General features: G+C 37.9%; 1 protein-coding gene across 1 annotated transcript; it reads left to right on the top strand.

The window, feature by feature from the left end:
* The first annotated feature begins 16,738 nt into the window (after window positions 1-16,738).
* Window positions 16,739-55,670, top strand: PIPOX (pipecolic acid and sarcosine oxidase). The gene is made up of 8 exons (XM_072430456.1): window positions 16,739-16,898; window positions 22,364-22,512; window positions 40,664-40,877; window positions 41,528-41,710; window positions 52,208-52,360; window positions 53,630-53,788; window positions 54,104-54,179; window positions 54,268-55,670. The coding sequence occupies exons 1-8, from the start codon at window positions 16,782-16,784 to the stop codon at window positions 54,393-54,395; spliced, it is 1,179 nt and encodes a 392-aa protein (XP_072286557.1). The 5' UTR covers window positions 16,739-16,781; the 3' UTR covers window positions 54,396-55,670.
* The last annotated feature ends 16,419 nt before the right edge of the window (window positions 55,671-72,089 follow it).

The raw sequence follows: 72,089 nt of genomic DNA on the forward strand, positions 1-72,089 counted from the left end.
CCTCAGGCAAAGAAACTGGTTTATTGAATTTTACCGTGCCCTGAAAAAGACTTGAGTAAAAGTATGAGGCCTGGAAACCAGAATACATCACCTTCCTTTTTAGATTTCTCACCTAGGATTTTCCTTTCCTGTAGTTTTCCTTAAAGCTGATTGGGTGATTGAAATATATAGGACAATCAGACAGTGTTATATTTATTTTTATTTACCTTTGTATTTAAATAATTTACATTTTTAATATAACTATAATGATTAGAGATGTGAAATGTTATTTATTCCATATATCTATGATCTGAATTTAATGAAATAATGCTGCAAAAAAAATATAAGCTCTAAAATAAATCAATATATGGTATTTTAATCCTAGCACCTTTCCTAATGTGTAATTCTAGCAGAGCAGACCTCTCTTTAGTCTAGGACACATGAAAAATGCATAGAGCTAAGCTCTGTGAAATGCATATTTTATAAATGTCCTACATTGAAGTGAGGTCTGGTCACTTTAAGCATGCTTGACCACCTTTAACTCATGCAGCATTTCTTCTGCTACAGTGAGGGGGCAGGCATATAAATCAAGCAATTACCATGACATTATATTTTATATGGAGAATGTGTTACTGTTTATTTCTTGAAACCTGTGAATACACTGTTATTTATATATCCTGAACAGGGAATCTACCAACCCTCTGAATATTGTGATATTGTGTATAATCAGGTATGAGGTTTGGACTGAATGGCTCAGCAGGATATGTGCATGTCATCAGGGTTTTGACAAAAGGTTTTTTTTATAGATTAATAGTGTTTCTCAACATGGACCCTTCAGAGATTGCTAGGCGTTCCTTGAGCAATGAGCTATTTGTGACTCTCAGGTCAGTTACTACTGACACCAATGATCTTTTTGGCTATGTGTAAGTTACTAGACAGCAATGTAAGAGGCATTATTCCTACTAACCATCACTCCAATGTACTGTGAGCTGTGGATATAGTTGGGGTTCCCTAAGACCTGAACCTTTTCAAGGTCCCCACCATGGTAAAAAAAAAAGTTGAGAATAACTGGACTAACTTGCAATTAAAATTCATTCATCACACATTTCCTTGCATCACCTTTCTTTCAGTGTCATGTGAAACACCCAATTACAGAGGAAAAGCAATGGTGGTTTTGGAAATATAGGAACCCAGAAATGCAGACCCTGACATGTCCATGGGACCATATGTTTTGTAAGTTTGCTAGAATTACATATTTGGATGGTAGTCACATTAGTGCCCTACTTTTTTTTTTTTTTACCAACCCTCTGAATATTGTGATATTGTGTATAATCAGGTATGAGGTTTGGACTGAATGGCTCAGCAGGATATGTGCATGTCATCAGGGTTTTGAGAAAAGGTTTTTTTTTATAGATTAATAGTGTTTCTCAACATGGACCCTTCAGAGATTCCTAAGCGTTCCTTGAGCAGTGAGCTATTTGTGACTCTCAGGTCAGTTATTACTGACATCAATGATCTTTTTGGCTATGTGTAAGTTACTAGACAGCAATGTAAGAGGTATTATTCCTACTAACCATCACTCTAATGTACTGTGAGCTGTGGATATAGTTGGGGTTCCCTAAGACCTGAACGTTTTCAAGGTCCCCACCATGATAAAAAAAAAAAGTTGAGAATAACTGGACTAACTTGCAATTAAAATTCATTCATCACACATTTCCTTGCATCACTTTTCTTTCAGTCCTATATTTATTAACATGTGAAACACCCAATTACAGAGGAAAAGCAATGGTGGTTTTGGAAATATAGGAACCCAGAAATGCAGACCCTGACATGTCCATGGGACCATAAAATATGTTTTGTAAGTTTGCTAGAATTACATATTTGGATGGTAGTCACATTAGTGCCCTACTTTTTTGGGGAATTATTATATATATTATAATCACAATATATAATTACAATTATATATATTATTGAGGCTCCATATGGATTTTGTTGGATAAAGTGTCCATTCCTCCAGCTCTTTTTCCTAATTTGGTCTAGAGTCTATTTATCAATGATTTCACAAGATTTACACATTTTTCTAACCAAACCTTAAGTGAAAACTGTTTAACCATTGGGTGGAAATGTTAACAAACATTCTATTTAAAGGGGGCATTAATTAAAAAAGAGATGATCTTTTCAGCTGTCGATTTTATGAAGGAAAACTTATTTTTCTGACAAACAGCCCGTTTGCCCCTTTATCAATACCCTCTTCCCCCAGTATGTCCATTCTGCATCAAAATGCTTTCTTTGTTAGCAATTTTTTGTTCAAGTAAAGTTTGCTTTAAAACCATAACCTGCCATTTAGTTATCATTTCAGAAAGAGGTCAGAAATGGCCTGGCCTATGCCTTTCTCTTATGAATGGTAGCCTATAAATATAATACAATATCTGATGTAACGGAAGTCCTTCTGTACAAAAGATAGGCTTGCTGGATTTAATTTTATGCATACACAGACAGATTGCAGTATGATATATTCTAAGCTGTCCTTTCTGTGCATTGTGGAAAATGATATTGGTCTGCACATCACACGAGTGACTGTCTCATTATGAATACAAATCCCTAATCTCTTCCTTTGTAAAAGTGTCATGTTTAGGAATCCACAAATGCGTCTTTGAAGAGATACCGGGAGGGAGAGCTGTCTGTCCAGGCTTATTCTTTCACACACAAATGAGATGTGTAGTACAGATGAAGGTGTATCCCATGCTGCAGATGGGTTACAGCAATCTAACATTAATGCTTCCATTAAGATTGGACACTTCGAACAACAAAAAATTTTACCAAAAAAAAGTAAAGAGTGCATCTGCTATTTATGATTTGAGGAAATACAAAGAAAATTTGCTGAAACTTGTGTCATCATGTTCAGTTTGTCATAATCAACCATCTGCGTTGTTACCATGTATGAACTTTCATTAAAAAGCTAAAGAAATTGTTCCTTGAGAACAAAATCAGCAAAAATGATGCCAGGCTTATCTACTGCATTTAAGATTCTATACAGCACGCATTGATATGCCAAAACACTCCATCTGAAGCTTACTAGTCCTTAGATGTTGGGACTTTATTTCTTTTATTTTTAAGTCAAATTTTTCCTTTCATCTGCTGATTCTACCAGTCCCACTTTCTGTCCCATGTTTACAACACTTGTGAGGCAGGGCTTACAAAGTTTAGTCAGTTTCTCCCTTTAAGAGGGCTGGGCACGAATGTTATGCAAAGTAATCTAGTGGAATCGTCTACGGACAGGGTGACAGTACTGTTGAGTATAGCAAACAGTCAGTCTGTAGTAGTATGAAACAGAAAAAAAAATGGTTTTGTCCACTTCTAGTTGAGAATCAAGATTTAGTGGGACTGCTTGATATATCCTCTTCCTGGGAGATTATGGTAGGTTGCCATGTTATCCCAGACATTGTCTGTAGGTAAAAGGAATGAATGCAAGAACAATTGTTAAAGTTCCACTTTTATTGTGTAGGTGTAGATGTAGCCTGAATATGGTTGTGCTGTTGCTTGTTGGAAAAGTTCAAGTAACTTGAGGAAATGTAAATTTATTAAAGTTCCAGTGTATTCTCAAATGCAATCCAGTGTAGACTTTCCTTATTTGAATATGGTAAGGAGAAGTATTTGGTAGAAAAGCCCTGTAAATGGTGCTCAAAGGTTATTTGAACCTCAGTGATGATCTGACCAAGAATCACAGTTTCATAGTATTCTGAAAGTGCTCTAAACATTTTAAACTCCTGGCAAGTACAGGAAATAAGTGAGGATCAGAGCCCAAAGGAGCAAGTGGCTTCTCCCATGGTGCTTTGGGTGGCCCAGTGTCCAAAGATACAAATGATTTAATCAGCTGGATGGAGCACCAGACACGGTGCATGGTTTACACATTTATTTACCGTATAAAGAAGATGTTGGCACTTTAAACTGCTCTCTTTATTTGGAATACAAACACTTTCCCCTCTATACAATTACTCTTGTAATTAGGTAAACTTTACTTGCAATAGTCTTATTGACATTGCCATAAAAGAAACAGGACAGCAGTAGCATTTCAGCTTTGTAGTCAGGGAGTTCTGTGACTCTTAGGAAACACAACTTTGCTATGATGTTCTAATACCAGTGTAGAAAGGCCAAATTAACATTGCTGCTCCTGAGTCATTAAGAAAACATTATCTTTGCTCCCACCAGACATAGTACTGTCATCTTCCTTCTTACTGTCCCATATGGTTGTGATGCCAAAATGTTTAGTACTTAACAGTAATGTAATTATGAACATTTAGGGGTTAGGTGACATTAGGAATTATATTAGGGTTTTGTTTAGGGTTGGGGTTAAGGATGTTAAGGCCGATGATTTAAATTTGAATACTTTGTAAGTTTACTATGTGGGTTCAGGTTAACCATTCAACCAATGATTAAGGTTAAACATAGAGCAGGGATTAGAGTTAGATATAAAGGGTTATATTGTAGTTGTGCAAAGTTTTATGCAAAGTTTTTGTAGTAAACTGCAAAGTTTATAAAAAAAAAACAACGAGGTTGCCAAAGATGATCTCTCCTGAAAATGCTAGCTAGCTAATTGCCATACTGACCTGGCTTGCTCAGTTTTTAAATGGTTGACCTATCACAAGTATGCAGATCTGGATTACTGACCTATTATTTGATGGAACAGGTGAACAACATTTCAAGAAGAAGAGTCAGCAAAACAATTTACATTTTGCATTCTAAAATGCAGTATTTGTCTTGAAGAATGGATGGAAAGTGTTTGTAGTTAACTCATTCACACAACAATCTGTTTCTTTATATTTCAAAGTTTGATACTCCCTGCTGGGAATATGTTAAGAAATCCCCCCAAGCAAGGGTGTAAGCGTTCTGAAGAAGAAATGCTGATAAATGGACTGGCAATAGAGTGGCAACTGCTCATTACCAGGTTGGTGTTTCCAAAAACATGATGGTTGTTTAATTTGCCTCTGCCTAAATACAGCCCTGGTAAATATGTGTTTGTAGTATGGCACTATGAACATTACACTGATATCTGTAGGATCTCCATAAGGCTTATTCCTATCTATGGCCAGGTAGTTTCCATTGGGTCAGAGATTATTGGTGAGGGTGCACTCTAATTTCTAATATGTTTACCATTTATTCATAGGGTGATAAAAAATAAAGCCTAACTCCAGTAAACACATTTATCAAATTGTGGATCTAGTAGAGAAAAAAAATTACAACTATGCCAGATTTGTACTTATTCTGTGGGCACATTAAGAAGATTCTTCTTGCTGTGACACACGTACAAAAAAAGTCTGTAGGAAAACATAGACAGTAATATAAACACTTTCAGAATCTCTAACTCTACCTCAGATTACTTAAATCTTTTTGCACATAGATCTTCCATCACTTTCTGATCCAACCTCAGTAGATACACATAACCAAACTAAAGTTTTGGCTGAACTTGGGACTTAAAGATAAATTGTCACCTTGTCCATTGTGGATATTCAGCCCAACCACTGGCTACTTTATACTCACTGCCACTTCTTCCTGCCATGTTTCTGCTGTCACCTAAATACGCAGTGTTGGTTGGTGTCAAAGTTTAGGGGTCTCAGTTAAATCAACTCTTCCGGCAAGGCCCAAGCTTTGCAGTATAGAAGAAGGTCACATGTTCCTCTATACCCAGAAGCACCAGGCATGTAGCAGGGGCATTCGAAGTAGGAGTGACAAGGTATTGGGTATAAAGTAGGTGTAAAGAGATTGGCAGGAAGGCTTTTACAATGACAATCACTTTGGGCAATGTGACAGTGTACCTTTAACTGGGTCATGGATGGTCCATATCCTCCCTTCACTCCTCATACATGTCCCCAAACAGAATGCATAAAAAATCAGCATTTAAAATTCAATTTGAAAACCAAAATGACTACACAGTGTTCTATAATATAAATGGGATAAAAGTAGTTTATGCAAAACATTGCAGAAACACGCAGTACAGTACAACATCACGTACCGGAATAACAAAAAGCTGTATATTACAGTTCCTATGAAATTGCGTTCACATAACTCGCCCATAAAACACATCTTTGGTTATTTATGGCGAAAAAATATTATGTGGCAATTCCCATAAATTATAATTACATACACAAGGATTTCATTTGTTGCTGCTTCAATTCCCTCACCATCTATTGCTTTCAAAATAAATTATTGTGGAGGTATTTACTAAACTGTTCTTATTTTACTACAGGAATGGCAGTGCTAATGAATAAAGATGTGCTTGTTCCCATGTTTGAGGAGACTTAACTGAGTGTTATGCTACCTAAGCAGATACTAATTACAGACCTTTCCAAAAGTACAAGAAACTCTATATTTTCTGTCAGAGATTGTTATATGAACTGTTATGAACCGTATATGAAGATCTTCTAGGTTAAGGTTTGGGTTAATTGGCTTTGGACTGTAAAAACCTCCCTGGTGGTTTGAATAATAAGTATTTTTAAATGTAAAAGCGGTACATTTAAAAATACTTATTTTTTTAAATTTCCTGCCTGGTCCCACCTCCCAGCCACACAGTCCCACCCCCAGCAACGCGCTCGCGAGCAGATGCCCAGCGGGCATCTGCTTCCCCTGGCCTCGCGTCCCCAACGTTCACATGCTTGGGATGTAGATTCCAGCCGGGCATCGCTGGAGCATGCCGCGAACAGAGCAGGGGTGTCAAACTCAAATACACAATGAGTCAAAATTAAAAACTTAGACAAAGTTGCGGGCCAAACTTGAAATTGAAATAGCACCACTACTACAATTCTATAAAAACATTCTATAAAAACATGTCTATAAAACAGTCCAACGCGGGGCCACGCATAGGCAGACTGGCTGCTGGTTTATAGACGCGAATGATGCCGGAAATTGTAGTAGAGGCGCTATTTCAATGCAGCAGCAGGCCGGCTGCAATTCATATTTAGGATTCCTTTCGGGGCCAAAACAAGGATGTTGCGGGCCAGATTTGGCCCACGGACCAGAGTTTGACACCCCTGATATAGAGTTTGGAGAAAATAAAAACAGAAATAGTTCACCGGTTGTTCATTATTATAACTGCGAGACTGCAAACTGAAATCCACTAATAAAACATTGTTACTCACAGTTTTTGACTAATTAAAATTATTTTTTCTGTTCGCCTAAATGTTAAAAATGTCTACTGAATGTAATTTCTCACAAAAAGCAATTGGACAGAATTTTTTTTTAAAGTGACCTCGACATATGGAAAGTTTAGCAGAAGTTTAAATGTTACATAGTAACATAGTAGGTTAGGTTGAAAAAAGACATAAGTTTATCAAGATCAACCACTAGGGAAATAAACATATCCCATATATAAAGCCTTATAAGACATAGTTGGTCCAGAAGAAGGCAAAAAAATAAAACCTTGGTACAATTTGCTTCAACAGGGGAAAAAAATTCCTTCCTGATTCCATGAGGCAATCGGATGTTCCTTGGATCAACAGTCTGGTTTTTTTACTTTAAAGCCTTAATACCCAGGTATATTCTGTGCTTCTAATGCTTCTAATGGATTTTTTAAATTCAAACATAGCTGTAAGGGCTGCATTTAGACATTGTGCTACTCTAGGAATATCTTGATTTTATTACTTCTATTTTTGTAAAAACTTATGTCACTTATTTCAGACTCAAAAAAAGTGAGAGAGAACAATCTTATTACAGTGAGCTATAGGCCTCTACATAATAGCAATGAGAAGATTCAAATTAAACTCTCCACTCCTCATCCAGTCCCTCATCGACATGCCCATACATCTTTTCTTTCTGTCTAACCATTTACCTGTCAACTAGATAGGATTATATAACAACCAAAATATTTCTAAACATACAGATTTTTTTAGGTACCTCTCATTTCTCTATATATTTGCTAAAAATTATTTTAAAAGCTTCATTGCAATTTATTCAAAAGTACACATTAAAAATAAGATTTCAAACAAATTCCTTTTTCAGGTAATTAGCCATTACTGAACAATATTATAAAAATTACAACAGTTGTTGAATACACTTCTATATAACACACTGTCAAATATATCATTTTCTCTGTTCTTGACGCGTTTGACCACTTGGCTTCCATAGAAGAATGTTTTATGGAGTTTACATTTTTTACTTTAAATAAAATGGGATAAATAATTTAGATATCATAGATGGGATGGATAGATAGATAGATAGATAGATAGATAGATAGATAGACATTGGGAAAGTGTTCCTCTAAAACCTAAATTACACCATCTGTAGCTCAATCAATTAGAATTCACTTATTTATTTCAAACAGTAAGAACAAACACAATATTTTGTGCATGGTAGTCCCAAGAAACTTTGCCAATATACTTGTGCTTTTTAAATAATGGGGAGAATTCCTACCAACAACCAACAAAATATTTTATATAAAAACCTTAAAAGAATGATGAAGAACCAAGGTGAAGAATAAAAGAAAATGTTTGGCATAGTTAAAGAAGCTATTGTCATGCCATCTACAAGGGCTCCGTCTATGTTTACTACTCCCACTAGCCAATCTCAGCAAGCATTACGGAAGACCTGCCCAAAGGTTGACAAGGTCAACATTACATTTGTAGCTGAAATTAGTTGAGGTGATTCATGGTAATTCAAGTGCCTAAGAAAGACTTTTCTGCCTTTAACCTAGCAAGTTTCGTAACAATCAGCTCTTTATCACCACCAATAAAAGATCAAAATACCTCTAAATAGCTAGGATCTGGTTGCTGCTATATAACATCCAGATAGCTAGAAGGCCATCGTTGTCCCATTGTTTAGAATGGTACTTTGCAATTTATAGTCACAGCTGTGCAGAAATCAATTTTATATGTATTATAAATAAACAATCCTCCTAAACTCTTTCCTGTGTACTAAAGCCCAGTCATTTTAGATCACATGGTCCCTGGATACCATTATATGACCATTTTAGAGACTGCAAAACATTTGATCCTTTTACAGAGATAGACCATGTTTCATAGATATACAGTGAGATAGGATAATGCAGAGCAGCTACGCTTAGCAAAGCTTAATAATGCAATGGCCTTCAAACTGTGACACTGGGTTTGCAGATCTAATAAGCATATATGACTGCCCTTGTGTACGTATGTGGGTACATATTTTAATTTTTCTGATACTATTTTTTTCTGATTTCTGACTATTCTACTTTGCCTTTAAGTCTAATTTGAAAGTGCCAATCAATGTCTCAAGATTCTGGCTGCATTTTGATTATGTAAAATGTGCAGTATCACTCAGAAAAGGAGAAAAGAAGCACTAAGAGCCAATCAGACTCTGATGCATGCACAAAACCATTGTACTGTATTGCTGCTTAGTTCTCTGTTTTTAAACCCTTGAATCTCTGCCGTTCTGTTCATCTCCATGGAATGGGTCCAAATTGTACTTTACAGCAAGGTAAGAACTGGGATGACTCCTTCAAATAACATAGGAAGTGTGTGGAGCTCTACATTTCTGGCAGAATACAAGAGTATACTTTTTATGACTGTGCTCAGCTTTATCAATATTTATTTATTGCTATAATTGCTGAAAATGGCAATTACTTCCAATGAGGCTCACAGTACAGCACCCGGACTCTCATGGAAAAGAGACCCTTTGCCTAAAATTTCCTGCCCAGCTGCAGATCCTAGTAAAACTGGCTAATGTTATGATTGTGTTGAGTTTGTGCAGAACTGCACGTTGAATTAACTATATTATGCATCCTGTATTGGTAAATAGAAAAAAAAAAATCCTTTCACTGTTTGTACTGTGGGAAAAGCAGAGTAAAGAAGAGATGCATGAGGGACATGGAAGGAGAGATAAAAAGAGAACTAGATCACCCAGGAGGGGTAGCATCTAACGAGAGATATTGAGACTACTTAACATAGAAATATACATGAAATGGTTACTCAGTTGAAGGCAGTAAGAGATCTTCAAAGACAGACTCTGTTCTCCCTCATTGCAGCTGCAGCTGTTTAATCTTCATAGCCCTCTGTTAGTTGGGTTCCTCAGATTCACATTCTTCTTTCTTTTAAGCCTTTTTCTAACTTATAGAATACTCAGCTACCTTATGATGGAATTTTGGTCCTTTACGTGGAGCTTCTAAGCACTAATACCAAACACAAAATATACATTTCTGAAAGCTTTTCTGCCTTTAAAGATACATTCAGTACTCAGGATAGAGTTTACCAGCATAGCAATGTTCTTACCATACACTGGTCATTCCTGGAATCTCATTATCCTGGAACTTCCTAACTGATAACTAAAGTCCCTACAGACATCAGATGGACAACATATGATTGTCACTGGAAGCAAACTTTTCTGACTGTTTTCAGTGACAGATGAATGAAATGCAGTCAATAGAGAGAGGAGGGGGGGAAGATGAGCAAGCAGTTCTATTTGTGCTCTTCTCTATTGGAGTCCACAGTGATCATTTCTGATCATACGTTCATCAATCTGTTGTTAGATGAGCATGACCAGCTTCTGCACATTTTACAGCAGGCAGCAGCATTCAATTTAGACCAGGGGTCCCAAACCTCCGTTCGGCGGCCCACTAGTGGGCCATGGCCGACTGACAGGTGTCCCCATGGCCGACTGACCATGTCCCCTTTATGATCCAGAGACACAACCCACCCACAGCATTAGGCCTGGGGTCCGTACAGGGGACATGGTCCGCTCTCCCATTCCAGGCTGACCAGCGATGGTGGAGTGGGGAGGATCTGGCATCATGACGTCACTCTGATGCGTGGTCCAGGGTCAGTGCATTTAGTGATCCACTACCTAGAAAAGGTTGGGGACCACAGCTTCAGACTACTGCAGATGAGATGCCACATGTAGCAGAAGAGTTTCAGGGGCATGAAGAATCGGTAACCCCACCACAATCTCACTGGCAGTCTAAACATACCCATAGTCTCCCCAATGTCAGCACAGACAGTATTACAAGTCTTTAAGTGGTTCTTATTTTTTTCTACTTGTTTCAAAACTACAAAAAATATGACTGTAGGTAACACTTAACTATTCTTCCATAGATTTCTTTTACACCACATCTTTCGTATTCTGTCTCTACCATTAGCTATTTTAAAGCAGAACTAGACAAGTGATACTCACCTATCCCTATTCTATTGTGGGGCGTCACCATCTTCCTTCATCTTCCTGGAAATGATCTTTGGCCAACTTGATTGGCCAGGTTGGGAAGATGACTTAATGCATTTATTCCTGGCATGTGCAAGCAAAGCAGCTCAGCAAAATCTGAGAGCTGGGGGGGCAATTAGGCTGAGAAGAACAGATATTATAGAATGGACATTGTCTGTCCCTTTTTGCAATGACTGCCTGCCTGAATTGCCAATGTTCACAGCGGGACTTTGGTTCCACTTAAGGTCAGCTTAGGTTAAAGCCTGGTGTTGCACCCTCTCAAGTCTGAAGAAGTCTTTGATAATGCTAAAATTCCACCAGAACTGATATTTACATTAGAGGTGGCAAATAGCGGGCTACATCATTTACTTATAAACTCTTACAACCTAAGAAACTTTAGCCCATGCTCTCAGTGAACTTTGACTTTATGGGAGTTAGCAGATGTAGTCTAACTTCTAAAATTGAATTTCCCATGATGCCACTTTTCATGGAACACTGCCATTATTGCTCATCTCTATGGTCATGTCACACATGCAACCCAATAAAGATTTTTGAAGACCCCTAGCACAGGACCACATGCATAAATGACAGGGATAGTCCATATTACAATTCTCATGGCATATTGTTTGATAAGACAATATAGCAGCATTCTATATAATTTGTTTGCTGTGTTTGTGGAAGGTTTTAGAATAAACCCAGCCAAACTGTAGCGAGCAGAAGTTGCTTTCATAAAATATAATTTAGTTGTTGTTTCACAGTGTGACAGCAATTTGCATATTTATTAAACCAAACACAATTGTAATTTTATTTAAAAGAAAAGAATAATTCAAAGTAAATACAGACAAAAAAAGATCTTTGGCACCAGTTTTCTTGCAGAAATTATTTTTACTCTAGAGAAGCAAAAGTTTAGAAAACTAAGAAAAAAAACATCATGTAATTCCTAGTGGATTGTTTTTAGAGACAGTTTGAATGGTTTGTTGACATAAATGCTTCTATGCTGCAATACTTTTTTCTCAGTACCGTACTTAATAGAACTTTCTACAGGGCAAAAAAAAAGTTGGAATAATAGAATAGATTTACCAGCCATCAGAAGGGGCCAAGGTACTGTAAACCACACTGAAGTTTGAAACTAACCGTTGTCACATGTGGGGCCCTTTTTTTAAACATGTTATCCTGGCCGTAATCCACATTCTAGGGTGACAATTCTCTTACCACGCTGTATTAAGTGCATAGGTAGAGGGGCATTCTAGTTTACAATTAGTGAGTATAAAATTCCAACAATGAATTTTGATGGGGTGTCACAGTATCTCATGAAAAGTGTGTGTTAAATGCTACAGGAAAAGTGGGGTTGTTTTTAAGTATGGCTTTAGAAGACTGGAAAACCATTTTAGGGTCCTGGAGCTGGTAAGGGAGGGGAGGGTTCATGTGCAGGCTTTTTGTAGATGGGCAGAGTGGTCTACAGTTGTGTTATTTAGGCTAGAAGGAGTTCTGCACTATTACAGAAGGAAATTCCCCCAAAATGTAAGTTGTCCCGTTTTGTTCATGGTTTCTGCATTATGTTTTGCTGTATGTTGTTCCCTAGAGTAGATAAAGATGCAAAATGAGCTAGCCAGGAGCCAGAAGGTTAATATTAATTTTATACAGACAAGAATAAACAACCAACCAAGGTTAAATCCCCTCTTTAATCTAACACCGTGCTTTTAAATAATTGGTTGTGTCTCTATCAGATAGATTTCAGTTCCTGTACCAATGATGGTAGGGCAGAAAGCGAGGTTAGCTTCCTTCAGCAGGGACATAGATAAATAAAAAAAACCTGTGTAAATGTCTAACCTTCACCACTCCATAGATAAATGGTTGTATCTGCAGTTAGGTTAAATGGAAATCTAGCCAAAACTAAAGGCAAAGGTAAGGTTGAAGCCTTTTAGGTAGGATTTAAAATACAAAACTCTGCTTACTTTTGATCATTTCCATTCAGTGGGTTCCCCAGACACAGCAGTGATCCAATGCTACAAGCTGAATATATGAAGCCTTGAAGCCTTTATATGTTTTGTGAAGCTGTGCCTGGATTATGAATTGTGTCACAAATGTCAGTAATATCTGCACAATTTACAATAGTTTTATCAGGAAACTACAACCAAGGCTGATGGCAAACAGAATGAGTAAGAGCGCTAATTAATAACCTATTATACTGATTCCGCACTTGACCTGGATTTACCTTTAGAATAGATATGATATTTTGGGAGACAATAGTGGGAAATGAACAAACATGATCTGTATTTCAACATGTAGTACTTGTGGACACTATAACATGTTCAATGATTGCTGAGTATATATGTATATGTAACAAGTAATTTATTTATTTTCATTTATCCTACAATGTCATTTCTTTTTTACTACAGTCAAAACCAGCTTTTTTCAATCTTTTCAGTTTTGAGAGAACCCCTGATAAAAATAATTAATTTGGGGTTTTTAGGAAAAATGTTTCTACAATGATGGTCAGAGAGCTGTATACCCTTTCTTTAAGTCACTGGTTTGGTGACAGTACTCGCCAGATGCCAGCCTCACAATATAACACCATAATCTTCACTTATAGCAAGCACCCGCTCAGCCTCTGGAGACTGGCTGCATTTCCCAGCATACGGTTGCCCCCAGGACTTAGTGCACAAGGGATGGCATCTGGGGAAGGGCTGGCAGAGTACCAGGAGCTCACAGATAAATCAGTACAAGGTTCTTACATAGGCAAATCCAGAATACACGCCAAAGGTCGTACACAGGTGATCAGTCCACCAGACAAGGTGGTCGGGAAACAAAAAGCAGAGTCGGGGTCACAGGCAAAAGGTCGGTCCATTCAGCGTACAATCCAAGGGTCAGGAACAGGCAAGGTCAGCAACAGTAAATAAGACAAACTCAGATACACCAGCAGCAATTCAGTCTAGCCCAGGGGTCGGCAACCTGCGGCTCTTTGGATGTGAAGCTGCGGCTCTTTAGTTCAGTCCATCGGAAGCTATTCTATCTCTCAGCCTGGCTTTTCACTGCACCCCTCCCGCGTGACACGCGTCCTCACTGTCTTCAGTCCGTCGGAAGCTCTCGAGTGTCACGGGGGAGGGGTGAAGTGAAAAGCCAGGCTGAGAGATAGAATAGCTTCCGACGGACTGAACTAAAGAGCCGCTGCTTCACAAAAAGCCAGGCTGAGAGATAGATAGTGGCTGAGAGATAGAATCGGTGCCTAAAGGGGTCTATATTTCTACAATGAAATACAAAAGTGGGCAGTTTAGCAACAATGCATGGAAAATCAAAATGTTTGTACCTGTTTCACCATTACAGAATTCTGAGGAAAATGAAATGTCATCTAATGTTATCCAAACTTTCTAAAACCATGCAAAGCCAACGCTCCCATTGAATTTGTTTGCTCAAATGTATGTTATTTTTTTTTTTATTTTAAGTACAAGTTACACTGTTTAGTAAAGTTTAAATTTTCAACTTGAATAACCATGCAAAGCCATCGCTCCCATTGAATTTGTTTGCTCAATTGTTTGTTATTGAAGTACAAGTTAGTGTTGTAAGTAAATGTTTAATTGTTTTAATGTTTTACTTAAATAATAAGTAATTATCTAATAATGCCATATATATTTTCTAATTTGCTGTGAAAAACACTACTTATATATGAATAAATTGATATTTTTTCTTATGAATAAATAGATTAGTTTTTTTTATCAAAAAACTTTATTTATGCGAGTACTATTTATTGTTGGCAAGAAAAAATTTTGTGGCTCTTTAAAAACTTTGAAATTTTGTAAATTGTAATTTTTGACTCTTCCGACTCAAAAGGTTGCAGACCCCTGGTCTAGCCTAATGATACAACATACACAGACTACTGGGAGCATAGAGGCTATAAAGCAGAAAATGGCAGCACAGGACTGAGATCAGGAACTACTCTGCTCATCAGTCTTAGCACATCTCCCCTTCAGCTGCACACAATCTCAGAGCAGGGGATGCCAAGAGACCATTCACAGCCAAAGAGAAACTGGGGATGCGGCAGGCTGATCTTCCCTGCTGCTACAAGCAGTGCCAATGAAGAGAATAAACAGGGCGCACTGTCCTGTGGTGGCCTACAGCACAGGATTGACAGCCAGATAATTGTCTCCTAACATTTCCTTACATTGGTGGTCACAATGCCACATTTACAAACAGTTACCATCTAATCTTATATTATTATCAAAAATGAAATCAAGTGCCCCTACCCTTCATAGCAACTTTTATCCTTCTTGGATCCCAGAAATGTAACATATTTCATGAGTTAGTGGAATTAGTGACAAACTTTCTTCTTTTAAAATAACAACAAACTTACCAAACTTACATAACAACCTTTCTCTTCAAAATCATCTCTATAATGTACATTGAGCTGCTCATAACTGGTTGCCAAGAATTACTGAACTCCCCAACACATGCATGCATGGAAGGTATGTCATTCTAGCCCGATCAATTAGGATGGCTGAAGATCTCAAACCCAGGAAAGGACCAGGTGAAAATGTTGGCACTGGCAAAGGAGGTGAGTTTAGTTAAATAATTACAAAAAGGCAGGTACAGTTTGTTTTATTGCAAAAGAGACATAGCCTGTTCCTTCTTCAATAAAGAAAATTCCTGCTCACATTTTTTTTTTGTTTTTAGGTTTAGTTCCACTTTAAATGTTTTGTGAGTGCTGGTAACCAAGTAAATGTGCTAATGGGTCCACCGTCACACTACCAAATTAGCTGTGTAGAGTGTGAAGGGACAATAGGCTGTAAGGTCTATAAAGGGAATGGACCTATAATGTAATAATGACTTCCAGTGGGAGAACAGAAATATGCCCAGTAATCCAATTGGTAATCCAATAAGCTCCTTTACCAAGATCCAATACAGTACAGTCCTTCTCATTTTTTCACCTGTGAGAAGAAAGAATGAACTACAGGAATGATGCTCTTTGATTTTGTATGCACAATATGTTATAGCTGACAAGTTAAAGTTCCTAATGGCTTCTTACATGTATACTGTCTCAGGAGAAATAATTTCTAAAATAGAAATATACATTTGAACCCAAATGCTATTACAACTTTAAAGCTGGTGGCTTCTACATCTACCTGCTTTGTATTAATAACAGGCAACTATGAGGGCTCAATCTGCTTAAAGGTCCAAGTTTGCTCAACAAGAGAACCAATTACAATACATGTAATAAATATTATGGTAATATTCAATCAAAAGGTGGATATAACTAGAAAGCTTTGAAATCTGCTTGAATATTCACCACTACAAAGCTGAATTATTTTTATGGAAAATTTTCAGGTATGCTTTGTTTAAAATACACTGTGACCGTACAGAATCGATAATATACTGAAAATCAATTTTAGCCAATTTATCCTGAAAAACTGCAAAATTATTTCATTATGGAGCTGTAAGTATGCAACTGACGTGCTAAAAAAATCATGCAATAGATGTCAGTGTAATACAGCAGTGCTTTACAACATGTCAGTGCCCTGCATGAACATTGTGTAACAAGGCAGCAATGCTGAACATTTTTGTGTGTGAGAATCCCTCCTTCTGGTGGAGCTTGTCTGATGACCTCGGGCCTGCTATTCCCTTTCTACACACTCACAGTGAAGACGCAAGTAAACATGGCTCTCCCCAACAGCTCAGTGTATGACTGTATTGTGATAGGAGCAGGGATTCAGGGCTCCTTTACTGCCTATCACCTAGCTAAAAACCAGAAGAGGACTCTACTTTTGGAACAGGTACTATAAGCAATAGTTCGTCATTTATCTAAAACTGTGCATGTAATGACCCTATTACCATGCACAGTGCAAGATAATAACTTCTTGATAATTGATTTTATAACTGCAAGATAAATAGCAAAATTAATTACGGTATATCAAACATTATATTGCCTAATACACAGCGTACTGAGATACATTTGCGGGTTAAAGTGTATGTAAACTCCCCCAATGAATGTTGCTTTTTTTGCTCCATTTTGTTGTGTTGAATATACCTTTTAGCAGACTTAGTTTATGCCAGTTGAGCTTGCAAGAATTCTGAGCCGGTAACGTTCTTTGCTTTGTATCTACATTTTGTACTATTGTACCTACCTACTATGTAGTAGGAGAGGTTCTGGAGATGAGGACTGGTCTGGGTTCTTTGTACCCCATTAGTAATGAAGCAGGCATCATATTTTTGCACATCAAGAGTTATATTTTCATACCTGCAACATGTTTAAAGCCTAACGCTAAGCAACATAGATAATACCCCTGCACTGGGGCTACCTTAAGTGACCTTAAAGTGTAAATGCTTGTTAAGGTCTAGAGAGTTCTAAAGGGGGTTTCAGAGGGAAGAAGTCTAGACAGACCGACATGGCCCATCCGCTGTACAGCTGGTCCCCCAAAGTCTCTTCCATAAGCCGCCCTGTGCTGCAGTGGCAGGCACTGATGTCATCCATTGCAGTGTGGGACCAATGGTTCTGTGTTATAAGTGAGAATGTCAATGCTTGCCCACAGAGTGTTAGATGGAGGAAGGGTTCACCAGTCACCAGGGAATGGATGAGACCTTTTAGTCCTAAACAAGCATATAACCTTGTAGTGCAGGGGTTGTGCCACTGTAAGTTAATTTTTTTGTCTGCCCTGGGGTTTAGGGAAATGTACATGTGTTGCAAATATATGCAAAATTTTTATTTATAACTTTTTAAACCAAGAAAATGTAACAAACTCAAGAAATGGGCTATGGACTATTGACTTCAATTCAATTAGAAAATATTGAAATCAACTTGTACTTGTGATTCATATACAAGCGATATATATTGTAATGTAATCCAATGTGAAAATGTGTAAACTTTGGTAAATATTGGGTGGATTTTGTGTGAAAACATCATAATGAGACCCCAAAGAAGGATAATGAAGAGAAAGTGTTACTATTTATCAGTGGTTTGTGTTTACTCAGAATGTTGAACTTTGAAAGATAAGCACAATCTATTGCACAAAGCTCACCTGGACATACAAGCAAACATGGTGTATTTATATTGTCTCAGTACTGTGTTTAATATGGTTTATAACAATTATATCCTGTGAAATATATTTATCCTACCAGCCTATCACAACATGTAAAATATCATACACCCTGCACTCTAAATGCTTACTTACCTAAATCTTAAGTCTACCACTAACTGCATTGGTCACACCTGCATCCCCAACCATTGGATAAGGCCGTATAGATGTCCACCATGACCCATTGATATTACTAGTGGAAAAAAAGGGTTTCAGCTGCTGGTTTTAAACATTTTGGAAAGTCACGGCTGTCAGATCCAGAAAATCATGTGTTTGGGGTAGAGCAAGGATGGATAAAGTCAATAATATGCAATCAATCCCAGCCACCAAATATCATATAGCTTGGTCTCAATGATTTAGCTGTAGATATTAATCAATGAGCTAGCATTATCAAAATCAAGCAGTAGAGTTTAATGCAAACTCCAATGTAATACAATTACCTTATTGGCCTGCTATACATTAACTGACAGAACCAGATGCAATAAACTGCATTTGTACTGTAACATTTTCAAAGTGCTTTTCCCATGGCTAGACCAGGCAATTACCAATTATCTCTGTTGCAATCAATCACTTTTTAGATCAGTGTTTCTCAACCGGTGTTCCTCTAAAACAAGGGTCGGCAAACTCCAGCCTTTAGGCCAGATACGGCCTGGCCAGTAGTCCAGTTCAGCCTAACATCACAAATCACAAACCCCCCCCCAGTCGACCCTGCCAAATCCTGGGGATAAGGGGTAGGGGGACATTCCCTCTCCTCCGTATGAATTGTGGAAGAGAGGGATTCCCCTTTAGGCGGAGCCATCAGCATGGGACTCGATGGACAGTCTGGCCTAGTGTGCCTTCTTGACCTCCTAAAATGGCCTAGTAGCAAAAAAAGTTTGCTGACCCCTGCTCTAGAGGTTGCTAGGCCTTCCTTGAGCAACAAGCAATTTGTTCTTCCTAGGTTAGTTTAAGGGCACTAATAATCTTTTTGGATATCTGCATGACAATCTTCCCACTGACCACCACACTAATATACTGTGAGCTGTGGATATGGTAATTATGGCAGGAGTTCCCTGAAAACCTAAAAGTTTTTGGAAAGGGTTCCTCCATATTTGAAAGGGTGAGAAACACTGCTCCAGTTTTAGAGTACTGGTATTTTAAAAAAAAATTGACTAGAAGTCATTGCTGAGTTCCGATTTTACAGTAACAGGTATCCCCACTAGAAGATTAGCTTTCTCTTTCTGTTCTGGCGACATCTGCAAAATGTATTTTCCTCATTTCCAGTGACAATTTCCACGAGGATAAAAGGGTATATATGCCTATTGGGTACACAAAGAGCAAAAACAACATGAGGTTTTTTTTTATTGTATCCCTTCCCATGCTACTATATAGATATGTTTTTTTTATTATATATATATATATATATATATATATATATATATTTATTTATTTATTGAGCTATATATATATATATAGAGAGAGAGAGAGAGAGAGAGAGAGAGAGAGAGCTTATTCCAACTATAAGTCAATGAGTCTACCAGAACACTGATGAAGATGTCGTTTACCAGTAGAAGTCGGACTTTCTATTGACTTTCACATTGCTTTAAAATGACTGTTATAGATCTGTGGCTTTCTCCACTCAACTGTCGACATATGAATGTTTGGACTCGTACATCTCTGATCACTTGCATCCCAGAACTTTTTTCCTTTCTGCAGTGACAGGGATACTCCAAGGACATCTCTGTCACTGCTGACACAATAACAATTTTATTTGAAAGAGATGGACGATGTGCTTGTTCACTACTTCATATACCCTTAGGCTTTTAATTAGATATGAATCTAATGTCTAGTGAGTTTCAAATACCTAGATGATGACATCCACAAAGCCATTTTACATGGTGAACAAAGCAGAAACTATTTAGCTGTAAAAAATGGTGAGTGCTGGATAGAGATTTAGTTATTTATGCTGGTCTGGTTTTATGTATGCCATCCCATGTCCCATCATGCTCTGAAAAATATCTGTATTACATATAATGAACAAAATTTAATTAACCCAAAATATATATGTCCTTTAATAACCTTTGGTTTTCATTCCAACAAATCTTTTCATTTTGAGTGTTTTAAATATTCGATTTTTTAACCTGCTGTAACAAAGAGATTGAATATTTTTAGATTTACATTTCCAACAGATTAATTAGAATAATAATTACAGAGAATAAATGTATAAATGAGGAATAATTCATTAAATATAAAACCTGTTAATACAAAAAAATGTAATAGTCCTTGAAGGGAAGATACACAGCACCACCACCACTCACAATGTCAGCCACTGAATCAGTAATTAGTATACATCTCCTAAATTAGTTCAAGCTGAGATTTAATTTTTAAACAGGGGTGATCAACTAAATGAATTAGGCTGTTTACCTAGTAAATAGTGAGTTATCACCTTGCAATGGGTATTTCACTTATCTCAGTGAATGTGGTAATAGTCCACTTTGCAAAGAATACCCAAACAGGTACAAGGAAATTTAAAATAACAGGATTTTTTCCATGCACATGATTGAATGGTTTAAGACTTCATGGGTTTTATCTCATTTACCAAAATAAGCTAAATAGCTATTGCAAGAGATAATTCATCCTGTTATGTGATCAGCCTATATTCCTTTAGTAAATCAACCCTAATGCCTACTTTGTACAACAGAAGCAGTTTCTTCTTGGCCAATATGTTTTCCAAAAATATCTGGGATGTGCATTGGACTCAGGAAAGGAAAAGGCCATAAAGGATAAGCTATGTCTATCCACCTGGTATATTTATTGGGATGAAGCCAGTGACTGACCCCTTATGCTATATATAGAAATATCATTAACCAGAAATTGAGGGTAAAGTATATCTAAGGCCAAACCATTTTTTAAATTTACAATAGAGAGGTGAATAATATCAAACTTAAAGTTTGTGTGTGTGTACTGTTGGATTCACATACACTTTATCACTGTACTGGTGATAAAGCAAACTGTAAGTAACAGTAACGTTCTTATCATTTTCTGTTTTGAGAACAATGGTCGCAAGAATAAGCGGAGAGGTCTAACCTCTCTTACTGTTACATGGACAGAAAGTTGACAGAGTCCTACTTGTTCATACTCTATGCAAAATCTAACAAATGAAAATATAAAATTGAGTATTGTGTTTTATTAATAAAGACTTTATTATTATGACTTAGCAACATTTTAGCAAGATATAGAAAAAATCATCCAGCCAAACCCTAAATGTAAAGAATTAATACAGCTTTAATGGCCTAACTACTAAAAAGGTCAAAATCCAATTTAGTCAACCCTCTCATTTCTCCAGTGAATATTTTCAAGTTTACCACAAATTGTTCCTACAGAACTAAAACATGATTACAGACAGCCCTCACTAGAGTTTGATTTAACTCTCTTCACCAGTATTCTTCTCTTCACCAAATATTGGCAAAAGACTAATATCCACAGTAAAGATAGAATTAGATAGGATGTCATGTTTCATGGTTTCATTTTATTTATTCTTCATTCTTAATACTTGTCGTGATAGGGTTCAATAAAATGTGTTTCACGTGAGTTGTGTGCTGTTTGCAGAGCATAGTACAGTGCTTCCTGTAAATGTACAACTTGTACAAGTATTAAGACCCAGTAACAATAATGGGTGACATTACTGTCTCTATCAAGTTACTTTCAGATTTTTCCCTTCAACTTTTAAAAGTAGAACCCATCCAAAGAAAAGAAGCCCCAAGACTTCTAAAAAAGTTAATATAACTGTAACTCTTTCTATGATTTCTAGAAACATCTGGGAATTTTAATATACATTTAACTTTTACCTTCACTTAGTAAGATGTTTCATGTAGATAGAATTTGAGGGTTCAGTTACTAAAGAGAATAGAATATAAAACTTAGATTTAATATTCTAATACACTGTACACAGTAGTACACGCTGAGACATAATGAGATTGAAGCATAATGAGATAAACTTGCCAGTTGTGAGACTGCCTTCTGCCAAGTTTTTTTGGAATGTGAGGACATATGGTCACCACAGTTGTGAGCACTTACAATATCTGGACTGAGTAAATATGCATATGGAATAATTCTATTGCTTTGGATAAAGGAGATGTATGTTTTCCTCTACAGTAGCAATAAATCTCTTTCTATTTGTTTTTCAGTTCCCACTTCCTCACTCCAGAGGCAGCTCTCATGGACAAACAAGAATTATTCGCAGAGCCTACTCAGAACAATTTTACACCAGTATGATGCAGGAATGTTACCAGCTGTGGGCAGAGCTGGAGAGGGAATCGGGCATCAAACTTTATAGGTCAGAGACTCTAAGACTTTCATCTGTTTGTATCACTGTGACAATCTTTGCCATGCCCGATACAAACATCAGCTGCTGTACTTATTTCCGGGCCAGCAATAAAAAAAAAATCCTACCACGGTGTCTCAGGGCATGATGGTGGACCCTCCGAGTCACCAGCCCACTTGGCAGAGATGTGTACGGGTGCAAGCAACAGCCCAGTGTTCTCCAGAGCCTCTAGAGGTGAGGATGTTGCGCTGCAGGCTTAATGCCTCTGTGTAAGCGGAAGCATAAGGCAGAAACGTAGTCATACGAGCAATCAGGGGTAGTCAGACAAAGCTGGGGTCAGTATACTAGAGTATCAAAATGAGGAGAAGGAAACAGGAACAACTGGAACCTGAGCCAAGATGAACTCTTTGTTCAGGCTAGTCACTTCTTTATATAGGAAAGGGTCATGTCATCGATGGAGGCCTTGTGACTTGCAGGCATCCTAACCCACCACCAGAGGGAGTGCTGGAAAAGAGGCAGTTCAGTTGGTGCTTACATTTTCACCAACAGGTGCAGTACGTCTGCGGAACATTCTAATCTTCTGAGGTAAAGGGGCAGGTGACAGGGATAAAGGGGGTAGCACCTGGCAGCAGGGGAGTGCAAAGTGGGTGACACTGAAGAGGCCGCAAATCCCCTGGTCCTGCAGGGATCTGTGACAATTCTATCTGCTTGCAGTGTATCTTAACTTAGCCTTTCTCAACATCAAGGAACACTTGATCTAATATTTATGCCTCAGGGAAACCCTACAAAAAACAATTTATTTGGGGTCTCGATGATACCTGCTAAAAGATATTTGGGAAAAATCCTCTTACATTGGTATCCAGAATGTTCACCTTTCTAATGTTGGCTAGAAAAACAATCTTACAGACAGGTGACGATCAAGACTTAAAGGGGCGGTTCCGAACTTAAAAGAACTTTCACCCAACTTCAAATAACATTTGTCCAATCCTTTGCAAACTAAAGCTCACATTCTTCAATCTCTAATATCACATCCACTAAATAAACATTGTTCTAAATTTGCGCAACTCAACAACATTTGGGTGGTGCCTATCATATAAATTGCCTTAATCTGATACAATAGTTTTCTGATTTGAGGCTTGTTTCCTTCATTTACTATTAATGATTCTGGCAATAAAAAAAACTTTCTGCTCCAGGGTAACATGTTGCATTCACTGAAATGTATATGAAAAAGTTTTGTCCCCTAGACTGCTCTCCTGATTTGCTACCTCTCTCTCAGCTGCCTCCCTACTCCTCTCTATTAAAATTACAGAGAGGTGTTGCTATGTAGTTCACAAAGGATGGCTGTGGTGACTGATAGCATTTTTTGAGATTTCAGTTTAGGAAGGACACAATTCTGGCAACATAAACAGGTATTTTCCCAAAATTACTGAAAATGGACTTAAATGGCCTAGAAAATAATGCAGCCATCCCATCCAAGGACTTGTAAGCTGTAAATTTTTATACTTTTAATGCTTTATCAGAAATACATTTCCCTGATCAACCATCAGTAAATTATAATCTGTACCACTAATGAGTTTATCTGCAATAATACATCAAACATCTGATGAAAGGGTTAATGCAAGTAAAAGGGGCAAGCTGAACTATGCTGCCCCCTAGTGATAGTGTTGGATGGGTGATTGTTCACATAGCATTTAGAAACAATAGCCAACAACCATCAAAAATGAATGAATGTCACACAGACGAACACACTCCATAAACATAGATGTCACAAGAGCAATATTCATTTCTGTAAATGCTGTTAGGCATGGTAGGATATATTAAAGCTTTTATGACAGTAATCCCTTATCGGTATTGATTTATATTGGCCGGTAAAATGAAGTGCTAACATGCTTGGCTGTTTTGAAAAACACCGACAGGCTAATCTTCCTAACATGACCCTAAGGCAAGAATATTTTCTTCTTCCAGGAACACCAGTATATACATTTACATGGTGTTGCTGTATTGAACATACCTATTGGTATGCTCATCATTACTAAATCCTTAGAAAACATAAAAATCATTATTATAGACTAAACAACAGAATACAATGCTTGCAAATTGCTTCCTATCATACCTCATTATAGTGCTATAGATAATGGGGCTTTTATATATGATGACTACAGTTTTTTTCTCCTAAATAGGTAAACGTCATACTGCTCCTTGGTGATCCTCTACAATATCTTGTCTTATGCTAAATGCATATTAGCAATTATTAGTGCTCAAAATGGTCATTCATGATTGTGTCGGATGACTGTTTAAGAGCAAAGGCTTTACATACAGGCTGCTCGGCTCTCTGTGGCCTGTTTTGTTCTAGATGAGCGGAAAGGTTGATAAACTATTATACTAATAGTGGCTATTAGCTACAGTGACCTACATGGTGGGTCACTAATAGGGATGGGCGAGAATGCCTATGGTTCCACAAAAGTTCGGCGAACCGATTGCGCAAAACTATCGGAAGATCGATGAAATTATAACAGGATGATTCACAGGGGATTCACAGAAGTCCCTGGGAATCCTCTTGTTTGCGTTCCCCGGGGCACTAGAGGTTAATAGGGAGACTTGCATTCATTAAGAACAGTGTGCGATCCCCAGGGCACTAGAGGTTAAATAACCTCCAGTGCCGGGGATCTCCTCAATGAATGCAGCCGCGGCTGCATTTATTGGGAAGACCCCCCAGCACTAGAGGTTAAATGGGGACAAGTCTCCCCATTCAAAACTCTAATGCTCTCTGATTGGCTGAGGAAAGCTTTCCTCAACCAATCAGAGTGCACTAAAGGTTTTTAATGGGGAGACTTGTCCTTATTTAACCTCTAGTGCCAGGGATCGCACACTGAGCTGGTCAATGAATGTAAGTGAGAACGGCTGAATTCGCAGCGAGATCGAGTTTTAAAAACTCGCCCGCTCATCCCTAGTAAGAAACCCCTAAAGATATTAGTGGACAGCTGTACACACTCTAGATTTTCACCAAGGAGAATAACAAATAATTGCTTTAAACATGTGTAAACCTTTAGGGTAAGATAAGCAATTTGTGTTATGGCAGCAGTGGCTGTACTTGAGATCCTAGAATACAGATCAAACATTTGGATTTTCTTAGGGGGGTGACCAGTTTTCATCCTTCCTTCCTTTATTACATCTCAAATTCATCTCCAAACCAAACACTAAAGAGGTCATATAATTTTGCAGATCTTCCTTGTGTTTGAGGTCAGGTACTTGGTGTTGCTCTATGTCCAGTCAGTTCCGAAACCCTCTGAATAAATCAGCAGATGAATGGGCTTCAATTCAGTAATGGAAGTCCTCTTTGGATGCAAAGCTTTTATACGGCGCTGCATAATATGTTTGCGCTATATATATCCTGTTTAATAATTACAATAATAATAATACTGTAATCACGCTAGTAAAGGCATAGAAGAAGTTCAATAGTTACAGTCAAATCCAGTTGGTTCTGTGCATAAATCACCATTGCCAGAGGGTTTGCTACCAAAATCCCCTGATGACCTATCTAATGAAAGATTACACTTTACAGGCTTTGGAATTGTTTCTTTGACCTTGTAGATCACTGTGGCTGCTCCTTACCCTGAATCAGCTGAACTCAGGACAGATCATGGAAACCTTTTCTGCTGCTGACAGGTTTACTGTAGGATTGCCCATTGGGCAAGCTTGCAGCGGCAACGCAATTGTTCATTAGGCCTCCCTTACCACCAGCTTCCAAAACAATAGTGTGTGCTATTCTGCAGGTAATTCCACCATTGTTTTGACAATTTGATGCATAATTCTAAGGCTCTGACTATATAACCACCTTAATTATGTATACACATTCACAGTAAAAAATCAGCTTTTTAGACTGCACTAAAATGTGCAAGATGGCAGTTGATTAGATGGATGAATTGTAATGTGTAGGATTTTGATAACACCTTTGCCCTCCGTTGGCTATGCGTATACTTGATGATACATGATTGATAAACTTCTTTTTAAACAAACTAAACATGGAAATCTGAGCAACTCAGTTGTACAGAATGAAAAAAGTTAACCTTCAATTAGAATAATATGTCAAAATGAATAGTAAACTTGGAAATGTTCCTAAAGTTATGTAATGTGACATATAACTTGGTATATTGGTAAATCATGATTTTTCCAAGTTTATCTTGGCTAACCCCCCCCCCCCCCCTCTTAGCCTCCCTAATAATCAATTACATTGCATATTGAAAGACGTAGGAGGATGGAGGGACTGGGGCCTTGTATGACTTTGACAAGTCATGAGAACTATAGATAAATTGGGCTGCTCCGGCTTTTGTGCATTGGACGCCAGCTTTAAGGCAGTTTGAAATTGAATTTTCAAAAAAAAAAAAAAAAAACAATTACACAAACTTTAAGAGCAATTTTCTGGATTTTTTTTTTTTCTTTAAGCCCTTGCATGTCATTGCCTATCAAATAAAAGCACCATTATTTGACAATAATATACATTTTTATTATTATAATGAAAAGAGGAAATCCTTTTAAAAACTGTCACATGAAAATAGCTGTAAAACTTTCTATAATTAAATAGTTCCATTCTTACATTTTCACATCACTCTTTTCCCTATTTTTCTCCGTAGATGTATAACACTCATAATCGCCTATGTGATGTAATTATTTGTAGCCGCTAAGGGTTTTATACAAAGAACAGAGGAGAATTGCGGTCTATCATTAGGTATTAATTATTCTAATTCTGTCATGCTCTCACATCCGAATTAACTTCATCTTTGAATTAATTATCCCAGTTCGTTAGCACAGTTCTAAGAGAAATCACATAACTCCTTTGTCTTAATGGCCCCTAACCCATCTATCAATACATCATTCTCTTGTTCAGACTCATGGCAGATGCATCAGTTGTGGCACACAAAGCAGGCACAAAGTTATCCTCCTGTGCCAATGATTACAGCACTACCGTGACCTTCAGCAGCCCTCCCTATACCCATAGCAGTTTGTACAATTGCTGGAAGGACTCTGAGTATTGTCATTTACCTGACTCATAGCTGAAAGAAAATCTTATTGCTGTATTCCAGTTATCTAGTCCTTGAAAAGTTATTGTACAAATTGATTTTAATTTCTCTAGCTCATTCCAATTACACATTGGGTTTCGTGCAAACTCTCCTGTTGCCTTCTGACTCTGAAAAAAAATATTGATGATTTCGCCACAAGGCATTTTAAAATGAGTTGTAATAAAATGAGCCATGATCAATGTTACTTGGTAATTGGCAATCTGTGATACCGTCAGTCCAATCAGTCATGAACAGGGGAAAATTCTACATAATATTGACTGTGCGCTTAGAAATAGGGATGGCTTATGACAGTACAGACATATAGACCTACAACTGACAGCTAAGTGTTACCTTTTCTGCAGAGAAACAATCTTTTTATTGACTGTGTGCAATGTTGTAACACTAAACAAAGCTGTGTTATTACCAGCAAATATTCAAGGAAAGACGGGCGGCATTATAAGTTATAATTCTGTCCAAGAGCCATTATCATAAGCTCCATGAACAAAACAGAAAATTAGTGGCAGATATTGTGGCAGCTTCATGCCTACGTGGACTTTGTTGTTTCCAAAACAATTTAAAAAAATAAGTTCCTCATAAAGAATTGCCTTTGTTGATGATCTTCTCTTTCTACTGCTGCCAAGGATTCCTCTGCGTCCATCACTTCGGAGTATGCCAGATGCCTTGTCGCCAATCGACTGCTGGTGTAGCCAGGGGTCCCTAACCCCCTGTCCATCTGACAGGTGGGCCGCGAGAGCACAGAGATCAGTGGTGGTCTGCAGTTCTATCGGGTGCAGACCCGTACCCATCACAAGCTTAGGGTGTTGGTCCGGTTGTCTCTCTGGACACAACCCGCCCACTCTCCCATCATAGACTCAGACCTGGGTGGGTTCTGGCCTCATGACGTCACTCTGGGGGAAGTTTCTCCCCTTTGAGTGACACATGGCTTCCCGCTCATGCACGGTCCTGAATTTAAAGATTTAGTGGTCCGTGAGCTCCAAAAGGTTGGGGACCATTGCTGTGGCAAATATAAATCTAGCATAAAAGGCACATTGTGTGGCATGGGATACAGGCATCCCATACCCCTGGAAATGTCAGATGCAGAATATTATTCAGGGAGTGCTAGTTCAGTTTTCTCTTTTTTATGTGCTAGAACCCTTGAATAAACCAAGTAACCCCAGAGCCCCTTCTATAATTACTATGGGCCTGATTTATTAAAGCTCCCCAAGGCTGGAGAGGATATGCTTTCATCAGTGAAGCTGGGTGAGCCAGAATGAATCTGGTTCAGAATTTAAAACATTGCCTAACAAAAAGAAAATGACTCATTACCCTTAGCACCATATAGAAGAACTAGTTGAGAAATGCTGTGCCAAATCATCCATTCTCATACCTTGAGCTATGGATGATTGACTTCACATTTGCTGGTTTATGCATATTTCTTAAGCAAATGCCACTTGGGAGGGCCAGCATCATGAAATGAGTCTTTAGGGTTGCTTTCAGGCCAACATTTTAAGGTGAGCATTCTTCCAGCTCACTACTAATATAATGAGCATTTATCCCACTGACACCCAATGAATTGGTTGGTTTCCCTCAAATGTGGAAAATATTTAAAGGGTTCTTATGAGATAAAAAGGTTGAGAAAGGGTGGATCTTCAGTAAATTGCAGGACAGGCAAGTATTAACCGTGTTTTATTACAGACACTTCTTTATATATATTTATATATATTTTTATCTGTTTGCAAGGGTTCTACTTTAAGAGCAAATTGATTCCTACTTATGCATTATAAAACTTGATTTGCCATTTCTGCCTTTTTTTCAGGCGTTTTCTTCAAATGTATGTGTTATTAGTATTGTTTTCAAAAAGAGAGAGAATCTTGAATGACGCATGGATGACCCAATTGGGCTGTATTACTGCATCACAAGAGATTTGTTTGTGTTTTATAAAAGAAAAAATGAACACTGTATACATCGTTTATGCATGTCACTTAATGTTGTTTTGTTTTGCAATGCCTAAAGCCCCTTTGAATTGCAATTATTTGTTATTTTCCATGTTCTCCATGTCAGTATCTTGCCCCTATTACCTTTTTGACAGTAGTTTTTGTACTAAATCTAAAAAAATACTTCCTTGCCAGTTAAACACGTTTTATTCCACCATTTCTGCCCAAGTTCTATGGAAGAATGCATTTCCCTGGTATTTTTAGTAGAATTTTGGTAATTGTATCCCTAGTAATTAGTAGAGATTATTAAGTAATAGTCAATGAGGTGCAAAAAATTACTTTTGTAGACAAAAAGCATGAACTGCTAGAGTTATTTTGGCTCAATTTCAAGTCAGTGCACCACAAGTTTCTGTTACAAAGCCGTTACATCTAAAGGCTGGTAAGCTGTAATACAGGGGTAACTTTTATGGCCTCTGAGCCATTTCAGGGGTGGGCGGGAGCACACTAGGCCGGAGTCCCGCCCTAATGGCTCCATCCACCACCAGGGAACGCTCCATGAAGTGAAATCCCTCTCCTCCGTATGCATTGCTATCACTATTTATCGCAGCGGCAGAAGCATCAATGCCGGGCGCAATAAATAGGGGAGCCACAGCAAGGAGGCGGCACCGGAGCTCTGGCGGCTCCAGTAGTTCCTAACGCCCCCTGGCCGATCCGCCAGCAACCCACGGCTCTGGAGCCGCAGGTTGACGGCTAGCATTAGGCCAGATCGGCCAGGGAGCGTTAGCCCGTAACGAACTGCCGGCTAGGCCGTATCTAGCCTAAAGGCCGGAGTTTGCCAACCCCTGCTGTAATACATTAAATATTTATTCTTGCATATAGATACATTTTAAAATAGATCTTATTCCTATTTCCCTTGGAGTGGCCCAGGGCTTGACTGAGCAACCCTTCCATGAAAAGATCAGTTTAAGGTTTTTCTCCCATAATGATATAGTAATCTCATGTTAAACATTCAGAAACTTCTTATTTAGTGTAATGTTGCTTTTTCATATTTAAATACCTCTTGTGGTGCAGATAAAAAAGCTTGAGGCTCAGCTATGGTTAAATTTAACATTTTAGCTTTAAGCTTTGTAAACTACAACTTGATTATAATTACCAAGTTGACATGTTTGGGTCTCAAATGTTTAAAAACATGTGCCGTATGCACTGACACATATACCTGTATGCAGATCCGGTCACATTGAAAGAAGACTAAGAACATTTTACTCTTCCAGCATGGACATAAATATTTAATACACAATGTTTCCATACAGCTGGAGAACTATTTCATTATTAAAAATATAAGGTTATTCGTTACAAGCCTGGCACATCCCAAGAGATTTGTGGCTCGCTGTTGTACGATAAATATGGGCATTATGCTAGGATTTGCTTTAAATGGACACTGATGTTTTAGTTCCCTAAAGGACTGTCATCAGTTCAAGCACCTAAAAAATATTAAATATGGGCAGGAAAGAAAACTTTAGCAAAACTTGAGTCTTGCTTTAAAGTACTTTTGGATGACAGTATAAAGTTTTTAGTTTTTGTAAATTGGCAGCTGTCTCTCAATTTATACATGCAACCCTACAATGAAGGTCTTTGGTCCATGCAATTTCTATTATGCTCCCGTGTGGTCACTTGACAATGAAAACTTTGGACCATAAAATGTGTAAGCACAGGCACCTAAGGGGTGAATGTGCTAACACAAGAAAACGCTGGCAATTGTTTATGATACAGAATGCTTTAACATACAAAATGTTAGGGTTGAGATGGTCAAGGTAATTTTTTTGTTTAAACCTTGTGTATAATGTATGTGAGATGTATGTGTTTATATAGAGAATACAGCCCATGTGTTAAGTAGATCAGTGGTCGCTAACCTTTTGGACCACTAAATTTACGGACCATGGACCATGTATGCACGGGGAGCTGTGTCAATCAAAGGGAAAGAAACTTCACGCAGGGTGAGGTCATGATGCCAGAACCTGCCCAGAGACACAGCCTGCCCACGGCCCTGAGCCTGCGAATAATACGAGAGACTTGGTCTACGGCTCTTGCCGATGTGCCCCCCAGTGGGGTTCTTCTCCAAGAAGGGTGCACTAGCCAGGGCCGCGGACCACCAAAATTTTCTCACGGACCACAGGTTGGCGATTGTTGAAGTAGATTACATATAATAGTACTGCAACAGTCCACTCTGTTCCATGTGGCCCATAATATGGTGATAATGTTCCTATTTCTTAAAGCTTGTACACTCTTACCTAACATGTAAGAAGTTCCCTGGGGCTTGATGAAGTCAAAAAAATGAAATTGTGCAAATTGTTAGAAGGGAGGTTGTTTATTGCAGAAGGACGGATAATGTCCCTTCTGCAGAACAATCATTATAACTAAGGCATTCAGGTTGTAGGTCCTCAAAAAGCTTAAAAAGGCATTTAAAAATATTCACCACCATCCTAAGATCAATGACAACATTAATATTGTTGGTTCCCACCTGCACATTCCATCACCTTGGGTACGATACCAATAACCCACAAACTATCCTAACATAAAACTTTTGTCTAGTTATCTCTGTTCCTCAGCTCCTGGCCTGTAGACTACAATAGGCTATTTAAGATTCAGGAAGTTACATTGCCTGCATTTTAAAAACACATTTAATGATGTATTCACAATTACAGCGGTGCAATAATTTGTTTCTTTTATATCCGTCTGCAGTTCATCTTTGATTCTAGACAGCTGTAGGTCCTGTAAAAAATGATTTTACAAGTCTTATGGATCCTGCTGGCTGCTCACCTGTTTTCTATCTTATGTTCCTGTGTGTTCAGGGGATCCATGTTCCAATGTGAGATCTTTGTTAGGATTTGTGTTAAGCCTTACAGGTCTTGTCACATCTTGACAAACCTGTATGATTGCTGCTAAGAATCTTTGATAGACTACAGAATGGGCTGTCATTGCCTGACATGGCTCAGTATAAGAAGCTAGTGTAAGAGTACAATATGGATATGTTATGTTGGTATGTGATGTGTAAAAGGTTAGGAGGTGTTTATAAGAAGTATGAAAGAGAAATATGAGTCAAATTTTCAGGCTTTAATAATGTAGCCAATATCTTAGATCAGCCAATCTTAGCCAGGGTTCCCTGAATCCCCCAAAGATTGTTAAGGGTTCCTCAAACTGTGGCTGACCAACCTCCCATTTTATGATACCTACAAAGATCTGGGGCTGACACCACTTGGAAGAGTCAACTGCAGGACTCTAATGATGTTTTTAGGTGTTTGTGAATGTATTGTTCTAACCAGCACTTTAAAGGGGGCATTCTATCAACTGGCAACCAATTCAAAAGACGCAACTGACCAACCCTAAAAAACAGTAGGTTTTATTAGGGGTTCCCCTAGACCTCAAATAATTTCAAGGGGAAAACAGATTGAGAAAGACCTCCTTAGAGTCACCAAATAATATGGACCCGGGTCCAAAGCTTGCATGGACAAGGGTTCTTTATTCTTAAAAAAGAGTTCCTGTTCTGTACTGTGTACTGTTCTGGTTCTCATATGTTAACTTCTGATTTGTTTTTCATTAGTCAGCTAATAAATGAATATAATATAATCTAAGTGGACTATTTATGAAGCAGTAATTCAAACATTTAGTAACATTCTCTAGTGGACAATCAACCACTGTTCTTTAAAACACGTGGACCTAGATGATTCTCCACCAGAGAGTGTTGCTGTGAAATTTATTGCTTTATAAGCTTTAACGTCTGGGAATCCTAAAAAGTAATCTGGTTGACCCCAGGTTTGGCATTTCACATACAGACTGCACATGTAAGACGTAAACCTATACACTTTCATACTTACATGTTAGTATTTAAAGAAGCTTTCCGCAGGTGCTATTGTAGCTGATGAAATTCTATTTAGATTTTTAAGTAACACTAAGGAGGAAGCTGCAGAGCATGAATATTGGAATGCTGTAAAGCTTCCTACAGTAATGATAAAACACCACAAATTAAAACACTGGTAGGTTAATTGGCTTGTGACTACAGTGTCCCCGGTGTGTGCAAATCTTCTATGCCTGCAGAACGTAAATTAAACTGGGGCGCATTGATGTGAATGATTAAGCATGTTCTGTACAGTTCTGCATCAAGTTGTTGATGCTTTATAGAAAATAAAAAGCACCGTAATAATCATGTGTGTTGCTCCATGACCATTTGCAGTCATACCAGCACCCAATATGACCTCCCTGGTGTTCTCCTGATAGTCAGTTGACTGTAGCTTGCCAGTTTAAGATGTGAGTCAGCCACCTCTTCTCTTTTCCTTTCTCTTCACTTTGGGGGATTTTTGGGCTAGGGCAAATAAACAGATTCACTTGAATGCTCTTTCTCCATTACCGTACTCCCTTGCTATTTTGTTCACTAAGATAAGTGCCCTGTGATGGCAGCTTAAACACAAAGCACTATTTCAAGTTGGGAGAGTGTTGCCAAAAATGCTGCAAATTTTTTTTTTGAATGGTAAAATGAGTTTCAACCAATTCAACGTGAACAAAAATGTGTAAGTAACCTTTACGCCATGAGCAAGAATATTGCTTTACTCTACATAGGAATAGCAAAGGTTCACTTCAAAGCTGAACACTAGACAGATCTAAACATAATACAAATGTGTAGTTCTTTATTTAGAATTATATTATTAAATTATAAGTTTGCTTTGGTACTGCAAACAGCTTAGGTACCTGAATGTAATCAGATGTCAGCCTCCTGGAATATAAGGTCTGATTTAGCTAATATTTTCAAGCACTGATACCTGGGCACCCTTGCAATATCTGGCCTGTGAATGGAGTTAACAAGTAAGCAGCAATAGGCACATTTTGATGTTCAAAGTGCATGTTATTGCTCTTGAAAAGTTTATAGCTTGTAGAAAATCCATGCAACTGATTAACTGATCTGTACAACTAATTAACTGATTCTCTACAGTGTAACGGTTTGAAACTCCAACTTAGTTGGGTGCATAAATTCCAGCTGGTAGATCAGAGGTCACAGCCTATATCTCATCTTTTATCAGTAAGTCTGCCAGTATATGGCTTGTCTTACAATTCATAAACACACTCTTTCACGATCCTTTCCAACGACTAACGACTGCACGATGCATGAACACTGTACATACAGCACTGTTCTGCTCTATAAAGTAGGGAGGGGAAGAACGAAGGGATGGCACCCCTCTGTGCTCTCTCCCCCTTCAATTCCATTACGATTGTTCATCATCCATCATCCATGGATCCGCCAGGACAGTCGTTTGGACGATGGACAACGAGCCCTGTACACATGCAAGATTCTCGTAGCTTTATTGATAGTTGCTGGACACATCGTTATTATTTCTAGCAGCAGTAGGATGAATGAGCAATGTACAGACAGCACTATCCTGTCCTATGGAGAAGGGTAGTAGAGGTAAGGAGGACCAGTAGATTGGCCTCATAGTAAAATCTAGCCATTGTTAGCAGCCATGGATTGTTAAAATTTGTCAAGGGGCAGCTGTACTAACATTGGATTAGATTTTCCCACAACAATCACAAATGATCTCTCTGGCGGAAAAAATGTTGCATCTGTACAAAGCTTTAGTCTACCAGTAGACAGGCACACCTTTCACCAAGAAAAAATGGAAAGTTAACTGCAGAGATTTTTCTTGCCAAATTGGGTAGTGTTTTACGGTAGTATACAATCAGTAAATTCATCCTTCCTTTTTTCAATGAAGGGAAGGGAACAATCCAATATTGGATGCAAAGTTTTCTTTTATTTAAATTTTCTCTTTGAGAGATATTAAGTGCCTTTGAGGTCAATAATTTTGTGCTAGCATGTTAGAGCCATCTTTCTTAACCTTTTTAACATAGGGGAACCCTTGAAATAAACTTTATGTCTTAGGGAACTCCTGCTATATATACTATATCCACAGCTCATTAGTGTGGTGGTCAATAAGAAGACGTCTATGCTACTGAGCGGTGGGAAGAATGATATCGATAGCCAAAAAGGTGAGGAAGCTTAGCAGTGCAGGAGAAATGTTAAATCCATTCATTTGAATGGAGCGCATATCTTCTGCAGTGACAGAGAGGAACTTCAGTGAATGCAGAGCAGAGAAAGAACAGAGCAAGATTAAGGCACGTAGCTGCTCTATGAATAAAATATATTCCTCTAAATCCTGTCGGAAACACAAATATTTTCCCGTGTTTCCAATATTTCACAGTCGCATAGTTATTTAGGCTGAAAAACGACAAACATCTATCAGGTTAAACCAGCCTTTCTCAGTCAGGGTTCCTACAGGGTTCTAAAAGTTCCTTGAGCAATGAGCAATTTGTACATCTTAGATAAGCACTGATCGCCATCCTAGGGTCTGGTATACTGTATATGGGAAGATTTTTTTGTGTCTTTTCAACCAATTTTCTGCACCTGTGAAGTAGAGAGACGTGTTGGTAAACCAAAAATACTACATTATGTGCTGTATGTTTTGTGCTTGTATTGTGTGCTGTTATGTGTCTGTTATTACAGGCAAGAGACAAACACTTGGACCTAAATACTACCATATAGTTGATGTACATGGCCTACTGGCTGGAGTATCAGCAATTATGCATTGCCAGCCATATGCAGTGGGTATATAGTAAAACACTCTCTTCAAAATATTCACATTCTGTTGCCTTTTAGCCTAATTAAAAGGTTTTCTTGTAGGCAATATATAAAACATGAGATAGGAGATTTTATATTCACTCTTCGGCTAAATTATGCCCACAGAATATTCAGCTTTCTGATTAGAAGTTGAAATGGCTCCATTTTGAGTCAGAATCAACTCCATTTGAAAGGAAGTATCCCACAACAACCACTATTCACCTTCTATAGTATTGCACTTGAAATCAATTTTAACCATGTTGATTAGTTAAGCATAAATTCAGCCATTCCTGGAGCATTCCAGTTCTTGGCAGTGCAGCAAAAAGCAATCCAAAGATGGCGAGGCATTTCTAAAAAATCTCAAGTTGTGGGCAGGCACAAGTAATGAGATGGATACCCAAAACTTTCAAAAGACTGGTCAATACCTAGGAGCGGTCTATAATTAGTAAGAGGAATGTGTTTGGTACCCCGCTCCCCCTCTTCATCAGGATCAGGCAATCCTACCAATCTGGATGGAAGAGTGAGGAGTAAACAGGTTAAAGAGGCTATCAAGAAGCCCATAGTAATTTTAAAGCGTTAAAGATATTTATGGCAAAGGGTGGTCATTGTGTGTATGTAAAAACAATATAACAAGGGCTGCAAAAATGTTGTTTGTATGGGAGGGTTGCAAGAAAACCAAAAATACCCCTCAGGAAAGCTCACACCAAAGCTTTGTACACACATCAGATAATTGTGGTCCCCGAAACTGTGACGGGTTGATGACCACTGTTCTCTCCTATGGTGAAGAGTACAGCGGGGTTCTGCTTGCCCAACCTTCCCCTCCCCTCTTGGGAGCATACCAGGGCTGTGTGTACAACACTCATTCATTCTAACGTCCATCAGATCTCTGTACGGGACTTTAGTCTCAATTGAGCTTTACCAAAAAATTATATTGAAGATTCTGAATCCAGGCAGAAAAAAGTGTTTGATCAGATGAGATTGATATCAAACTATTTAGCCTCAACACAAAAAAGTACATCTGTTGTAAAGCCAATACAGCTTACCTTCCAAAGAACACAATACCTGCCGTATAAAGTGGTTGCATCCAGTCATGGAATGTTGCTCTGCAGCAGAGACTGGGAAATTTGCCCAGATAGAAAATGGATGGGGAAAAATACCATCAAATTCTTTGTGAAAAGCCTGCTGTCCACTGCTAGACAGTTGTTGACTTTCAGCATGACAATGACCCTAGGGGTAAAAAAAGAATGTTCTGGGTTAGCCTAATCAAAGCCCAGACAAAGTCAAAAGTCAAAAGTCAAAACCCTACTGAAAATCTGTGGAATGTTTCCAGTCCACCAGCAGTCATCTTCCAATTTGTCTTGGCCAATTTGACCTTGACCATCCATTGTCACTAAAAAAGAGTTGACCAGTATTGCAAAGTATAGATATGAAAAATGGAGGAAAAAAAACAAATATTCCAACAGACTCAATACTGCAAATTTTTTTCCATTGACCATTGTATGTGGGTAAGAAAAACTTTTTTAAACCCTACACATTCACGATTAGTTTTGAACAAAATAGTGTATTTTGCTGTCTTGTTGTGGCTGCATATCTTTTTTTCCAGGCTTTGTTACACTGTCAACTATAATAATATTAACTTTAGTCCATCCTCAGAAAGAACTAGGAACAATGCTAAATGTTAATAGTGCAGGAGACACAGAGAACATAGAAATTAGGAGTTTGCTAGATTTCTGGCTGGACAGGCATACTTAAGGAGCATTTTCAATAATCTCCTGATTTAGGAGAAATAACTTGTATATCCAGCAAAGAAGTCGCGTTTGATTTTGGATATTCTTATCTGACAACAATCTACATCTCAGGACCGACTGAACCATGTTCAGTGGCTGTTTACATGGAACCCTCCTCCACTTTGGCCTTGTTCTTTTTTCATTATTTCTTACTACCACCAAGATCTGCACCCGTGGTGGCAAAATAAGCAAAATCCTGAAGAGCAGCTTAAAGATTATTATTAATTAAGGACTAGCTCACACAGGAGTTAGCCAATAAGCATTAGCATGAAGAGCAAATGACAAGTATGCTTTATATATGTCCTTTGTACTCATTGCTCATCAGACTGGAGTCTATATACTAATGTGCATGATCTGGACTTTAAATTAAATTAAACTAATGAAACAAGTTAAAAGAAAATTGGTCCTTATAAATGAAGAAGAAAGTACTGTCTATAGCATACAATTACATTCCAGTCTTCATGTACTAGAAATATGAAAGGAAGGATTTGATCTGTTGAAGCAGACAACATAGACTGGTCCATACAGGAAATGTATTGTGATGTTCATTTCACCTTAAACTAACCCTCAGCTATACTGACTGACCCCTTATGTTCCACACAAACCTCAGCCTTTTTATTAGTTATTATTATTATTTTCATTATGCATTAGACTTACTCTCCTGTTCCTATGCGCTGTACCTAAAAGCTTTTCCTGCTATCATGGACTATATTCCACTATTAAAATGAAAATCACTACGTGCCCTGCACGTTCTTTGTCTCTTGTGTGTATATTGCTATTTCAGGCTAAGACTCCCCGTCAAGGGCAATTTCACCTCTATGATAAAATTGTTTGGAAAAAAAAATCCCCCAGACCCCACCTTACATATTTCATTTCCAAGCTGCCAGTCATGGGTTTCTGTATGTACTAATGTAGCCCCCCACTCTCCATCTAAGCAGGCTGATGCTGAGCTTCTTCCACTGTGTTTCATCTAACAATACATCTATTTTAAGCCACTTCATGGACATCACAGAATGCAGCAGAACAATTCTCTAGAGACCACATTGAGCAATTTCCCAGGAAAGACACGTTAACCCTTTACCACCCACCTGGTATTTTGTTCTACTTTGTATGGTTCCCATGGGAAAGAGAACACCTATGTTATATTACAGAACTCATAAACATAACATAAACATTAGACCACGTGGACAAGTTTTTCTTGCCTCCATATTACCCAAGAAACATACCTCAATGAATGTCCATGCAAATACAAATGCATAATAAATGTTTCAGAATCTGTGGACATTAGACAACATGGACTTGTCCTTTATTCCTAAGAAATCTACCTATAATTTGTCCACGTAAAGGGCACCTGGAACCAACAAGCAACTAAAAAAAACTGTCATTGTCTTTGCAGAACTAGTGACAGAGGTTTCAATCTTGGCCACTTTTGGAGTTTGTATGGGTTTCCTCCAACTCTCTTTTTACTTCTCCCATCCCAAAAACGTTACAAAGGTTAATTGGCTTTCCTCAAATTGACCTTAGACTGTGGTAATAACGTATGACTATGGTAGGGACATTAGATTGAGAGCCACTCTGAGGGACTGTAGTAATATGATTATACACATAAAATGTCAGTGCTAAATAAATACAAGATAAAAAAAATAATATCAGTTAACTGGTTTCTCATCATAATAAAATACATGAAATAAATATTTTCTTTATTATTTATAATTATTTATTATTATTTTTAAAACAAATTTAATTGTTTGTCAAAATAAACACATTGTAATTTCCTATAAACTATAGCTATTCGCATATTACTTTTGCTATACATTTTTTTTTCTTTTATTGCTTTCCATTGCATGTGGCAATAACTAACATTAAAATAGCTGGTTGCCATGGCACATACAGAATGCTTGTACCTGTTCTTGAACTATGGTCAACAAATGCTAAACACATTTGAAAAAAATATAAACCATAAAAGGAATCAAGAAAAGAACACTTTGTATACCTACACATTTGGTAAGTACTTTGGAAAGGTTGACACTATGTGCTATATACATAGATCTGTTTGGAGCTTTTGGTATACGACAGTGAGTTTTCTGTTTTACACTGTCACATTATCACTACATTACAATTGCTATTTGATATATACAATAAGAACAAAAGTAAAGTGTAGTAATTCTTTATCAGAATAAACTTTTTGCTGGTAATTAAATATTGCATGCTTTTTATACTATATTTTAAATATTATCAAATCACGGTAAGAAAAGTAGGATCTTTAGCATGATGGATAAAAGCAGAGCAACTATAGATTAAAGCTACGTTCACACACTAGATTACCCTTGTGATTGTCTCGGGAAAAAAATCTAATGTGTGTGCAGCAGTTCTCAATGTCATTCTTCATTCCATCTTGGTGGATCAATGAATGACTGAACAGGGATAAGTGCTATACTTTAACAGATTTGTACTGTTAGACTGTAAGCTCTTTGGGCACAGTCCTCTCTTCCTTCTGTGTCATTGTATGTATCTGTCTGTAATTTGCAACCCCTATTTATTGTATAACGCTCCACAATATGTTTAATAATTATAATAATAATACTGAAGCTGCTGAATTTGCTTTGGGCATCAAGGATTTAATGACCTCCGACCATATAAGTGTTAAGAAAAATTGTAATTATTTTTAACACGACTATAACTGTTTGGTAAATCAATAAGAATGACTTTGTAAAATTATATCTGCAGGAAAACAGGACTTCTGGTGATTGCTCCACCAGGCAATGAAGAGTTTGAATCAATATGTAGAAATATGGAACAAAACAAAGTATCTTGGGAAAGGTTTACCAGGGAACAGGTAATGGCTAAATACCCCGGACTTATCCTGAATCCCGAAGACGTTGCTTGTTGCGATGATAATGGTGGAATTCTGTACGCAGACAAAGCACTAAGAGCTGTGCAGGTATTGCTTTTTTCCTAAATGGTACAGACAAATCTATTAGTTATCTAAATTGTCTCTGCATGTATAGATAATTATACACCTTTTTACAAATCATAAAAAAGCTTTTTATGTTTCCATTTGGATACAAGCTTGCAAGTTCCTGATAATTAGATTAGATAATGATTAAAATGTATTTACCCACAAGAAGAAAAAAATCTAATTTTCTGTGCAGACATGTCTTCATTCTACGGAGAGCATGCATCCAAAGTGTGAAATTGCTTTGTTCATAAATAGTTCTTTGTTTTACGGTGGAGAGAGCACCATAACTCTTTAGGGGCTGCAGGAGACAATGTGCTTCCTCAGCCAGCAAAAAATATGGAGTAGTTTAAGCATGTTTACATTCTAATTGGTTTATATCCAGGCGGCCATGCAAATAATAGGTAATCCTCACCTTAATTTCACTGAAATCTACACTACAAATTATCAGCAAGTTTTGTTACATTTAATCAAAGTAAAATTCCACCATCTTTAGGTTGAACAGATAAAGCCTAGAAATGCACGCGTTCTTGCTGAATGTGGCCCCTATTGGGTAAAATTACCCTCATTTCCAACCATGGTGACAAATATCTTTACTTGTATACATGCCAACATTTTGCTGCTGTTTTTTGCAGGAACAATTTCAGAAAATGGGTGGGGTAATACAAGACGGGCAAAAGGTAAAGCACATTCAGCCTGGACAAGTGGTTACAGTGACAACTACTTCTGATATTTATCAAGCTAAAAATATCGTGATCACCGCAGGACCATGGGCCCAGAAGGTCCTCTCCCCCCTTGGCCTTGAACTACCATTAAAGGTAAACATTTTTCAATAGAAGTTTGTTTCCTGATAGCTGTGATATTGTATTGCACAGTTTTACCACTCTTCTCTCAAAATGATGATATAACACTCTGCAGTAATTATCCTCTAGTCCTCAATACAACAACAATTCACTTCTATCCTATTTGTATATTTAACAGTTCACAATAAAATATGAGCATGGCATTTATTTAAACAGTATACTGAATTAAAGCCTTTTATACCCTTATAAATAATGCCAGAACTATGGAGGAGGCACATTAGCCATTGGGGATGTGCCAAGTTAACAGATGTGTACTAAAAGCTGGTAAATTTGGTTTTGGTATCTATTCCTCAATAATTGCACAACAGCCATTTACTAACCAGCATTACTAATGACCCCTTCTACCCTCTTCCAAAACTGATAAAACTTTTGTCAACAGTTAAACCATAACTTCCATAGGTATTTACAATGACCACTGATGTACACATTGAGCCAGAACTGTTATATCTTTGATTTGCAGTAATTAAGATCCTGGGTTCCCTTTCCTTTTGTACTATGAAAAAAAAATTGGTTCCACTCAATAGGGTAATAATTTGGTCTCAGATAACAGGGTGGAGCTAAGCTTTTTATTGATTATGCACCATTGCATTGCCTATAGGATGTTGTTCATATTTCTCAGTGGTTAGTAAACTTACCAATGATTGGTGTCGAAGTCAATAAAATGTGATCCAATGGACCTTCCAAACCATTTAATGAGCTCTATTCACTAGGTCTCACATGAAGGCCCACTTGCTATAGCCCGGCATTCAACTATAAAAATTTCAGCAATAGGTGTAATACAGGTAAAGGGCATATAAAGCATACATGTAAAGTAAAATTCACTCCCTATAGCTTCTTTATTTCATTGCATTTACTACATTCACAACTTATAACTGCTTAATAGTCATAGCAGATCATGCTTGAGAATTTTTAATTGGGTTTGCCTACACTGCTATTAATACATTAATTAAGCATGGTCCTAAAAGCCAGGAATGGAGCTAAATGATGTTCTACCTTACAATTTAATATACAGCATTATTCTTTGAAAGAGAAAAGCAGTTAAAAGATTTCTGGAACTGTCAACCTCCCTAGGGCTATATATATCATTGCAATGTTAGAAGCTCCCTTACGGAAAAAAACAGCTCATATCTCTTGCCAGGTCCTTTTCCAGCAGCCCTGAATTTCTTTCTAACTAACCATACAGAACCCAAGTGGTGTGTGCCTGTCAATTTTCATCTACCTTTAGGGATTACTTTTCCCTTTATATGAACATTCTTGATAGAAAAACAACAGGGTCATTTATCTAAAGCAGTGCTTGCTGCTGGCTGATGCTATAGCAGCCAGTAGGATACTACGGCCATGCTGCAGTTACAAACTTTTTCTGTGTAGATTGATTTTATACAGTGCAAGTAAAATGGCCTTGCAAAACTACAAATATATTCTTCCACTTTTCTGCTAGTTAATGTCATTGCTGGAGCTGCTGGTATGTATCCATCCTTTGCCCTGGTGAATGACCTGCCTTATACATTTCCATTTTTTTTTGTGATTTGCAAACCAATATATAAGATACATACCAATGAGTATATTTATGGTAGAGGACAGTGAATACAGCAAACCATCTAAATTTACAAGCTCATGCTAGGTACACATGATCATTCTGAATGGAAGACTGCTGTACAGACAGGGTGCTCGGCATTCCGCCAATTCTCCATTGACCCCATATATATATGATACGGTGGATTCTATTTCTGCACACACTTTGGCATCTTCTAAATTGGAGTGAAATTTTATGGGGGATGCGGTTTGCAGATCATCATAGGAAAAGGATATGTATTGGACCATTCTAAGTATACACAGTTGTCCGTGTCAAAAAAAAAGAGCTACTGCGTTCAATGCAAAGGTGCCAAATATACAACTACCAGGCCAGCACAGGGTGCAAAAATGACAACTGCTGTCCACTGGCCTAAAAGATATCACTAAATGAAATTGAAAGTTGGGTGCTGTGACATGGTTTAACCAGTATTATTAAGCCATAATAAGCATAATAAAAAGAGAAAATAATTTCAATAACACTATAATAGTAACATATTTAATTCCACCCTAAGGTAGCCTAAAGGTCATTAAAAGATGTTTTATTTTGTGATATCCTTTCCCTTTTATAGCAGTACTTAAATTCTATACAAAAATATTTTTTACATTGCCAAAAAACTAAGAAGTGAACAAAAAAGTTAAACAAAGGGAAGAAAGAAATTAACAAAGAAAATAGCTAACAGAGTTAGTAACTAATTAAATGTTACTTTCCTTTTAATTTTACATATATCACTAATTTAATAAGAAGACAGCCAATGTTTGAAATGCCAATGTTTCAAATCAGCGCAGGGTCCCTTTCGCAACATTGCAACGATGGTAATGGTCACTATGTTGCCTTGAGGAAGGGTCCCTGTGCTTTTACAATAAAGTAGGAATCCTGTACTTTGGAGTGCTGGTGACTTTGTCTTCTGTTTTATGAATGAGACTTTAGCCTACCACCATGTAGCAATTAAATCTCTTCACAAACGGCACTAAAAGAAGTCAGATTTTATTGATATTATTAATTATTAAACAGGATTTATATAGCGCCAACATATTACGCAGCGCTGTACATTAAATAGGGATTGCAAATTACAGACTAATACAGACAGTGATACAGAAGGAGAGAACCCTGCCCCGAAGAGCTTACAATCTAGTAGGTGGGTGAATTTCACACACAATAGAATGGGAGATATGTAGTGGTGGGAAGTAGTGGTGGTTTCAAAAGACAGAAGAAGACGGGTAGGCAAGTTTGAAAAAAAATGGGTTTTGAGCGCTCTTTTAAATGAGCAGAAAGTAGGAGCAAGCCGAATAGGACAAGGAAGACCATTCCAGAGTCGGGGCAGCTCTAGAGAAGTCTTGTAACCGTGCGTGTGATGAGGTTATGAGTGAGGAAGTTAATAATAAGACAGATAAACAAAACAATGCAATACTGTAATAACAATAATAAGCTATAACAAAAGATACTTAGCTGCAGAAAAAAACTGAATTCACCCAATGAGTCTGCCGGAAATCAATAACTTGGCAGATGATCACAAAACATGTTGCATCCAGTTAGTTTTGGTCAAGACTACTTAATTAGGTATGGCACTGTGTTTTTAATGGACAGTTGAGGAATTGGATTATAAATATTTCACAGTGAAGTTCCACTAATACATTTTCCATGTTTGCTTTTTTCCAGCACCATTCCATAGCAAAAATGTTTGTCTACATGTAAATAACACCCTATGACGTTCTAATTCTAAACCACAAAACTATTCAGCTAGAATGTGTGTGGGTTGTTGTATAATTGCATTGCAGATTCCTGGATTTATGAACAATTAGCAATGATTATAAAGTTGCTTGACATTTAACATTAGGAATAGAGGCCATTCTGCGCTGGCTCAGTACAAGGCATAAGGCGTAGACATAATGCTTGTTATAGTAATTAGATAATCACTTCATGAGCAATGCTGATATTATGTTAATGTTTGTGTAGATGAGGGCACTCAGAGACAAATACAAACATATTGCTGCTCAGTTTATCTCACCCTATGAACAATGCTTCAAGTAGTTCCATCTGCAGAACCTCATACATATGCTAGTAGACAGGCAATGCAAGTCAGTGGTGATATACACAGTAAACAGAATTTAATTCATATTTAAGCAGAATTGTTTCTTCCATGAGAAAAGGTAAGAACACTTTTTAGGTGGTAGCGGGCAGCATACTGAGCTCCTCTGTGTGATGTGAAGAAATTTCCATATAGTGCCACCTCCACATAATATGACAATGCCAAAGTGATGGGAAAGGCAATATAATAACTGAATTCATTTAAAGGAAATCTGTACGGGGGAAACACACAGGTCAATTTTTATTTTATTAATTTTAATTGCCTGGTTATAATGTTGATCCAAAGGGCAGTCAGACAAATTCAAATCTGAAGGTCACTAAGTCAAATATATATAGATATGGATATAAATACATATATACACAATACAATATATATATAGATTTACAATTTAAGATATATATATATATATATATATATCTCAAATTGCTAGCTCCTTTGGATAGGGTCCTCCCCTCATTGTTCAGATCTGTTTACCATTTGCAACCTTTTTTAATGTAGAGCACTATATAATATGTTGTTGCTTCATAAATACAGCCTAATAACAATATTATAAACATTTTCATTTTTTTGTAAGCTCTTTAAAATTTGTGCATTTTCCAGCCTCTGTGTCTTTGAGATGATTTGCTGATGTTATATATCCATTAACACACTGAACACACCAAGGACAAGCACTGTACACAGAATATTAGGGGAGTAAAAGTAGGGCCATAGTCATAAGATAACATTTATAAAAATCATTCATGTCAAGTCTGGTTGCATTATGTCTTTTACATTAAAACTGTTGCTGAATAATTGTGCCTCACATCTCACTTACCATAATTTAAGATGAATGAAATGAAAAGCACATTTTATACCATTTTCATACATGACTGATTTTCAATACATTTCCTGCATTATCTATTTAGACGTCTGCCTGGTAGGACAAATGCTCAGAAACCGTTCAAGTCTTCAAAGTTGTAGGATGTCCTGTGCAGGGACTTGTCTTTTCATAATTTGTAGAAAATAAAAGGATTATGGTGAAAAAAATATAAATTCAGTGTGTTTGTACCTTTTTGCTATATATGCACTATAGTAATAATAATAATTATTATTAATTAGTACTTATATAGCGCCAACATATTATGCAGCATTAACGTAGTGCTTTACAATGTCTATAGTCATATCCCTAGCTGTCCCTCAAAGGGGCTCACAATCTAATGATATTGCTTATATATTACACAGGACTCTAAAATGTGTAATGTTAGCATTACCATATTGAGGAAGTGTAAACCCAGCTTCAAGGAATATCTGCATGTAATGCTGCCTCCAGTTTGATTGCCCAGTTTGACATCACCCCATGTCTAGTACCCCGGCTTAGTGCCCCATAATAAATATTCAGGAAGCATGCTGAGGATCAGGCAGTACAATTAGCAGTTGAAGCTGTTGATTCATCGTGATTTTTTGTGTGAAGTCCAAATTGCTCCCCAGAAACACCTATGTGGCCACAGTGAGTATATATGATCTCTTGTTATTTTAAGGGAAAAACGTTTTATTGAGCAGTGAAGTATAGAAATGATAACTTGGGCCCCAATTGCTACTTTTAAAGCATCTGAAAATTTGTAACTAACCTTTTCTTTTTCATCCCACAAGCAACCCCCTGCTTTACACATCTGCTGCAAATGTATTTTTCCTACCATAAAACAGGTACTTACTGAGCTTATATTAAAAAAAACACAAACAAGCACACACCTGTGGTATGGTTGATTTGCATCTGTAAAATCAGCATTTGTGTTATGATGCTGTGCTGGTTATACAGGCAAAGCGTTGCCAAATGAAACTCTGCCTTTCCCAAAGTAAATCCACCCTAAAAGCTTGGTATACCACACCCTGGATTTGATAACTCTTTGTCAACGTTTGAAGAGGGTTGTATAAGTTTGGCATGTTTTACTATAAACCCAGATTTGTCTGCTGTCCATCAGTGTGATTAGTCAGTATTTGTTTCTGCCGTTTACAACTGTGATAGTCAGTGGGAGACTATTTCAATGTCAAATTAGGTTTTGGTGTATTGTAGGTAATAGCATATCTGCTATAACATTAAGGTTAATAAGGATATTGGTATTCACCTAGTAGTCTTGTGATGTTTGTAAATCCAGCTTCCACCATTAAATGGATGAAAACTTCAAAGTCAAAGTACAAAAGTTTTGGAGGAAGTTAATTTTGAAGGGTCAGTAGAACTTTGTTGAATCCATTCAGAATATAATACAACCGACACATTTTGAAGGTAAGAAAGCACTTCATCAGGGCTTATGGTTGTCATTACAATGATTTGAATGGAAGTAAGGATTTGCCATAATGACCAGCAAAAAAGTTCTTTATGGAATCTCACTCATTTCCATTAAATGGAGAATGGTTTGCTCTATCCATTGGAACTGGGTACATCCCATACAAGATTTTCAGAAGTTGGTCTGATGTTCTTTCTGAAACTTTTTATCATGGACTTTACTAAATCCCTGAGTCCCCTATTTCTAAAGGAGATCAAGTTTATTATTCAGAGAGCCATATCAGAGATACAGTCCGAGAGTTATGTATAAATAATTAGATTTCAAACAAGTTGGATTCAGTGCATCTATCCCACTTTTATGTCTCCATACTCCTAGAAGGATCCCATTGTTCTGTAGTTTTATCATTTGTGGAAAGTTATACCTTGTTTTTTACTTACTACTGATGTTCTCCTATTTTCCTCCATATTAAAGGTCTTTAAAATAAAAGGATGAGCAGCTTCTTGTATTTTCCTTAAAACTCCATATAAAAAAATATCACCTTTCCAATAAAAATAGATGCTTTCAGGAAGAGCACAAAGTATAACCTTGTGTCTGGCAGTTTCCGTGAATCGGAAATATGGTCCGGTTTTCCGTCCTCAAACCATTTGTTATGTAGGGTTATTTCTTTCACAGCCTCCTCTGCTGTATCCTATAAGCCATACATGTGACATTCCTGATGCCTAAGAAGCCTCAGGTACAGAAATCAGATATAGGTATCAGGTATAAGTATGCACCATTCCAACCTAACCAAAGCTGTCTCATTGCACAGTGTTCATGACAGTACAATATAATCTACATGAAGCTGGAATATATTTGAAAGTTTTCCATCATTTCACTCCCATCTCCCCCTGTCTCCCTTTGTTCTTATCAATGTGCTCAAATCATCTGATTATTACAGAGAACATCACACGCTATCCATAGGATTCAATGGCTTTGTAATAATAAAACAATTACAGCATATTGAATGATGTGCAACAGTGGGAGAGCGGTAAAAATAATAAAGTTGATTTACTTCATTTTAAACCACAGCAAAAGGACAGGAGAGCAGTTTCACAAAACTGCAGGAATGGTAGAAAGGGATGAAATCCCTTGTAAAGAAAGTGAATGAGACATTCAATGAAACATTCCCTGGTGAGGAATCAGTTACTGCCATTAAAACAAAGCAACCTGGAAGATTTCAGTGAATTTCATATTCACTGCTTTATAAATAGACCCTATAGTGTGAAGAATTTGCAATAGTTCCTTTTCAATTATAAGTGTATATATAGACAAAACCTATTTTGTTTCAATTTTGGGTAGAGCAGGGAAGGGTTAAAACTTCTGCCTTCTACTACAGAAAGTTAGAGGAAATCTCTGAAAGTCAGGGGAATTCTGATTTTAGAGCTTTTCAAGATTTTGGGATAGGAATATAATGAACTGTTTGATACCTGCCACTTAGGCACAAAAATTATAACTTCAATTCTAAAGTATTTTTTCATTGCAGCCAATGTTGGACAGATTTTTCCTGCATATCTATCCCCGTGCTACCAAAAAAAACTCATAACCTCATCACACGCACGGATACAAGACTTCTCTAGAGCTGCTCCAACTCTATGGAATGGTCTTCCTCGTCCTATTCGGCTTGCTCCTACTTTCTGCTCATTTAAAAGAGCACTCAAAACCCATTTTTTCAAAATTGCCTACCCGGCTTCTTCTGTCATTTGAAACCATCACAACTTCCCACATTACATATCTCCCATCCTTTTGTGTGTGAAATTCCCCCATCTACTAGATTGTAAGCTCTTCGGGGCAGGGTCTCCTCCTGTATCACTGTCTGTATCAGTCTGTCATTTGCAATCCCTATTTAATGTACAGCGCTGCGTAATATGTTGGCGCTATATAAATCCTGTTTATTAATAATAATAATAATAGAAAGGATGGTGATTGTTCTCAGAAGGAACAAAGACAGCAATAAAACTTTAAATGTATTGATGATACTTTGCAGGCCAATTATTAAGCAGCACTACTTACTGCAACCATACAACTACCTAAGACAACATTTATTAGACTTTTATTTATTTGTAACTGCTAAGTATGCTAAACCCTATTCATTTCCATGTCATATTAAGTCATATGAGCGGGCTCTCCTCTGATACTTTTGTAGGGCACCACAAGCTTCACATTGCCGCATTTATGTTCAGATTAACTCCTTGAACCCTGCATGTCAAGGTGAGAATAGGTGGCTAATAGTGTCTCATATAATAAAAGTCGATACTAGTTATTGAATGCTAAATTTGGCATATCATTGGATACTGTAACGCTACATATTATAGTAAATTATTAATAATTGAATTATTAGAAAGGGAAATTTCCCCCCCTGGGCATTGAAACCTATTTTGCTTTTCACCTGCTTAGTAAGTCACTAGACATAGGTCTCTCACGCTAGCCCTAGGCTAACACAAATATACTAGTCCTAGGAGCATAGAGTAGTTACAGCAACGGATTTGTTCCCCACCCAACGCGTTTTGCCCCACAGGGCTTCTTCAGGGGATTGGGAGACCTTTAGGGTTATAATAATACGTCCAAACGATTATTGGCTTTTATGATTAGTGTATCCCCAGTAGTAGTTGGCATCAAGTTTTTCTTTATTCGGTCAAAAGTTTCAGCAATATCATCATGTAAGCTCTATATTATTATTCACTTCAATTGTTGTATACCTTTTTGAACATACCAGATAGATGATTCTAGTTATTATTATAACCTTAAAGGTCTCCCAATCCCCTGAAGAAGCCCTGCGGGGCGAAACAGATCAGGTAGGAAACAAATCCATTCCTGTAAACATAATTTCTTGTGATTTGCTGTAACTACTCTATGCTCCCAAGACTAGTATACATATGTTAGCCTAGGGCTAGCGTAGGAGGCCTAAGTCTAGTTTTTAGAATGTATCATTTATTAAAAATTTAGATTTTATGAAAAAACCTTGCCCCACAAAAGCCTTATTCTCTCTCTTTCCCACAATCTGCCTCCATAAATGCTTCTGAAGGTGTCCATGGTATTGTGTCTCATTATGCTTGATGTGCCAAGCTGATATCCTTGCAAGGAGTTAAGTTGTGATGATTTAAAGCTAAACTACAAGCAGGTATAAAATACACAAAAATTGCAGCCATGTCTCCATTAATACATCATTACATTTATTTTTATTTTTTAATACAAACGGTGCAAGTACTCGAATATAATCTCATATCAGCCTCATTTTGTGCAATAGTACTTAGACTTGGGGAGGAAAAGGCAGAACATCAAAAGCAAATTGTGTCAGTTTTTTTTTTTTTTTGCCTTTCTCATCAACTATGTCTATAGGGGTTTTGTCTGGGACATGTTTATTTCTCTAGTGGTTGAAGTTGATGGACTTATGATGGACTTTTTTCAACCTTACGATCTGTTTTATTGCATTGCAAATTGTCAGCTGATGGGAAGAGAGAGATCAGAAAGATTACTTTATCAGTGTGCTGTTTCTCTTTTCTTTGTCCTGTTTCAGAGTGGGGGAGGGATTTGACCTATAAGTGGTACTCAATTGCAGCAGAAAGAAATCCGGTCTTGTCCCATTCTATATGTCGCTGTATTACATAGAGGAGATCTGTATATCTTTGGACTGGAGGGAGAAAGAAAAGAATCCTTTTGAATGTTAAACTCGCATACACTGGTCAGTCAAATATTATTAGAAAGTAGTGAGTAACATTGATTATAATGGTACCTGTCATGGAATGGGATATATAAGGCAGCATGTAAACAGTCATTTCATAGATTTGCCAGGTTGGAAGAAGAAAAAATGGGCACGTATATTGAAGGAGTCTATGCGTTAATGGGTCAAAGCTGTTTTTGGGGCACAAGGAGAACCTACAGAATATTAGGCAGGTGTTTTTTTTAAATTGATGTGTTTATCTGTTTACCTAGAGTTCAAGTTTAAGAATGCATTTTAAAAATTGACTCTCAAGAAGTTGAGCCTTCTAAATGCAAGATCAGTATTATGAAATGCACAAGAAATTCTGCTTCTTACCATTCATTTTTATTTTGCTCATAATGGATGGTAAATTTGCATTCTGTATTACTTATCTTTATACATTTGCACTGAAAAAAAAAATTGCATGGAAATGATAATCTAAAAATTAAGCCACAATCCCCAGTGAAATATATTTGCATAGAACTGCTTCGCATATTCATCTTAAGTGAAGTCCTAAATATTCAACAGAAGCTTCTGTTGTTAACCGCATGTCATAACAAATTCCACTGCCTGTGTTAGTTGCATGACAATTATCCTGTACAACGCAGCCAGTGCACATTGTATAATGTAGTTACATGACAACAGTGTATACATGATGACAATATAAAGCAGTTATGTATATGATTGTATTAAGTCATATATATTATGCATTAGTTATAAAGTGTCATGACAGCACTATAAGTGCACACTGTGGTTTCATGTTCTTTATTTCATTAGAAGTGTATGTTTCTTACAGACTCTGAGAATTAATGTTTGTTACTGGAAAGAAAAGATTCCCGGGAGATCTGGACTGCTGCAAAACTTCCCAGCATTCCTTGGTGTAAATTTAAATGGGGAAGAGCATGAGGTCTATGGCCTACCTTGTCAAGAATATCCAGGGCTAATCAAGGTAAAGAAACTTCACTGAGACAATTGGTTCATGAACCATAAAAATATAAAGGAAGATTTTTTCTGTAGTCACTGGACCTTCTGTTACCTTGTCACATACAGCCAAATATTATTCTTGCACATATTCAGCTGTACATCAAGAACATGCTTGGCCAAGATTGCTTCGAGCTATACCTTTTTACCTTGCTCTTTCATCTTGCCCATGCTTTTAGTATTTCCCATAGGCAGGAACACAAAATATGTCAAATAATTAATAAAAAGCACATAACTATCAACAAAAGTGCATTTATGTTAGAGCCGCTTTACAGCGCTGCATGAGAAACCAGACTTGCAAGCATTTCACTTTGTATGCCTACCAAGTCAAGTCCCCACATTTCTCTCCTCTAATCTGTTACTGCTTCCTCTTCTCTACCTTTTCTCTACCTTTCCATGGGCATATTCTTCTTTTCGGTTTCCCACTGTTGTCTGTGATTTATAACCATTGCTTTCTCCCACATTACTATTTTTGATCTGCTTCTGCTGTCTTTTATTTCCCTTCTCTAGTTTTCATTTGGTCCACCTTGCTGCACCATTTACCCCACTATGCACTGCATGATGATGATCCAGTGCCACACACACGTCATCATGCACTCTACATTGTGAATCCCCAGTTTCTGCTACTCTTTGTCCCATTCTCTTTCTGTATTGTATTAGTTCCTTCTCATCTGACCCATCTTATGCCGTCCTATAATACCTGGGGCCCCTGTCCTAGACATATTTCACAAAAGTCCCACCTCACCTTCACCTCCACCATTTCCTTCCAAAAACCCCACATTCTTTTTCAATTTAAATTCTTTATTTTTATTTTTGGCAACCATTGAAGCATATTTGCGTTTTACTTTATACTGTCCTGTAAAGCAGTGCTGGGAAAAGGTTCTTTAGCACCCAAGGCTAAAAGGCAAAACCGTCTACATCTTCTTTTTTACTTTACATTACTTAAGAAGCAAAGGTTAAGTCCTGCACTTTTTGCACTAACCTTCTGCTAAGAATCCCATGGCACCATATTCTTTTTACAATTTCTTATTTATTTTAATCAAAGCCAATAGGAACCATTTTCACTATAGAAAACAAATGACAGTTTGATTATTTACATCGTTTTACATAGTAACTTTCTATTAACAAATTAAACAGGTCAAGGTCAATATATGAGAGTTTTTTTTTATAAAGTGTCTCTTTGCTTCTGATATATTTGATTATTTATATTATTATTATATATATTTGATTGTTCCAGATTTGTTTTCATGGAGGAAATGAGGCTGAACCTGAGGAGCGGGATCTTCAAGCTAAACCACCCCAAATCCCAGACATACAGATACTTTGCAACTTTATCAGCAAATACCTTCCCGGCTTACACCCCAAGCCTGCTGTGATAGAACAATGCATGTATACGGTATGCCTTTCTTTGGAAATATTGTAGAGATTGTCATGACACACTGCGGTACTACGTTAGCCAGAAGTAAGAATATATTCTTAAGAATTCCATTTGTACAATCCCAAACCACAGTTTACTAGTTTTAGAATAGTCAAGATTAAATTTGGAAATATGCAGTTAATGAATTTATACATAACATAGGGGACTTGTGCCTCTGGAAACCCCTCCTTCTACATCCATAAAGAAGTCATATTGTGGAAGTCATATCCAAAATCCTTTTTCACAACTTTAAATAATACATTTTTTCACAAAGCTTTCTTTCATTCTTTTTAGAATACTCCAGACAGCAATTTTATCTTGGATTACCATCCTCTTCACAAGAACATTGTCATAGGCTCTGGATTCTCAGGTGAGCTGGGAAAATAGAATGCAGCTAGTTATTCTTAGCTGACCTTACAGAATGCCGTAATTTATCAACATCTCCTCTTCTACCATAGGTCATGGCTTCAAACTTTCCCCATTGGTGGGGAAGATATTGAGTGAGCTCAGCATGGGGAAGGAGCCTTCATATGATCTTACACCATTCAGCATCTCCCGCTTCCAAACCCCACAAGCGTCTTTGTGAGATGAAAAATTTTATAACAGTTTTATAACGGTTTTATAACATCTTTATTACCAAATGATGGACCTTTAGCAACTGGTCACTATACCAGCAATACAAGTTGACAGGGCCACGGAGTATTATAGACACTGAGGATCTTAATTATCAGCTTGGGTGTATTGCCGATACGTTTTATTAAAAAAACAAATCCTACTTACTGCACCTTGGTTGTATGTTCCATAGAAATGGATTGTAGGGTTATGTAAACCCTAACAACAGTCTTCTCGTATTTGGTCCTATTGATCTTATATATACCATTCGGAGCCTCCTTTATTTCTGTTGGATACAAGAAAACAAATACCCATCGATCTTGTGAAAATCTTCCTGTGCTGTTAAGCCCTGTAAAGATGTCTGATAGTTGCCAGGGGACTGCCACTGGATTCCAGTGACAGATGAATAAATCCTGTGCTGTATACACAGCGCTGTTATGTCCTATAGAGAGGGAAGGGGGAAAGACCAGCAAGTAGCACCTTGCTGTGGTCCATAGTAGTGAGCAGTGATCATTAGGGATGAGCGAGAATGCCTCTGACAGTCTCATGAAAATTTCCCCAAATTTCCGATGAGTTGGCGAAATTTCGGCAAACTGATTATGCGAATTCCATTGAAGTCCAGGGTGCAGGTTCCCACGGTCACTGGGCAGTAACAGCTGATTGGAGGCACACGGCTGTGACTGCAGGCAAACTCAGATGAACTCTCAATGGAGAGTTCATCTGAGTTCAGGTACCACAGTCACTGAGCTGTACTTATCATCGAGTTCTAATATAACTAATATAGCCACTTCAACTAAGGTAATCTGCAATACATTGCAATGGGGTTTTTGAATTTGGATATGTTTTCACATCGGAGACACAAAAACAAGGAAACCTATGATCATCAGGCATGAAACTGTGTAGTATGTGTGGCCAGCATTAGAATTATATAGTTAACAGGCAGGAGCAAAGTCTCAAGCTGTTATACATCGTATCCGTCCAATACCAAACAGCTTTGTGCAGTTATACCCACTGCGGTTCTACTTGTATTTGATTTGATGCAACTTGTATTCTTGTATAGCGACCATTATCAGATAATTGGCTGGATGCAGAGACTGAAAAAGGTGCTTTAACTAGTTAATTGAGTCCATTCTTCAGAACACCAAAACCTCACTAATTGAGTTATATTGTTATACTTGTCAAATGCTTCATTAAATTTTGTAGCTTTTTTAGTGTACAATCTTTAATACATACAATTATTTCTTCTTGAGCCTTATGTTTTTATTTTATTATAATAATATAAAGTCTGGTTGTAAAAGAGCTGATACCATGGACACAAATATACACAGGTAAAAATTACAAAGACCTAAAGAGGGTCTAACATTCAAATTCTCCCTTCTCTATATTATCCCTCTATAATTAGAGACATCTGAAGACCCAATATCCATATATTTTCTTACATCACACATCCCCCGAATTTGGGTTACAGTCATGCAGCTCATTCCTGTATGACCCCTGGGAAAGCAATGCATGCAGAATCACTGGGTACAGTCTAATTTTATAGAATCATTTACTCTAAACTGAATCCAGCTTTCTCAGATTTGTTGGTAATCAGCAGTGCATTGCATGGAAATGAATCTATGGAATAGAGCTTCGGGGTATCAAGAAAATATGACTTTACAACATATGACTTGGTGGGTTCAAATAACACAAAAACTTCTTGATTGCGCCAAGTACAGCAATGGGCAGTTTGTGACTCCCAGGTCAGTTTAAGTAGCACCAATGATCTTTTTGGCTATCTGTAAGGATGACATTCTACCCACTGACCAGCAATGTAAGAGGTATGCTTCCCACCTATCACCTCACTAATGTATTGTGAGCTGTGGATATATTAATTAAGTGGGAGTTCCCTGTAGACCTTTTTTTAAACCTTTCTATGGTAAAAATGGTCGAGAAACACTGCTCTATGTCATTGAGATTAGTAGCTGGGAAGATCTGTACTCCTAACATTCTTTCTACTGCTCCTCCATGGATAAAATACAGTAAACAAATATTTTCACCCTATGACAGGAGTTGTTTACTGGAAAATTTATCAGATAAAAAAAAGTCTGAACAAAATAATACCAATGCAGTCACCACATCCAAGGACTGGTAGGCTGCAATATACTAAACTTTTGTTTTTGGGTTTCAACTAAACTTTTGTTCTTGATGTTGCCCCCCTCAGAGGCAGGTTGCTGACTGTAGCTCCAAAATTTGCTTTACCAAGGCAACATTTATGCTAGCACATGCTATAATAGGGTTCTGGCCTAATTAAAACAACCATCACATGAAGAAAATGGCATTTCCGATGCTTTCTCATCTTCTTTATTGACTTTAGATTAATTAGCCTAATCCTGTAAACTTGTCCAGTTCCGGGGGTAATTTAGATGGAAACCGAGAAATACATCTCACAGCTCCGGTCATTTATAATGCCTATTAATGAATAAATCCGACAAATGATTCCATTATTAGCATAAAGCCGCTTAGATGATTTCAGTTGGCAAGACCTCTTTTTTCTGCCGTTCCCCCGATGTGTACTGTTTTTACCACTGAGAACGAACGTTGACATTAAACCCACATCTTCCAGCTCAAATTCATGAATTTTATTTATAAGACATAGAGTAAGCTCTGATGATAAACCTATATCTCACAGCTTAGCAAAACAGATAGTGTTTAAAGCACATGTAAAGAATTCCCTTTGCAGCCCATTAATTATACATAACAGCTGTGTAGGAATGATGAAAGCAAAATGCAAGTTAACTGGGAGAGGTTATTTTCCTGATACATGCAGATTTTTCTCCCTGTTTCCTTTCTCTGTAACTCTTGCTCTTTTTTTATGATTCATCTTCTCTCCACCTTACTATCAGCTATTTGATACCAAACCTGGATTCTTTATTAGCGATTTCCTGGAGTCTCCTATTCCGGGAATTATTCACACTAATAGCCCTACTCTACGCCATAACTCTCGCTGAATGATTTCACAGCCTACTCACACTGCAAATGTTCTGATTTCACGCATTGTAGGAAGATGAAAACAAGCAAGTTCCTAATGAAAACTCTCTACTGTGCCCCCATACAATATGGGAAGGGTTATTTACTTTTATAATACCTGGAATCAGACAAAAATACATTGGATAAAATCACACGCACATGCTGGAAGGATAAAGTTAGCATGGGGGAGTGTTGTATGTATACCCATGCTGATCTGACCAGATTTGAATAAGTTTGAAAGAAAACTATAGGAATAACATAAAATCCAACTAAATGGTACTTCCTACGGTGAAGTAAAAACGCAAAAAATGTCAGATTTTTTAGCACAAATGATTCAAAGGACTGCTTGCAACATAAGGATTCCTATTACGGTCTTGGACATACAATAACTACAAAACCTGAGAAAAAAGAAAACTACACAAATGCTACAATAGCAGTCAGTGAAATAGGAAAGCTATTCTGACAATAGCGGTGAGGATTCAGTTTCACTCAATATTTGTGGTCAGCACTTTCATTTCATCTCTGAACTCTCTGAACAAGGCTTTTTATTATTTATTTTGCTTAACTCTCCCACCCCTCCAGAGAAAATGTTCCCCCATCCTTTTTTTTTCTTTACTTATAGACCAGGGAAGTCATTATCTAACTTTCAGTGGCACCAAGAAGGAGACCACAGGGCACCCTACGTGACGCAAGCATGCTTAGCATAGGTCATGCAGTGTTTTGAGGAGACAAGTGACATCAGTCAGCATTTTGTGCACTATTCCCCTCATCAGGATGCTGTCTCACACAAGAAAATTTCATGATGAACTGAAAATAAAGTAATTGTCTTAAGGAGGATGCCCCTGTCATACTTATCTTTCTGGGGTTCACTCAGCATTCTATCACCATAGTTAGTCAGAAGACAGTTCTCATACTGGGCACCTTCTTTTATAGCAGAGTATTGCGTAGCTTTTACCACATCATTTTGCTGCTGCCAGGCCCTCCCCTGCTGCTGAAAACTTTGTGTTCCAGTGCCCCCGCACCCCTCATCTTGTTTTTGCTTTTCCATGGGCCTCCATAACACTCTGCATCCTTCTATATGCTCCTGTGTCATCTATTCAGTTCTGACTAGTGAATTTCCTCTGTGACAGTTTGCTTGAACCATAAGTCTATACGGCTTACCCCAGCCACTTACTGATCCTTACAAGCTACTGTCTTAAATACTCACTGCCAATGAAGCCAGTTGTAGGATAACAAGATTCTGATTACCCTACATCTCTTCATCTGGAACAACTGCCCACATTTGCCCTAGCTGTCAAATTTTTGCCCGGTCGGAAGTTTTTAGTGCAGCCAGTAGTCATGTCAGGGTTCTACATGCTTAATTTAGCACTACCTCCACACTTCTCCAGGAATCCCAAAAGTTTTAGCAGGTTGCTCACATCCTTCGCTATCCATGCTGAGGTTCAACAACTTAGATGCGACTGTCAATGTGTCAGCTGTTGAACACTCCATGCACTTCTGTGTCATTAGTATCCCTACTAAACTTCCTATACACTCCTCTCCTGCATAACGTGGTTGTCTTTGCTTTCTTTGGATTCAGACCACTGTCCTCATATAAAAGATAGAGCACATTCCTCCAAACATTGCCTGAAGAACAGCTGAAGAACACAGTTGTGTTTTATTTTTGCAGGCTCATCTTCCTTTTACTAAACTCAGATACCATTAATCCTTGAGGACACAAAGAAAAAACACACTGGAATGGATCTGTTCAAGGATTGAAAACAGTTGCCAAATAATATTAGGAAATATATTTCAGGTTTGCTGGATCACCCAGGTCCACCAGTGATAATCTATCTTCTCCAGTCTTGGGGAGTTTTAATAACTCAGACCCAATGTGTAAGTTCCAGGTCACTGTAGTTCACCCAGGGCCCACTCTACATGACAGGACTGGGTTACTAAATGCCCAATTGCTTGGCATTAGCACTTTCACAGTTAGGGAGGTAACATGTTAGTTCATAACGGGGATCTCTGTTCATAATTAAGCAAAATCTTTAGCATTTATAGTAAACAAACCGTGTCACTGGTATTCCCTATCTGAAGTTTTCTTTTTCCTTTTACATAGAGATTAGAATGCTTAAACCCCCCACCAGGTTTTTTCATCAGTGTCCTATTCAGATTTAAGATTTTTAGACACAACAAGAGAAGAGAGGAACTTTTTTTCAAACAATCTCATAACATTAGGATAGCCTTTACAGGAACAAGTGACCCAATCATATTTTACCCCACAATGTCTGGTGGCAGCTGATAAATATGGATTCCACCTCACGTTTCATCCCAGTGACAATGATGACTAGAAGGGGTGTAAAGAAATCAGTGAGCCCCCATCCAAAAATCCAAATATTACTTTTCTCAGCAAGCTGCTAAACTCTAACTTCCTCAGTCTTGGACTTTCACAGATAAAAGTCTACTCTAACCAACCTACACATCTACAGCTAACAGTAAGTGGTTGAAATGAAAGCATTAGCAGGAAATTGTACTCTGTGACTTATGTGTCATACCAAGCAATTTGTGAAAGTGGCTCACAGGTAAATGTCACTCGATAGAAAAAAGGATGATGGAACTGCTGTTTGTCAAAACTAACATTTACTATCTCAACTTTTTTTTTAAACTCCTGCCTTTTAGCAGCCTTTGGTGTCCCTGAGAAATAACTATGTAAATAAACAATTTAACATCAAATTACATGGCTGGCTGCAAGCATTTTTGATTGCAAGCCAAGTTCATGGTAATAAACATACAGAAAAAAGTAAAGAAAAAAGTCCGCCCAAAGTGAGCAGTCAGTTTAGGATAAACTATGTTAGGTTTAGCTACCTACCGGCGTCCTATAACTTCCTAGAAACATACATAAAATATTTCCTTAAAGCTCAGAATATGCCTTGTTTAGTAGCTGGTCAATACAAAGGCATGGTACATTGTGGTTTCTATCAGAAAAGCTATCTTAAATTTGACACACAGTCATACCTGTAGAACATGCATGCAGATGGTGCTTCAAAGAAGCTGTAGGTGATCAGCAATAATGAGATGGAACAAATGGGATAAAAGGCATTTTATTTAAAAAATGTCTGTTGCTTTAGCAAAATAAATGTCATTCACTTGAGGTTTGCGTGTAGCATAAAGCAGGCCTATCACTATTTTTTTTACAATATATGAAGGGGTGGCTAGTGAGATCAGCACATTTTATACAATTTCAGGAATGCAAGTCAACCAATTCTGTGTGAGATTGGGTGACGTAAGTAAAAAAAGGAAGAATAGTGGTGTCCAGTCCACACTAGAAAGTAGAAGAAAGACAAGAGAGCGTGGGACCTAGTGGACTAGGATAGGGAAGTAATCAACAGCTTTCCACCAATAAAAAAGTGTCATTTTAAATAGAACTAAACCACTGACCTAACTGGTTCCCAAAACAGTTACATTCAAGGCATGCCAATGGTGATAGCTGTTACAGTGACCATTGTGAGTGTCTGCTGTATCTCTTTACAAATTTTTAAGCTGGTGTCTTAGCTGATCACATGTGCACTACCATGGCTAAGACAGCAATGTCCTCAGCTGCAAATGCATAAGTTGGTTTATTACCGTTATAAAAATAAATTAAATGGTTTCCAACAATAAATAATTTAGAGGTAAAACCTATACTGTTTGTTACTTCCCCAATTGTCATGATCTTTAAAACTTTCCTAGATTCAGAACTGATCGGTTTTCATCATTGTAGTAGAAATATAACAGAGTGACCCCTGAATTGTACTTAGACATTATACTACCCTATGTTCCCTCTAAATAGTTATGGTTTCCGGCAATGTTAATTTCTCCTGATACAGGATCCTAAAAAACTCATCTACTGCATTATTGCTGTTGATAAGGAAACTGGATCTTGTAACATTTCAATGTTTCATTACAAAATTCCAACTGAAAGGTGTGTTTGAGAATCTCTACTGGACAGCAGAAGAGTACTGGAAAGATCATTGGAAAGTACTGCAATGGGGAATGTAATGTGTCTGACATGAAGCCTTTCTGAACACCCTGATGTCAACCCAAAAACAAAATGACTGCATCTGTTCCCTTTACATTAATCTTTCAATTGCGGCCATTATTGAAAGAAATGTAGTTGTTGCAATAGAATTCCAAAGGACCTCTACTCCAGCAACATATAAAAATTACAATGTTGTAGTCGCCTGGAGACTAAGGAAAATGCTTCTTCCTGCCTGCAGCAGACTGATGACTTAGGAAATATTATTTGACTATAGTATAAAGAGGGGGGACAAGGTGGGGTGACATTTCAGATGCTAAAATGGCTTTAGCTTTTCTTTTGAGGACACTGAAGATCAGGGTGTAAGAGAAATATGAATGCTTTTATTTGCACGCTTTTTTATCATTTAAACAGGAACAGAGTTGTTTTGAAGTAGATGTAAACTTTGTTGCTGTCTATACCCCAGGTTATGTCACAAATATGCTCAGCACAATTTGCACATTATAGCACACATACCGGCCAAAGAGCCCCCTCCGGCACTGTCAGTCTTTTTCAAAAGAGTAAATAGTAGAAGGAATTCTTTCATACATACATGCAAGGTTACTTAAAGTCTACACCATTCCTTAATTTATTGCCTAAATAGATCTATAAACATATGAATGAATGACGTTAGAAACTGCTAAAGAAGGCAAATAATATTCACGAAAAAAATAGCGAAGGAAAGCAATTTAGCAAAGTTTATTATTATTTTATGTCTGTTTTGTACATCTTAAAGGTATACGTGAGAATACTATTTTAGTGCCTCCATCTATTCTATAGTTTGTGAACATAACTCTCTTCAGAGATGGTATTGATTGAAAGTTCCAGCGTTCCCATGAGCCTAATTATCTGACACTACTCACAAAGGCTTCACTGACGTTTTTCACCCTTTCAGCCGAAATTCAGTACTTCAGTACTTTGTCCCAGGATGTTTTGTTTTTAGCCTCTTCAATATTCATACCATGCTCTCCGCTCCCTCTATTCCTGGTGCTTTCCCCTCTGCTGCAGATTGTATGCTATTAGCTCTAGCAGACAGTGTTAGATTAGCATGTTAGCTCAGTTAGTGAATACAGCACTTACTGTACTCCAGAGAACAATGCTGACACAATGGTTGGTCGTACAAAGCTTATAATTAAGCAGAACATCAAATTATTGCATTTTCCTTCTTTTTTACAACACCTACTGCAGGGCATTTAAAAAGTGTATAGTTCTGCAGTATTAGATGGGGTGAAACGCCTGTAAATGACTGAATAATCAGAAAAGATTGTTTACAGAGCTAAAAAAAATTGATCAATGTCAATAGTGTTAATTATGTCTGCTATTGTGAGATGCTGAATCTCTGAATCACAGTTTTAATTCACTATATAAGGGTCTCTTTGAGGGCAAATTCAAACTCTAATTTAATTTATTTTAGCTTATTTTAGACGTGAGAATTAGTAGTCATGTTTGAATATAAGGATAAATGGCTCACTACTATCAGCAGCTACGTATACTGACAATATGTACATTAGCTGAATATTCCTTTATCCCCCTTGATTTTGGTTGGAACATGTGCTATGGAGTCATCAGTTTAGCCATTAAGTTGATAAATGGAACTCAATAATGGATTGAATATAGACATGTTCACCCAACAACTCTGAAATGTAAATTATGTTACATATCTGTAGACACATGTAGGGATTGGAATTTTACTGAAGCTTGAAGTTAGGTTACTTTTGTGTTTTTGCTATTTTGTAGATAATTGAGTTATGTCGAAATTAGTTGTACCCTCCTTATCAGTAAACTAACATCTGTATCCCCCTACACCTTGAAACTCCCCCTCTCCCCTTATCCTGAAACATTCCATGCTCAACCAAGCTGTTATTTGTATTTCTTGTTATTGACTAACTACCAAGTGCATTCCACCCCGCTGTTTCCCTAAACTGCAATGTGATAATAATGCTTTGAGAGTGATTGAACTACATACTTGCATGGTGACGTTACTCGCTCTCCCGGTATCGTAAAGCAGGGACCACCAGAGAGGGATAACTGGTCTGGGACCAGCAGGAGATTGCCTTAACAAGACCCTTATATATGATGATTTTCTTTCAATCTGTTACCCTTAGGAGTTGGACAATAGGAGAGATTGATACCTGAATGCTCATTCGGGTTGTATATAAGAAAAATTCCCCATTCTTCACCAAGATTTCACCTAACAGATTGGAAGCCCTACAGTTTAAACTGTGTTAGATTCTGAAGTACAAGCTTCTAAATAAAATGCTGCTCACCAGGTCTAATCTCAACACCAGTTCTCATGTGACAAGATTGTTTGTTTAACATAGACCTTTAACTTTGCATGTTCTTCCTGTGCTTCCTCCAAGCACTTCGGTCTTCCCCTATACCCCAAAAGCACGCAGTTAGGTTAATTGGCACCCTCAGACCCAACCGCAATATATGTGAAAAAATTAAAGCGCAGCATGGTTTGGCAGTCACTATATGGATACAAGACAAAAATAATATTAATAAAGCTACATTAATACCAAAAAAATGAAAAGAATTCGTTGCTTCTTAAGCTTTTCACATTTTTGCAGGTGCTTTCCACATTTATAAAATCTGTTTCATCTGTTTAATCTCTTCATCAATGTGATAAATACAGAATCCAGAACAGCAGCCTAACTGAATTATATTTTTTAATACTAATATTTTTTTCTGCACAGCGCAGACAGCCATGAGCTGTACAACCACTTAAACTCAGGCATGATATTTAAGTGTGTAAATAAAGATGCCCTTAGCAAGTCTCTGGAGGCTGTGAAGGAAAACAACTATTCGCCACCAACTGCTCACCACCATCTCCTTCCCGGTGACCCCTAAGTCTGAAGCGTCACCCGGGCTCTGTTGATTTGAATTTGTAGCGCTTTATACATTTATATTTAATAAGCAACCAAAAGCATTGACCTGTTAATAAGCTGCAAGCATAAATTGCAAGACAACTTGGAGATAGATGGAGAGCGGTTAAAAGCAGCAAAACTCGGAAGCGGCTGTTCTTTCTGCAGGAGGCCTGCACACCCGGCGCCTTCCTCTTGACCTTGGCAGATAATCAGATTGAAGCTGGTGGAGGGCACAGGGGGCAAGGCACGATGTTCCTGGACCTGCAGTGCTAGCTGCATCTGCCTGAACCTACAGTAGCCTGCCATTAAGCAAACTGCAGGCGTCTCAGAATTAGCAAGGTTTTAATAATTAACATGACAGTGCACCGGGCCTGTCCTCCTGCACAGCTCCAGATTAGCATATTTATTAAGCTTTATAAATGATTCAGACACTAGCCATGCTCGCCTTCCTCCAGTCCCCCACCCGCTGGAAAACTATGCCTAGGAAATCTTCAGGGGAAACGTTTCCGCTGGCCTAGAAACTGGGCATGGGAGCTGAAAGGGAACAAATTAGGATGGATTCTTTTTAATGTATATATGGAAAGTGCTCAGTCCCCAGTCATGAAGAAATCTCATTAGCAATGTCAATGTCATATATTTTCAATAGCACAGCTTGTTACATTTTAGGAAAATAGCACTATAACAGAACTTGGTTACACTGCTTAACACTCACAGTCATGTATGTGAAACCTGCTAAAAAGATTGTTATATTCATTTATATTTTGCATATAATCTGTTATCCCAAAAGCAGATGGCGGATAAAATAGAAAAAACCTGGTAATGGCTTTTTACCTTATTGCTTAATTAACCTTATGGTTACCTTATGTTATGTGTAATGTTAATTAACCTTATGCTTAATTGCATAGCTCATTTATAGATTGATCTGATCCTTTGTGATCAATGTGGGGTTTTTCTTTAACAACTGCTAGGATACAGTAAAATTATACTGCAATTCTTCATTTACTGATGCTGTGGTCTCAGTGATACATTTTAAGTTCTTTGCACAAATGAAGTGGACCTTGCACTCACAATATCAGGTCTCTACCCCATGACAAAAAACACATTCTTAAAACCTTGCATAAAATCGTGATCTTGGCATGGGGGTGGAGTACAAGATGTAATAAACCAACCTGTTTTTTGGAGCAAAATCCACTTACACATGTGGGGAACTCAAGCAAAATAAACTTAAATTAAAAAATGTAAGGCTGGGACAGCTGGAAAACACAAGAGAGGAATATGCAAGATACAGCGTAGCCTGTGAGTTGGAAAAAAGTTACATCACAGTTACGTCATTATTACAGTTTAGTTACATCCTACAGAACATCGGTTGCCAGTGATCATCAAGAAAATTTTGGTGTTTCACAACTCAGGAGAAGGACCCGGCTGGGGGGGTGCACTGGCCAGAGCCATGGACCATGTCTACCGTATGGATCACATGCTCAGGCGGTGGGTGGGTTGTGTCTCTGGTTGTTGCTCAGACCTGCGATGGGAGAGTGGGCGGGTTCTGGCATCATGACGTCACTAAAGGGGATGTTCCCCCATAGTGACATGCGGTACTGAGTCCATGCATTTAGTGGTTTCCTGGTCCGAAAATGTCGGGTACCACTGCTATAGAACATCCTATAGCAGCGATCGTCAACCTTTTGGACCTCAAGGACCACTAAATTCATAATTTTAAATCCCGCGGACCATTAATATGATTTTTTTCAAAAGATAAATTATTTGTAAATTAATGATCTTCCTAATGGTGCCTGACAAGGACAGTGGAGGTTCTGATTCATTGATCAGCTCACGTTAAGTGAAGTATTACTATTGTTACTATTATCATTAGTTGGTATTACCGTATTTTTTGCCGTATAAGACGCACTTTTTCTTCCCCAAAACTGGGGGGGAAAGTTAGTGCGTCCTATACGACAAATGTGTTATAAAATAATTAAAATAAGATACTCACCCGATACCCGATCCTGCGTGTGTCTCTTCTCCTCGCTGGCTGCATGCAGCATGTGTCTCCTCTCCTCTCTGGCAGCATCGTGTCTTCTCCTGGCTTCAGTGCAGAGCGAAAGAAGCCGGCACAGCGCCCCCTGCTGTTACCTGTCCTAACTGCCGTACAGTGGAAAAAAAGCACAGAGTGATCAGAAGGGGAATTTGAATCACAGAGTGATCAGAAGGGGAATTTGAATGACACAGAGTGATCAGAAAGGGAATTTGAAAGGTACATGAGTGATCAGAAGGGGAATACCGGTATGAATGGCACATGAGTGATCAGAAGGGGAATAATCTTTCAGAATCTTTTTTTTCTAGATTTTCCTCCTTTAAAATTGGATGCGTCTTATATTCCGGAGCGTCTTATAGGGCGAAAAATGCGGTACTAAAGAACTGCAAAATATTTGTTTGCTTTTTCTCACTCTCTCTCACTGTGTTTATTTCATTCCAATATAAGACCAAACAAGAAATGATTGTTATCAAAGTCAAACTATTTGATGCCATTAAATATAACTGTTAAACAAAATACACAGTTAAGGTCATACTTACCTAAAATAGCATCTGAGAAATAAACAAATAAAATAAAACAATCTGATGAGAATCGGTATTTGTGGAGTCGGGTGACTGTTCTAATGGTGGAAACAATATTGAAGCGTACGGCTCAGCAACGATGCTTCGTCCAACTTCACTACACTGACGTCACACTGCGCCTCCCTTGTTTTTCCATCTCTTGTCATTCAGAATATATGAATTTATTATAATATTATTTTTGTTTTAAGGGGGGATATGATCACCCTGCATAAATATATAAACGGTCCATATAGTGAACTCTCTTCCCAAATATTCACTTCGAGATCATTACAAAAAACAAGAGGGTACTCTTTGTGCCTGGAGGAAAAGAAGTTTAAGCTCCGGATAAGGAAGGGATTCTTCACTGTAAGGTCTGTGAAAATGTGGAATCGGCTCCCTCAGGAAGTAGTTTCAGCAACTAATATAGATTGATTTAAGAAAAAGCTGGATGTATTTCTAGAAGTACAGAATATAACTGGGTATTAAGGCCTTTAAAGAAAGATTACAGACTGTTGATCCAGGGAACATCCGATTGCCTCAGGGGATCAGGAAGACATTTTTTTCCCCTGCTGGAGCAAATTGTGTCAGGATTTTTTTTGCCTTCATTCGGACCATGTCCATAGGGTTTAATTTCTGGGATATGTTTTTTTCCCTAGTGGTTAAACTTGATGGACTTATGTCTTTTTTCAACCTGACTTACTATGTAACTATGTAACTTTACCAGAGTCCTGTGGAACCATAAGGCTCTTCTATATGTATCTAAGGGTTCCTTGACGCTTGGCTGATTGACCTCCCATCCATTGGTCTGTACATTTCATTATGACTGCATAATTCTGGATCAAACACCACATGGTACTAATTATCTTTTTTCTACCTGCAAGTGTAACATTCAGAGAACCACTCTTAGGTGGGCATTCCCAAAGACCAATTATAAAAGAAGCATTTTTCCCGCCAATCCCTGAATAATTGATTTTAGCAGAGGTTCCCCAAGACCTAAAAATGATTTTAGGGTTGTCACGCTCAGGGTGACAGGGCCACTTGGGGACACTAGGACTTCCACGAAGGTGGTGCGAGCCCTGAGAAGAGCCAAGGTGCAGAGTCTAAGCAGTAACCAGGTCTTCTCCAGGGCCTCTGATGGTGAGGATGTTGTATTGGTCAGACCCAGATGTGGTCTGACCAATGCTGATCTAAATTCTGTGACCACAAGTCCCATTGTCTCATGTAAACACATGGTTTGTACTGTAATGGGAAAAAGCTGAGAAATGTAGTCTGGTATCAACTTCCTACTTTAATTGTAACATGGTCACTTCTGATGACCCTTGCACTGAAATCTGACCCATAAAAAAGCTATTCTGTCCACTACGTCTGCTTTTATACATTATTGGTATATACTTATCAACCTGATTTGGTTTGACTGAATGTATGGAAACTTCTTCCCTAAGAAGGTAAAGTTCTGACAATAGCAGGGAGATGACCTTACTCTTTATAGGAGAGTTGTGAATGGTGCTTGATGTGCATTTTATCCTGATTCCCAGCTTGCCTTTTTGTAAATTACCTATTTAATCATGTGCATCCTCGAACGAGAAGATGGAGGGCCTGCTTGTGTATGTTCAGTAGAAACATGCACAACACTGTCTGTGCCCTTGCCAGAAATATCATCTACCTGTCAACGTACCGTAACCTCCTACATCAGCAACAACATTAGCAACCAATGTCATTCACCTTCAACCATTGCTCTGTGATCTATATGTCATGCTGACAGGTCCCCCCTAACACCTCAGCAAGGGAAAAAACAAACGCCTTTTTATCAACTTTCAAACTAGCGCATCCTTTTACATTAGACTACAGGGGCTTGAAATGCTAAGTATCTAATAAATATTTTCCACTCTGTAGAATCAAATGAATTTAACATTATCAGAACAAATTGGTTGAATATAAATTATGGGGGTATTAGGCTTTAACTGTAATGATTTATTAAAATATTAATTTGATGTTTATAAAACAGACCAGTTTGAGTTTTTTTTTTTGTGATTACATTGTTATCCTGTGATGTCTGTGTGTATCCTTAATAAAGCTGATTTAAGATAGCAGAGAGAAAGCAAAGAGCAGCTGACAGCAGCAATATATAAAAAAACAAATACACACAGCTTTGTATGAATATATTTTTTAAAAAGCAAGCAGTATAACTATCTGATTTTGACATAGTTTCAGCTTTTTGCAGTGACTATACAGCAAACCTCAGACTGAGAGGAGGAGAAGCAGCATATGCAGGGTAATGCACTTAAGAAGCATGAAAATAGAAGAAGATAGTAGACGTAAGAGAGATGAGTTCACCGGTGTCCTCCTTCTTCTTCATTGTCCAATTGAGAGCTGTGGCAGAGAAAATACCTAGAGAGAGATGATGAGGTAGCATTGACAGGTATAGTTCCATTTAATCCAGATTTGCAGGGTATGCACAGGATATGCAGTGCTCCTATTTCCAAATTCCTAATGTTGACTGCTACTCAATGTACAACGAGTTGTACTATATGTTGTTTTGAAACAGTGGTATGAATGCTGGACACCACTATTTGATGCACGGTGGCTCGGTGGGTAGTACTCTGGCTTTGCAGTGCTGGGTCCCAGGTTTGAATCTTGGCTAGGACACTATCTGCATGGAGTTTGCAAATTGTTTGCATGGGTTTCCTGCAGTTTCCTCCCATATTTCAAAAACACGCAGTTAGGTTATTTGGCTTCCCCTCTACACTGACTGTACTAATGACATATGACTATGGTAGGGACATTAGATCGTGAGTACCTTTGAAGGACACCTAGTGACATGACTAGGGACTTTGTTCAGTGTTGCATATTATGTTGGCGCTATATAAATACTGTGTAATAATAATAATCTTATATATCTCAATTATCTCAATCATCACAACTAACAGGCTTTGTGTACCCAATACAAATATGAACCAGGGCCCTGGGACCTGACACAGCAATATGATGGGGCTATGCTGCCCTTGGATAGGGACTATGTTAACTGTTCAGAAATCTAACTCTGGCAATGTCTAAAACACAAATGGGTTCCTCATTAAATAAATCATATCACAAGCCTTAATATCTTGTGTTTCAGAACCTCAGTAAAGGACAGGTTTATGGCAAGACAGCTACAAATTTGCTCACGAACACACAAACTGCTACACAATATGAGTTTAAAAAAGCTTCATGACCCAAACACACTATGTTAATAGCTTAGCACCCAGAAGCCAACTGAGTGACAGTAAACATACATAACCATGAAGTTGGCAGATATTTGCTTTCTTTGTACTTTAGGATAAAAATGGGCATCATATGGCCTTTGGTTTTCTTATTACCCCAGGACAACCTAAGATGCAATGGGATAAGCAAACCAGAACAATTCCTAATACTTTACCCTACACCCAGGAACTGTGTTCTATAAACTGGCTTCAATGCAGTTGTTGACTGCACTGTGATAGAATACCAGTTTTTTCTGTAGGTGGTGTTCCTATTCAAGCAGTATAATTAAAAAATACAAGAAAATTAGAAAACAAAATTAAAGAAAATAAAATAATTGTTAGAAGAGACACATTTTAAAAATCATTACAATGTCGGACTACAATATTTAGCTTTTCAAAGCGCTGCATTCAAAGTTCTGTAGTCACATAGTGTCATGCTGTTCTGCTTTGTTTTCCTGTAACAATGAGGTGTGATTAGCGTACATTAAACTGTATGCTAGGCAGCCTGCCATGCATTGTACAGAAAATATGTTTATCTTTCTGCCTGCCTCACATATCACTTTGATTTTCATACATTGCAGAACATCAAGGGATTCCTATCATTTGTTATGTATGTTCCAGGTCCATGTAATCCAATTATGTTCATGGGACAGCACATGGCAATAATACAAAACCAGAGTTTTGGATTTAGATGAATAATCCATTGGGACATCTGTCGCATTTTCTATATTATTCACCTGCATAGGTAAATGATTCTTGATGTTTTTTTTCCAGTAAATACATCGTAAAGGTTAGACCTCAAAAAAGTCCAAATGCTTTAAAACCAAGGAGGGGATCATTTTAACATGTTGTTATTACATGGGAGATAACCCTGACCCTCATTATGAAAGAGCTGGGGGCAGCCATGGTATCCACGTTCATAAACTGCTGTTAGGAAAGTACAGGGAGAGAATACTGTTTACAGAGAGATACAGCGGGAAGGATCAGTTTTCACACTGCATTTTATTTCTTTAAAGGCAGTGTGTAAGGAACTTACCCGCCCTGCGAGCCTGCGGTGTCCCTGGGGTTCCCAGCCACAGAGGGAGACCCCTCAGTAGCAAGCAGCATAACCAAGGCTGCTCCTCTGCTCACAGCTTGTCTGTCTCTGCAGGCGGAGGGATCCGCCCTGGACTAATTACTGATCAGCCAGGCAGCAGCCCTTGCATCCCTTTGAATGTGGTTCCTGCTCCCAGCACTGTGCAAGTGCAAAGTAGTGCACGTCCTAGGGGTACTGTGGGAAGAGGTGCGCGTGTTACCATGCGTCCCTCTTGTACCCCCCGAGGGCGTGGCACTCGGCTGCTTCGCCCCAGGGCGGGACATAGTTAGTTTGAATTCCCTGCGGCCAATCAGCTGCAGGGGATTTACTCAGTCTCCCATCAGACAGTGCCAGGTGGCGCAAGGTGATTGGTCATCCTGGCTATTTAAGGAGAGCCTGTCCATCACCCCATTGCCCGCTATAGCCTCTGTTACCACAGTGTGCTTGGGTGTGTCTTTGTGTGTTTAAAACTTCTGCTTGTCATCTCCTCAGTGACCCGGTCTGAACCTAACTCTGATTGAACTCTGCCAGCCCTGACCTCGGATTGTTATTGACCATTCTGCCTGCTGCCTGCCCTGACCTCGGATTGTTACTGACCTGCTTTTGCCTTATCCTTCTGTACCTTGCTTGATTGGACTTAACCCTTGCTGTGCTGTACCATTCTGAATAAACCTGATTCAAGGATATCTGGAGTCGGTAGTGGTTTGTGTGCCCAGGCGCATTACACAGTGATGGTACATCGTCTTGTGTAGATACACAACAACCACACTGCATTGAGCCATCAGAAGTCCATGACAGCGAACCACTAATGTCACATTTGATTAGGTAAGGCTGGACAGTAATGATAATG

This window comes from Pyxicephalus adspersus, chromosome 1 (genome assembly GCF_032062135.1).
Source record: "Pyxicephalus adspersus chromosome 1, UCB_Pads_2.0, whole genome shotgun sequence".
In the NCBI taxonomy this organism is placed as follows: domain Eukaryota; kingdom Metazoa; phylum Chordata; class Amphibia; order Anura; family Pyxicephalidae; genus Pyxicephalus; species Pyxicephalus adspersus.

What these genes read in the sequence shown, in the direction of transcription:
- PIPOX (XM_072430456.1), top strand. Translation starts at nt 16,782, where the DNA reads ATGGCTCTCCCCAACAGCTCAGTGTATGACTGTATTGTGATAGGAGCA. An exon ending in TCGGGCATCAAACTTTATAG is followed by an intron (nt 22,513 to 40,663) that starts GTCAGAGACTCT and finishes TTATATCTGCAG; the next exon opens with GAAAACAGGACTTCTGGTGA. An exon ending in GCCTTGAACTACCATTAAAG is followed by an intron (nt 41,711 to 52,207) that starts GTAAACATTTTT and finishes TGTTTCTTACAG; the next exon opens with ACTCTGAGAATTAATGTTTG.